General features: G+C 37.1%; 6 protein-coding genes across 9 annotated transcripts in view; 4 read left to right on the top strand and 2 right to left on the bottom strand.

The window, feature by feature from the left end:
• slc25a3b (solute carrier family 25 member 3b) overlaps window positions 1–5,703 on the top strand; it is an 8,016-nt gene extending 2,313 nt beyond the window's left edge. The window contains exons 3-8 of one of the 2 annotated variants that reach the window (XM_079412281.1): window positions 1–66; window positions 1,997–2,176; window positions 3,049–3,230; window positions 3,583–3,755; window positions 4,371–4,481; window positions 4,878–5,703. The exon at window positions 1–66 is cut by the window's left edge and continues 62 nt beyond it. In XM_079412281.1, the coding sequence (XP_079268407.1) occupies window positions 1–66; window positions 1,997–2,176; window positions 3,049–3,230; window positions 3,583–3,755; window positions 4,371–4,481; window positions 4,878–5,038 (873 nt within the window). In that variant the 3' untranslated portion in view covers window positions 5,039–5,703. The remainder of the gene's footprint in view (window positions 67–1,996; window positions 2,177–3,048; window positions 3,231–3,582; window positions 3,756–4,370; window positions 4,482–4,877) is intronic. The other variant, XM_079412282.1, reaches the window with a different exon arrangement.
• Window positions 5,704–8,989: 3,286 nt separating this feature from the next.
• Window positions 8,990–23,504, top strand: ldhbb (lactate dehydrogenase Bb). Of its 2 annotated transcripts, none has more exons than XM_079412551.1 (8): window positions 8,990–9,059; window positions 10,172–10,308; window positions 11,426–11,543; window positions 13,914–14,087; window positions 14,160–14,333; window positions 20,330–20,447; window positions 20,730–20,853; window positions 22,071–23,504. In XM_079412551.1, exons 1-8 carry the CDS (start codon window positions 9,005–9,007, stop codon window positions 22,236–22,238), a joined length of 1,068 nt encoding a protein of 355 aa, XP_079268677.1. In that variant the 5' UTR covers window positions 8,990–9,004; the 3' UTR covers window positions 22,239–23,504. The 2 variants fall into 2 exon arrangements, with proteins under 2 accessions (XP_079268677.1, XP_079268676.1); XM_079412550.1 differs by lacking the exon at window positions 8,990–9,059 and adding an exon at window positions 9,160–9,266.
• On the bottom strand, window positions 23,204–27,806 carry golt1bb (golgi transport 1Bb). 2 transcript variants are annotated; one of them, XM_079412553.1, is made up of 5 exons: window positions 27,532–27,806; window positions 26,975–27,066; window positions 26,674–26,852; window positions 24,111–24,192; window positions 23,204–24,015 (listed from the first exon to the last, which is right to left on the bottom strand). In XM_079412553.1, the coding sequence occupies exons 1-5, from the start codon at window positions 27,554–27,556 to the stop codon at window positions 23,977–23,979; spliced, it is 417 nt and encodes a 138-aa protein (XP_079268679.1). In that variant the 5' UTR covers window positions 27,557–27,806; the 3' UTR covers window positions 23,204–23,976. The 2 variants fall into 2 exon arrangements, with proteins under 2 accessions (XP_079268679.1, XP_079268678.1); XM_079412552.1 differs by having other exon boundaries at window positions 23,926–24,192; window positions 27,532–27,658.
• A 90-nt stretch (window positions 27,807–27,896) lies between these two features.
• Window positions 27,897–34,450, top strand: slc35b4 (solute carrier family 35 member B4). Its single transcript, XM_079412432.1, has 11 exons — window positions 27,897–27,938; window positions 28,038–28,123; window positions 28,238–28,351; window positions 30,850–30,952; window positions 31,034–31,083; window positions 31,157–31,238; window positions 31,349–31,409; window positions 32,321–32,430; window positions 32,523–32,598; window positions 33,163–33,238; window positions 33,372–34,450. The coding sequence occupies exons 2-11, from the start codon at window positions 28,047–28,049 to the stop codon at window positions 33,616–33,618; spliced, it is 996 nt and encodes a 331-aa protein (XP_079268558.1). The 5' UTR covers window positions 27,897–27,938; window positions 28,038–28,046; the 3' UTR covers window positions 33,619–34,450.
• Window positions 34,451–35,978: 1,528 nt separating this feature from the next.
• Window positions 35,979–43,167, top strand: chchd3b (coiled-coil-helix-coiled-coil-helix domain containing 3b; the record flags this gene model as incomplete). The annotated part of the gene is made up of 9 exons (XM_079412504.1): window positions 35,979–36,065; window positions 37,437–38,298; window positions 38,926–39,019; window positions 39,120–39,300; window positions 40,227–40,241; window positions 40,542–40,625; window positions 41,067–41,137; window positions 41,211–41,346; window positions 41,522–43,167. The coding sequence occupies 9 exons, from the start codon at window positions 35,979–35,981 to the stop codon at window positions 41,546–41,548; spliced, it is 1,557 nt and encodes a 518-aa protein (XP_079268630.1). The 3' UTR covers window positions 41,549–43,167.
• Window positions 43,168–47,264: 4,097 nt separating this feature from the next.
• Window positions 47,265–48,884, bottom strand: gpr22b (G protein-coupled receptor 22b; the record flags this gene model as incomplete). The annotated part of the gene is made up of 1 exon (XM_079412400.1): window positions 47,265–48,884. One exon carries the CDS (start codon window positions 48,882–48,884, stop codon window positions 47,571–47,573), a length of 1,314 nt encoding a protein of 437 aa, XP_079268526.1. The 3' UTR covers window positions 47,265–47,570.
• Between the last annotated feature and the right edge of the window lie 20,073 nt (window positions 48,885–68,957).

Here is a 68,957-nt window from a genome sequence, read left to right as displayed (position 1 = left end):
ATCTTGAGCTGTGGTCTTACGCACACGGCCGTCGTGCCCCTCGACTTGGTCAAGTGCCGTCTCCAGGTCTGTATTCGCTTCACTCCCCTTCATCTCGGAGATGACATCCGTGGCGAAGGGTCACTAACACTTTTGAAGTGATTTGACTAACCAGCTACCAAAAATTCCTGTAAGACGTTCATTGGTAACGAAGCACAGAGGCAAGATAATTCATGCATTTAATAATCCTTCATGAAAATATTTTTTTTTTTGGAGAACCTTATTTTCTTCTCTGAAACATAGGGGTGTAACAATACAATGCAATTCAGTTTGATGCATAATACTTTAAACTAAGCCGAAAAATAGAGGAGATTAAATTATATATAAATAAATAAATAAAATGAAAAATAATTTACGTAAATTTTTTATTTAGGAGTCTTCATAATTAAAATTTGTATTAAGTCATTTAATAATAGTTTTAACATTCGTTAGCGTTTTAATGAACAGTACTTTAATTTATCACTTAGAAGTATTAAAAAATAAAACATATATGTGTGTGTATATATATTAGGGGTTTAATGGTTCACAATATTCACGGTTCGGTTCGATACAGTGGTGTCACGGTTTGGTTTGGTTCGGTACGGAGGTAATTGGTTACGTCGCAATGTTGGAAGTGTTTCTGTTTTAAACCGTGAAGGCAAGCTAATGGATATCACACAAGCACGCGTTTGCACCAGTATGCCAGTGAGCGTCTTAATCTCAGTCAATTCACTATAAGCAGAAAGTGAAAGTAAAAACGTAATGATGGAGCTTTCGGCATCTGACGCCTTCAACATGCTGATAACGGTATAGCCTATAGCTGTTTTAATTGATTTCCTTTATATTTCTCTTGTGGCCTGTACATACTGAAAAAAATAAAAAATGAGAAGAAACATATTTCATGTTAAACAGGTTGTTTTTGAAAGTCGCTGCTTGAAATAAAAGCTTTTTGTTTCATTGACTTTTATTGATGACTGCAGTGTTAATATATTAATTATAGGATAATTTGTTGTAGGTAGCCTGATAGACCTTTTTTAAAAACATTTTAATTGAGGAGTAAATAGCCTAATCTTATCATCGCAGCGCGTCAGTTATGCGTTAATTATTGAGGGGCAAATTAATTGTACTTTTAATTTAATAATAAAAGTAACTTCTTAATAATAATAATAGGCCTAATAAAAAAAAAAAAGAATGTAACAGGCCTACATTAATTGGAAAAGCCAAATCCTCTTAATATTGCTAATAATTGATGTTTTTGACAATATCTCTGACTATCTTCGATACAAGATCATCATCTTTCGACGCTAAGGGGAGGTTATCGCGGGGCAGACAGCACGATGCCTGTTACGTCGTTTGGGCTGCGTTGTTGAGCGCAGTGGCACTGATATTTCACACACTTTTAGCTTTTATTTTCCAAACGTAATAGGATTAGTCCAACGAATCGTTCGGTTTATAATGCGTACAGAACCGAAAGCCTCGTACCGGACGGTTCAATATGAATGTGTATTGTTACACCCCTAAAATATATATATATACATGTTTATAGATGGGTATAGATGGTGAAATATACACCTAGTTAGCCACAATACATTGTATTTGTTTTATTACACCCCTACTGAAACACGAAAGGAGATATTATGCAGGATGTCCATGCTGCTCTTTTCCATGAAACATAATATATAAAAATGAATTTTGTGTTTCATGGCACAAAAAATATAGTATGAATTTAGAAAGAGATGAGAATGAATAAAGAATGTTTTGAATCGATTTGTGACGCTCTGCCACTGATGTTATCCTAGTAACATTTGGTGTATTTTTTTGGTTTATTAATCAGGTTTTGGAAGTCCAGCATGTAAATGCCATTTTTTGAAGTGAAACCATTAACCGTGTTCCTTCATAGCCAGCCGGTTCCTGGTGAAGTTCCTCTGTGATTGTTTGCTGACTGTCGTTGCAATAAATAACCAAATGCTGCGTTTAGGTGGATCCAGCTAAATACAAGAGCATCTTCAATGGATTCTCCATCACGATCAAAGAGGACGGCATGCGCGGGTTGGCCAAAGGTTGGGCGCCCACCTTCATCGGATACTCCATGCAGGGGCTCTGCAAGTTCGGCTTCTACGAGGTGTTCAAGATCATGTACAGTGACCTGCTAGGAGAGGTGAGCTGAACTGATATTATGCTTTCTAACTTAAATCCTGTATACCAATGTTTTGGCTTTGCTTAAATCGATAGTGTTTAAAACTTAGCAATGTAATATTCTGACAGCAACTAATTTGCAGAAATGCATTTTTTGGTTGCATAGTTACCTTTTTTAGGTGTTATTGTTGAGGGATATATGTTTATAATTTTTTTTGTTTATTGTAATGTCATTATATATTTAAAATATTAATGTTAGCATTTATATACAAATAATAAATTGGATATATTTTATTATAATTTAACATTTTATACATTTAAGATAAATGTTTATTGCGTATTGATACAACCAGATGTAATTATATAATGGAAATTTTTAAATTATGAACTTATTTATTCATTTATTATTATTAAATATTAATACCTTAATTTTTTATATATTTTTAAAATAACTTTATTACATAAATGTATTCATTTCGTAATACATAAAATTGATATAAAATAACTGTAAAATGTATAACTATTTTTATATTATACTCATTAAATAATAATATTAGTCTTTAAATATAATGTATTAGAATTTACATAGTGTATATTAAATTAATTTGTTTTTTTTACATATAAATTTAAATAAAGTTAAATGTAATAATATTTTTTTAATTGTATATTAACTTAATTTAATATAAAATGATAGTATAATCAAATATAATTATTATAAACATTTTTGAAATTATATTTTAACTCAATTTTATAAATAAAATGATATTTTATGTAAAATGTTATTTATTTATAACCAGTATACCATGCAGCCTTTCTCCACAGTTTGAGAAATAACTGTAAACATTGTGAATTCTGCTTGCTGATGCTGATGTATTGTTCTTCCTTTCTTCTCAGGAAAACACATACTTGTGGAGAACCTCGTTGTATCTGGCTGCTTCTGCCAGCGCTGAGTTCTTTGCAGATATCGCTCTGGCCCCTATGGAGGCGTGTAAAGTGCGTATCCAGACTCAGCCTGGCTATGCCAACACCCTGAGAGAATGTGCCCCTAAGATGTACGCCGAGGAAGGAGTCTGGGCGTGAGTATCCTGCACTTCAAACCTATGTGGAGCTCAACACGCTCCTTAGATCCACCTCTGGGGAGTTTCTCCGCTCTGGTTCTGTTGTGTTCTCTCTCTGGGAGCAGCAGGATCGGGCCGGAGTTTCCCAGCAGCTTTACGGCTGTACAGTTGGAGGTGCTTGAGTCATTGGCGTGTGAGATCAGTCTACCTGCTTACCCAGAATCCTCTCTGCCCTGATCCCTCACAGGAAAACACCAGGGCAGAACAGCTGGAGAGCGGACAAACGATTTAAAAATTAACCAATTGGCCCTTAATATTGAGCTGTTAATTCTTGAAGTTGTGCTAACAAGTGTTGTGAATCTTCTGGCAGGTTCTACAAAGGTGTGGTTCCTCTGTGGATGAGACAGATCCCCTACACCATGATGAAGTTCGCCTGCTTCGAGCGCACCGTTGAGTTGCTCTACAAGTATGTGGTGCCCAAACCCCGCAGCGAATGCTCCAAATCTGAGCAACTGGTCGTCACCTTCGTCGCTGGTTACATCGGTGAGCCTGATCTCGGAGGATTATCTTTGCTTATTTAAATCGGATCTTATGATAATAATATTGAATCAATAATAAAAAAAATTATGTAAAACAGTATAGTAATATAAATCAAATCATTTATTCTTATAATAATAATAATAATAATCAAAAATAAAATACAAAATTAACAAAAAAAGTAATGATTTGCATTAAATATGATGATGATTACTATATTAATTATCACTATTGTTTTGTTAATGTAAAATTTAAGTTAATGATTTGATATTTGATTTGCTATTATTAAGAATAATATTGATTTGATTTAAGATTAATATAATTGTACAAATATTGATTTATATTACTACATTTTATATTTTTACACTTTTTTTATTATATTATTTTTAAATTTATATGATTGATTCTATATCATTAATATAATAATAATAATAATAATTATTAGAATAATTTAAGTTTTTTTATTTTATTTATTAATCATTTATATCACCACATAAAAAATGTAATTTTTTTTTTTACATATATTTTCTTAGAAATTTGTGAATTTTCCATTTGTCAGCACCACACTTTTACAGATCTGGGTTGATTTAAATCAGAGTTGTGATGCGTGTTTTCTTATAGCTGGTGTGTTCTGCGCCATCGTGTCTCACCCTGCTGACTCCGTCGTGTCCGTGTTGAACAAAGAGAAGGGAAGCACAGCCGTGCAAGTGCTCAAGAAGCTTGGACCGAAGGGTAAGACTTATGTCATTTTTATGAAGATCTCAATTCATTGTGCTTTACAGCCTTTCTTTCACAACACGCTCCTTAGATCCACCTCTGGGGAGTTTCTCCGCTCTGGTTCTGTTGTGTTCTCTCTCTGGGAGCAGCAGGATCGGGCCGGAGGCTCCCAGCAGCTTTACGGCTGTACAGTTGGAGGTGCTTGAGTCATTGGTGTGTGAGATCAGTCTACCTGCTTACCCAGAATCCTCTCTGCCCTGATCCCTCACAGGAAAACGCCAGGGCAGAACAGCTGGAGAGCGGACAAACTATCATAAGAGTTTTTGACCATTCAAAATGCTCCGAATGAATCTGCAAATCAACTCTTGCAGTCAGTTTTAAAAAATGGACTGAGTGTGTTGTGTTTTTCAGGTGTGTGGAAGGGACTCGTCGCCCGTATCATCATGATCGGTACCCTGACGGCCCTGCAGTGGTTCATCTACGACTCCGTGAAGGTCTACTTCCGCCTGCCCCGCCCTCCTCCCCCCGAGATGCCCGAGTCCCTCAAAAAGAAGCTCGGCCTCACAGAGTAAACCGCTAGCTAGATCGAGCGATCGCCCACTTCTCCCTCGACACAGCCGCACACCTCCTGTTTTCTATATTTAAGTCTGTCCTGAGCCCTGCCCACCTCTGACATCATGACGGTGAAAGGGAGACGCCCCCTATCACGGAGGAGTTCCATGTCTAAATAGTCTATATTAAAAGGTTTGTGACATGAATGAATGCCGTATGGTTTCAACCTCTGACATTTGTTTTGTCAGTAGTGCAATAAAGAGCCACCTGGATATTATACACAAGAACTGGTCTGTCTCTCTCTGTCATGTTTTCAAAACTTTAAGGTTCGTTTGAACTTTTAATATTTTTGCGTATTTACTGCTTTTAGTGATAACATTTGAAATCCCTGTAGCAATGTAAAATGAAATAGTATTATAGAGAAATTTTAGGCAAATGTTGTAGTATTCGTCTATGGCCAGTAGAGGGACATTTGTCTATGGCCCAATTTGGACATTTTTCCTTAGGGGTGTACTCACATTTGTGGCCAGCAGTTTAGACATTAATGGCTGAGTGTTGAGTTATTTTGAGGGGACAGTAAATTTACACTGTTATACAAGCTGTACACTCACTACTTTACATTGTAGCAAAGTGTCATTTCTTCAGTGTTGTCACATGAAAAGATATAAAATATTTACAAAAATGTGAGGGGTGTACTCCTGTTAGATACTGTGTGTATATATACACACATACATGCATACATATATATACATATACACATACATACATACACTTAATATATAAGATGTTTTATTTGGATTGTTTGACTACTCGAATATAGGAAAATATACCTTAACTTGTGTTTCCTGCTAGCTACGTTTTACATGAATAAACAGAAATCTACGGTGGGCGAGAGATCAATACGCTGCAACTTCAGAAAACGCATGCAAATAGAAAAAGCACAAGCAAATCAAGAAAACATCATCATCAGTTTGACAGCAGGTGCTGCAATTGCTCACAACACAACCAAATGAAGAATTTTATTTGCAGTGCGTTTCTTTATTTAGTTTTGTGAGCATTTACATTTCAATGTTGTCAAATTGATGAAGTTGTTTTCTTAATTTGCAGGTGTTTTTTCTATTTGCAGCACGTTGAGCTCTCTCGGCCACCATAGAAATCAGTCTCTAAGCCTCTTTTTCTTTATTCAAAGTTGATCTAAACAAGTACATGGAAACTATCCAAAGGTCTGTCAAACCTAAAGCAGTGAAAAGTGCATTTCTATATTCATCCTATGTGTCTTAAGATAAAGACCATTGTTACTATAGTAAAACCATGGTAACCACAAATTAACCACGGTTTAGCTACACTTACCATAGTTTAACCGTGGTATTTGTAGTAAAACTGTGGTTATAACCCCCCCCCCCCCCCCCCCCCCCCAAAATAAATAAACAAACATGGTTACTACACTTTTACTATAATAAAACCATGGTTAATTTTCTTAAGGGATTTGTATTAGTGTATTCTTTCTTTCTCTTTGTTTTTATAACTGTACTGCCTGGTTAATGGTTTGATGTTGTGTACAGTTTAATAAAAAAACAAAAAATCTAATCAAAAGATTCGCGATCCGAGCTGATTACCCGAAAAATTCAAAAATAGTTAAAAGTTAATTAAACTAAATAAAAATAATAGTGGAACATAGTAATAAAATATTGTTTAAATTGTTAATGCCTTGAGTTATTATTTTGGAATAAATGTAAACGCTTAAAAATACTAACATGGCTTATAGAATATCGATTACATTGTTCTAAAAATATAAAATGGAATTCTTTTTGGTTACACTTTATTTTAAGGTGTCCTTGTTACAGTGTAATTATAAAAATAAATCAAATAAATTCTACGCCCTTGCAATCAGTAGGTCTACATGTCATGATAATTACCTGAGTCATGGCTTTACGTGTGCACCTGACCAAAAAACACCCTAATTATTGCTAATATGTGACCCTGGACCACAAAACCAGTCATAAACGGCACAGGTATATTTGTAGCAATAGCCAAAAAAAAAAAATTAAACATTGTATGGCTCAAAATTATCGATTTTTCTTTTATGCCAAAAAATAATTAGGGTATTAAGTAAAGATAATTTTCCATGTAGGTATTTTGTAATTTTCCTACCGTAAATATATCAAAATTTAATTTATGATTAGTAACATGCATTGCAAAAGGACTTAATTTGCACAAATTTAAAGGCAATTTTCTTAATATTTAGATTTTTTTGCACCCTCAGAATCGGTATATTGTCCTATCCTAACAAACCATGCATCGATGGAAAGCTTATTTATTCAGCTGGTGTATAAATGTCGTCCAGGGACACATGTAGTAATTGCTCTGTTTGTTTTAATGGAGTGTCTATTTACACTAAGTGCAAACAGCCCGACTTGTTGGCAGAGGCTATTTACACTAACTCCACCCACCAGTGTGTGATTGGGCTAGTCAACACTACAAAAGACCGTCAGCTCCAGTGGCGCAGAGGATACAGTGCAGCTGTGTCCGAAACCGCTCCCTATCCACTATATCGTGCACTATATCGGGTGTCAGCCATTTTGTAGTGCTGTCCGAATGACTGACCAATGCGGAGAACCGACGACCCGGAGGACTGAGCAGGAGCTAGCGAGTTTGAATGAGCGATGTCTGTTTAAATTACATAAATGATTATAATTTGGTTGATATTTAAAAATGTTCGTTGGTAGCATATTCATTCTGATGTCAAATTAACGGGCCTGAGGGCGCTCTATGGCCAATGTCATCTTATCTGAGTGCAAAAACGCTGTTCGGGAGAGTTTCAAGATACTACAAACAATAAATACATAAAATTATGAACGTGCTTATGTGTATTTTAGTAGTATTTAATGATTATGACCATATACGCATTACGAAACAAACGAAACAACGAAGATGATTACAATATAAAGTCATTTTAAGTGTTATTGCTATTAATATTATTTTCTAAAATGAGGTACATGTAATATAAAAGTACATATGTGACGAAGATGTTTTTGCAACAGCCAAGTCTCATGCACAGTGTAGCCTACATATCACCGTCCGAATCTGTTCACTTCATTTCGTTCACTCCTTCTGATATAGTCCACTCAACTGACATACACTATATAGGGATTAGTGAATGAGGGAACGAGTGAGCGATTTCGGACACAGCTTGCGTGTTTTACTCTTTATGACGCGATCGACCCGAGTTCGAATCCACCTTCTGGCTAACTTTTTTCTCCCTTTTCAAATATCATATCATATCATATAGGAAAGGCAATTATTTTCAATAAAAATGAAGGAAATAATTGAAAAGTTGAAAATGAAGTATCGGGTAGGGTTACCATACACAGTAAAAAAAAAAAAAAAAAAAGTTGAGCCAATTTAAAATTTTAAGGCAATTTTAACCAAGTTAATACAACAAGAAGTTGAGAATCTCCTACAAAAATAAGTTGAGAGAACTAAAATTTTGAGTTGGCTCAACTTTTTTATTTTTTATTTTTTTATTTTACTGTGTAGGTGTAGGGAGGGCTTACTGTCCCAATAAGGCAGCATCCATTTAATAAATAGCTACTATAATTTACACTCAATATGCAATTACTGCATACTGTTTTAATGTATACTGAGGTGCAGATAATTGCGTCTATTTGCAATTATAAATAGCAGAAAATCCTGCTATTTATAGTGTAAATAAAATCTAACGCTATTTGCACTTGGTGTAAATAGTATCTCTCGCTAAGAAAAAATGCTATAGCATCTATTGCTATTAATTGCACTTGTTTTAATCGCGTTTGAAGCATCGTCGCGTGTTTTAGCGTCTGTTGTAGCGCGCAGGAGCAGCGGATGCAGCGGATTACAGTAGGCTAACCTCATTAGCGGTCTGTCTGCAGACGGAGGCTGGCACTGATGGCACTGTACTCGGTATAATTCACTGCACTGCCCCGGATAGCCGACTATAACCGCCTGCCATGCTCGTCTCATGGTGGCATCTCTTCCTGGGAGCGCAAAGCCTCTACAGACACGGTAAGACTGACTCGGGTTTGTGCGGGTGATTTATTAAATGTTTGATTGAGTGTATGTAGGACAGGACACATGTCTGGAGGAGTGTCCTGTAAGTGACCTTGATCTAAACACACCAGCAGCAGCAGATAAACTGAAGCAGGTCGCTGCATTACAGCAGATTTCTTCTGATGCTTATTGTGTGATTGACTGAGAAGCATCTGTGTGCAGGTGAGATCCTACTGTGTCTGATTGCCACATGCTATATTTCTGTATATTATGAGATTGTTTATGTGTTATGGTGTTTTTAATTATGAGATGTCTTTGTCTTTGAGAAGTGTTTTGGGAATTGTTGCTTGGTGATGTTGTAAATCATTGGAAACAGGACAAAACATATCCTGTTGAGATTTGCTTGCTTCACCACAAAGTAACCTCTTATTTTCCTTTCAAATTCTTTAAAAATATTCATCAGACTCAAAACCCAGTACGCCAATTTGAAGCTATGGCTGTTTGTTTTTAAGAATGTATAGTATATTGTAGTTTACAAATAAAGTGCTGTCAAACGATTAATCACATCCAAAATAAAAGGTTTTGTTTACATAGTATATATATGTGTGTGTGTATATTAATTATGTATATATAAATACACATACAGCATATATGTTGAACATATTTACATTCATATATTTTATATCATAAATATATTTAATATATAAACGTAGCATATTTTTCTTAAATATATACATGTATGTGTGTGTACTGTGTATATTTATTATGTATATATAATACACACATGTATATATATATATATATTAGTGCTGTCAAACATGTCTGGTAAAATTAAATGTAAATAAAATAAGTAATATAATCAGAATTATAAAACACACATGTGTGTGTGTGTATATCAGTGTGTTTTATTATTAGATTATTAATATTTTATTTAATTATTATATATATATTAAAAAACAATAATTCCTGAGGAGAAATAAAGTAGTTATAAAATGCTACAGTAAGAGTATAGCAGTGTTATTTTAGTACTGCTGGGATTATTTTGAATGTTCATATTTTTATATTATATTATAATAAATGAGATATTAAAGAGTTGAATGTCATACGGTGTGTGTGTTCCTCTGCAGTGTTGAGCATGGCATCGGTTCTGCAGAAGCTCATCACTCCTCTGTTCAGCGGGCCGCTCGAGCCGCCGAGGAACAAAGTGACGGTGGTGGGAGTGGGGCAGGTCGGCATGGCCTGCGCCGTCAGCGTTCTGCTGCGGGTGAGACGCGCTCGTCATGCGATTATTGATCGTGACAGGCTGTACTCACATGCTTCGGACTTTGAGACCGCAGCACAAACATATTCCTGGACAAATTCCTTGTTGATTTATTGATTGTACACAAGGTTATGAACATTTTGCTCATATACTGATGATTTCAGTAAGTCAGTGGGTCATTTTCCAGTAGATTTAGGCCATGTTTGTTTGAGCTTGACTTTGATCCCGTTGTCCAACTAAACTAAAGGTGAAGAACAACGGGGTGAAAAACAACTAAATAAATGAGTTTGAGAAAAACCTACATTGGCCGCTAATGTGACAATCACATTTTTCCAAAATCAAAGCAAAAATGTAAAAAAAAATATATATTTTTTTATATTCACATAGATTATGATTTTGATACATCTCTTCTATGAAAAACATGTTTTCAGTTGTAATCATTTTATTTTTATTTTATTATTATAGTAGTATTTCTATTCATTATATTTTGTTCTATTTTTTATATTTCTCATTTATTTTTCTTCTTATTATTAATTTTTTCAGCAGTAGTGTTAATTATTATAATTATTATTATTGTTTTCATACTGTTATTATTATTAGTGGTATTAGTATTATTTTTATATTATTATTTATGATTATTTCGGTTTCATGTTGTTATTATTATTATTATTTATAATAGTATTTCTAGTCTTTATATTGTTTCATTATTAGTAGTATTAGTATTTATATTTATATTGTTTCATTTATTATTAGTATTCATATTGATGTTCATTATTATTATTTATGTTTTCATACTTTTTATTATTTATTTATCTTTCATATCAGTATTATTAATAGTATTGTTATTCATATTGTTTTAGTATTTATTATTATTATTAGTAGTATTTCTATTGTTTCTATTTTTGGTATTATTATTAGTGTTATATTATTATTAAATGATTATTCTTTGCATATTATTTATATTAATTTTTATAAATATTTATTAACATTTATTATTGTCAAAAAAAAAAAAAGCAGTTTTGTTTTAAAATGTTATCATAAAATGAAGTACATACTTGTGTGTAGTATGAGTATGTAACCCTGAAGAGTTTTTGGTGTGATGTTGTCTCCGGTGCTGCAGGAGCTGGCGGATGAGCTGGCGCTGGTGGACGTCATGGAGGACAAACTCAAGGGCGAGATGATGGACTTGCAGCACGGAAGCCTCTTCCTAAAGACGCCCAAGATCGTCTCAGGCAAAGGTAACGCTCACTTCCTCAAAGACTCGTTATCAGGGTGCGAATTATGGGGGAGGGGTGTTTGGGGGGTCTGACCCCTCTAAAGGAGGCTTGATGCCCTCTGATGGACATCAAAACTAGATGTAGGGGGAGTCGGATAGATAGTTCCCATATGCATAATATGGAGATTTACTTCTGAATATTAAGATCAGCGCTCATTCATAGACATGCATTAATTGCTTGGATGGAGCAAGAACACCTAAAATTCTGTCATTAATTACTCACACTCATGTCGTTTCAAACCCGTTAAGAACATCGTTCATCTTCTGAATACATATTAAGATATTTTTGATGAAATCCGAGAGATCTCTGACCCTCCCATAGACAGCAACGCAACTGTAATGTTCCCAGACCCAGAAACGGAGTAAGGACATTGTTAAAACAGTCCATGTGACATCAGTGGCTCAACTTCAGTTTTGCTAAGCTACGAGAATACTTTTTGTTCGCAACCTGTGTCCAACCTGTGAACATGAGTAATTAATAACAGAATTTTCATTTTTGGGTGAACTATCCCTTTAATGCCATTGAACTGAATTTACAGAACAAACTATTTTCTAAAATAACCATAACATTAACAGCAATACTGAAATTCAAGTGTGCGGTTTTGTCAGTCAGGTGCACGTAAAAGTTGCATGTGTTATTATAACAAGTACTGTGTTTAACTTTTCTTTCAGAATTATTGTTGGCTGATAGAAAGAAAGAAATAGGTTTTTACTTAAAAATGAATATAAGGTAAAGGTGCGAATAATTACATTTTAGACACGTCAGTAATTTCGTCAACAAAAATAAAGCCCTAGGAAAATTGTTGTGCGTCTCTGATTAACCCAGAGTGGTGTTTCATTAATGAATCCACATTTTAAACAAATCGAGTGAATCAATGAATCAGTGAGCCATTCATAAAGGCAGTAACTTGCTTAGTTTCTAAATGAATCAGCCGTTTGAACGAATCGATTGAATGAATGACTCACTTATAAAGACAGTGATTTGCTGCCACCTACTGGCGCCTTTAGTTTTATATTTAGAGTATTGTTTCTTTTTTTAAAATCCTTTCATATTTCAGTATTTATTTGTATTTTTGTATGTTGAATTAATATATTTCCTTCTAAAGCTACTTTTTTTGTAATATCTATTTAGTGTTTTTCTAAATTAACACAATGATCATTTTAAAATTAGTGCTGTCAAACGATTAATCACATCCAAAATAAAAGTGTTTGTTTACATAGTGTGTGTTCTGTGTATATTATGTATACATAAAAAAAAAACATTTTACATTTATATATTAAATATATTTATGTATAATATAAATTATATGAATATACATACAGTGGTGTGAAAAAGTGTTAATGTTTCAGATCATCAAACTAATTTAAATATTAATCAAAGATAACACAAGTAAACACAACATGCAGTTTTTAAATGAAGGGAAAACAAAATCCAAACCCACATGGCCCTGTGTGAAAAAGACCCCACAACAACATCTAAAGAACTGCAGGCCTCACTCGTCTCAGTTAAGGTCAGTGTTCATGACTCCACCATAAGAAAGAGACTGGGCACAAATGGCCTGCATGGCAGAGCTCCAAGACGAAAACCGCTGCTGAGCAAAAAGAACATAAAGGCTCGTCTCAGTTTTGCCAGAAAACATCTTGATGATCCCCAAGACTTTTGGGAAAATACTCTGTGGACTGACGAGACAAAAGTTTAACTTTTTGGAAGGTGTGTGTCCCATTACATCTGGCGTAAAAGTAACACAGCATTTCAGAAAAAGAACATCATAGCAACAGTAAAATATGGTGGTGGTAGTGTGATGGTCTGGGGCTGTTTTGCTGCTTCAGGACCTGGAAGACTTGCTGTGATAAATGGAGCCATGAATTCAGCTGTCTACCACAAAATCCTGAAGGACATTGTCCGGCCATCTGTTCGTGACCTCAAGCTGAAGCGAATTTGGGTTCTGCAGCAGGACAATGATCCAAAACACACCAGCAAATCCACCTCTGAATGGCTGAAGAAAAACAAAATGAAGACTTTGGAGTGGCCTAGTCAAAGTCCTGACCTGAATCCTATTGAGATGCTGTGGCATGACCTTAAAAAGGCGGTTCATGCTCGAAAACCCTCCAATGTTATTTTAAAAACTGCATGTTGTGTTTACTTGTGTTATCTTTGATTAATATTTAAATTTGTTTGATGATCTGAAACATTAAAGTGTGACAAACTTGCAAAAAAATAAAAAATCAGGAAGGGGGCCAACCCGAAGCTCACTGCGTAATACACACCCTGCTAGTTTTGAGCGATTTCTCGGTGGTTTGAACCTCATGAACGTCTGGTTTTGTCCTGTAGATTACTCTGTGACGGCTAACTCTCGTATCGTGGTGGTGACGGCAGGCGTGCGTCAGCAGGAGGGCGAGAGCAGACTGAATCTGGTGCAGAGAAATGTCAACATCTTCAAACACATCATCCCGCAGATCGTCAGATACAGTCCCAACTGCATCCTCGTCGTCGTGTCCAACCCAGGTTCCCATAAACACACAGTACCATACGTTTCAACTTTTATTTGCTTATAACACAGTTTTTCTGCCCACGCAGTGGACGTTTTGACATATGTGACCTGGAAGCTGAGCGGCCTGCCCAAGCACCGTGTCATCGGCAGCGGGACCAACCTGGACTCGGCTCGCTTCCGGTACCTGATGGCCGAGAGGTTGGGCATCCATCCCAGCAGCTTCAACGGATGGATTCTGGGAGAACATGGCGACTCCAGCGGTGAGACAAGCCAGACAAATATATATAATGTAATATAACTTACAAATAAATAATTAATTATGAAATGTATTTAAAATAATACATGAGAAATATAATTAAAATAGTTTTAAATATTGTGTTGTATTAAAATATTAATTATTTAAATCAATGTAATACATAATAAAACCATCATAAATAATTATTTGTAAAATAATCATTCAAATTTATTATTAAATCATTTAAATAAACTAAATAAATCAATAGTATGAATTTTTTGTTGTGATGATACATCTTCTGATGCACCAGGGCACATCATCAGTGATGTATCCTGAGGTCATCGGGTGTTTCGGGTCTCTCGAACATCAGACACCCTCACTCAGGCGACCCAGCTGAGGTTGATCAAGCCTCAGCTTGTGCCCTGGCAGCTCAACCACGGTTCCGCTCTCTTAATCCAGAGCCACCTAGAGGCTTTCTCCGCTGCCTCTGTGCTGTTACAGATAGCTCTTCTCCTCCTTTCGCCTGTGATGCCGAGTGCAGTATATGCCCTGCAGAGGGACTGTCCAGCAAAGCCTCTGCACCCTACCTCTACAGGCAAGCACCTTGCCTTCCAGCCTTGTTCGTGGCAGTCGCTGACTAAGTCCTGATATTTCCCCTTTTTCCGCTCAAAGGCCTCCTCCATTCGCTCCTCCCATGGCACGGTGAGCTCCAGCATGACAACATTTTTTGTTGCCTCAGATACCAGGATGATATCAGGTCTGAGTGAGGTCTTAACTACATGCTGGGGGAACTTGAGCTGCTTGCCCAGGTCTACTGATAGCTGCCAGTCCTGTGCAGTTTGGAGAAACCCTGATGTTCCTTTCTTTGTTCCTGGCTTTTCTCCGGCTCTAATGAAGCTGATGGTTTGCTTCCTAGGTCTGGATTTTTGGCAGATGGAAACAGCACTAGAGATGCTCTCTGCGATAGTCTTGAGCACCTGATCATGACGCCAGCGGTATCGGCCTTCCCCCAGAGCTTTTGGGCAACAACTCAATACGTGCTCCAGGGTCCCCTTGTTCTTCTGGCAGAGGGGGCATGCTGGTGACTCGGCCAAGCCCCAGCAGTGCAGGTTGGATGGGCTGGGAAGAACATCATAGACCGCCTGGACCAGGAACTTGATGCGGTGTGGTTCTGCCCTCCACAGGTCAGTCCACGAGATCTTCCTCTCCACAACTTGCTCCCATCTAGTCCATGCGCCTTGCTGTCTCATCCCCACCGCTCTGCTGGTCCTCTCCTCCTCCACAGCTGCTCTAACTTCCTTCTGAACCAGTTGCCGCCGCTCCTTCCCCCGCGCTTTATCATAACGGGGGGCTGCAACGGCTCCTAGTCCAGCCCTTCCTCTGGCCACAGTTCCCACAAGGACTCCATGGCGCAAACGGGACTCTGCCTGCTCCACTGCCACCTCTGCTCTCCACTTCCTGCCAGTCTTGACTACCACTCCTGCCCCAGAGACTTTTGGGTCTGTTGATTCCCGGAACTGCAGCACCTCTCTTGCACGCAAAACCTTGAACTCCTCCTCGATAGATTTCAGAGGTAGTGTCAGTTTGCAGCTGTTTCCATAGAGTGCGATGTTGCTTAAGCTCCGCGGTAGACCCAACCATCTCCTCAGGTAGCGGCTGACTCTCCTCTCCAGGTCTGTAATGGTGGAGATCGGGAATTCATAGAGAAGCAGTGGCCACAGTATCCTCGGCAGAATCCCGTGCTGATAGATCCACGCCTTGAATTTGCCGGGTAGGCCTGTTTTGTCGACACTCTTCAGCCATTTCTCCAACTCCTCACAGGTGTTCTTTATTGAAGCTGTGTCCCTGAGGCTGCTGTCAAAGTACCTCCCCAGGCTTTTCACAGGCTTCTCGGAGATGGTAGGGATCGGTGTTCCTGAGATCAAAAACCGGAACTTATCGACCACTCTGCCCTTCTTCAGGACCAAGGATCTTGACTTTGCTGGCTTAAAAGACATCCTGGCCCATCCCAACAGCCTCTCTAGGCCTCTCAAGATCCATCTGGCTCCAGGCACTGACTCAGTGGTTACTGTCAGGTCGTCCATGAACGCACGGATTGGTGGTTGGCGGATCCCGGACCTGGACTTGGGGTCTCTACACTCTGGTTCAGCAGATTTTACCAACATGTTCATTGCTAGTGCGAACAGGATCACCGAGATAGTGCAGCCTGTGATAATTCCAACTTCCAATCTATGCCACTCTGATGTTACTGACCCTGCTGAGACTCTCAGACTGAACTCGCTGTAATAATCCAGAATGAGGTCTCTGACTGCAGCTGGAACATGGTGCCTCTCCAGTGTTTCCCACACCAGCTTGTGGGGCATAGAGCCATAGGCATTGGCCAGATCTAACCAGAGGACCACCAGATCTCCCTTGTTCTCCCTTGCTTCTCTAAGGAGCTGCTTGACCACGCCTGTGTGTTCTAAACACCCCGGTACACCAGAAATGCCGCCTTTCTGAACTGAGGTGTCGATGTACCCGTTCTTAAGGAAGAAGTCAGCCAGCCGCCTAGCCACAATGCTGAAGAAGATCTTCCCCTCAACACTGAGTAGTGAGATGATTCTGAACTGGCTGATCTCTTTAGCGTCCTCCTCTTTAGGGATCCACACACCCTCAGCAATCCGCCACTGTTGCGCTGCTTTTCCTCTTCTCCAGATGACCTTTAGGATCCTCCAAAGCCGGTGTAGCAACTTGGGACAGTGCTTGTATACCTTGTAAGTGGTTCCACTTGGTCCTGGTGCTGACCCAGTTCTTGCCCTCTTTACCACATCTTGAACTTCTTTCAAGAGGGGTTCCCTCTGGTCAAATGCCACCGTTGGCTCTGGTGGTCTTAACACTGTATCACACTGTCCCAGGTCTTGGTCTCTGGTGGCGTCACTGAAAGTGTTTTGAAGGTGTTGCTCGACATCCTCCTTTGCACAGGCTAAGCGTCCGCTGCGTCTCTGTCCGAGGAGCTGTTTGGTGAACCCGAATGGGTTGCTGATGAAGGCAGTGCGTTTCTGAGCTCTTTCTCTGCGCCGCCTCCTGTGGTATTCCGCCCTGCGCAGGGTAAGGAGTCTCTTCCTGAGCACAGTACGAAGCTCTACCAATGGCGCCCGCTCCTCTTGTCTTGCCACCTTGTACTGTTTGGTCAAGGCTTTCAGCTCTGTCCTAATGTTGTGGATTTTAACCGCCCGCTGGTTCATGCTGTAGGGCTGCCTAGCTCCTCTTTCTTCCTCAACTCCAAACCTTTCCGCAGCCATACTCACTATGATAGTTGTCATAGCCTGCAGTCTCCTCTCCACATCCCCTTTGGCCGTTGTTTCTAGCACTGCATCCACATCCTCGTCGAACTTCTGCCACTCTGATGTTTTAGAGGCTTGAGGCCACTTGATCCTTCTCTTCTCCGATGGCCTGCTTGGAGGGACTAACGGCACCACTTGGAGGCTCTGGGCTCTGTGGGGTGCTTCCGGGCCCTGCTCCTCCTCTGTCTCACCAGGCACTAGTCCTGAGCATTGTGATGGTTGTAGTCTCACCTTACATTTCATCTTTGTTTGATGGATCTTTAGGCCTCTCTCATTTTTGCAGATCTTTCCACAAAAACACTCTCTTCTCGTCAACGTTTGTCCATTGCTATTGTTCGTTAAACTTGTGTCTGTCCGGCTGGGGTGCTCATTCTCCCCCCCTCTCGGGCTCCCCTGGGGGTATATCTCATATGTTTGTTCCGTAGCTTATTTTTTGGGTCCTCCTTCACAGGAGGTGCGGTTAGGGTTGCTGACCCGTGCCGCCCCGGTTGCCGTCTTTCCGAGCTGTCGTCTGTCTCTCCAGCTGTCACCTGCCTGTTCCTGGTTGTCAACCAGCCTGTTCCTGGTCGTCACTGGTTTTTCCAGTCTAACAGTTGTGATGATACATCTTCTGATGCACCAGGGCACATCATCAGTGATGTATCCTGAGGTCATCGGGTGTTTCGGGTCTCTCGAACATCAGACACCCTCACTCAGGCGACCCAGCTGAGGTTGATCAAGCCTCAGCTTGTGCCCTGGCAGCTCAACCACGGTTCCGCTCTCTTAATCCAGAGCCACCTAGAGGCTTTCTCCGCTGCCTCTGTGCTGTTACAGATAGCTCTTCTCCTCCTTTCGCCTGTGATGCCGAGTGCAGTATATGCCCTGCAGAGGGACTGTCCAGCAAAGCCTCTGCACCCTACCTCTACAGGCAAGCACCTTGCCTTCCAGCCTTGTTCGTGGCAGTCGCTGACTAAGTCCTGATATTTCCCCTTTTTCCGCTCAAAGGCCTCCTCCATTCGCTCCTCCCATGGCACGGTGAGCTCCAGCATGACAACATTTTTTGTTGCCTCAGATACCAGGATGATATCAGGTCTGAGTGAGGTCTTAACTACATGCTGGGGGAACTTGAGCTGCTTGCCCAGGTCTACTGATAGCTGCCAGTCCTGTGCAGTTTGGAGAAACCCTGATGTTCCTTTCTTTGTTCCTGGCTTTTCTCCGGCTCTAATGAAGCTGATGGTTTGCTTCCTAGGTCTGGATTTTTGGCAGATGGAAACAGCACTAGAGATGCTCTCTGCGATAGTCTTGAGCACCTGATCATGACGCCAGCGGTATCGGCCTTCCCCCAGAGCTTTTGGGCAACAACTCAATACGTGCTCCAGGGTCCCCTTGTTCTTCTGGCAGAGGGGGCATGCTGGTGACTCGGCCAAGCCCCAGCAGTGCAGGTTGGATGGGCTGGGAAGAACATCATAGACCGCCTGGACCAGGAACTTGATGCGGTGTGGTTCTGCCCTCCACAGGTCAGTCCACGAGATCTTCCTCTCCACAACTTGCTCCCATCTAGTCCATGCGCCTTGCTGTCTCATCCCCACCGCTCTGCTGGTCCTCTCCTCCTCCACAGCTGCTCTAACTTCCTTCTGAACCAGTTGCCGCCGCTCCTTCCCCCGCGCTTTATCATAACGGGGGGCTGCAACGGCTCCTAGTCCAGCCCTTCCTCTGGCCACAGTTCCCACAAGGACTCCATGGCGCAAACGGGACTCTGCCTGCTCCACTGCCACCTCTGCTCTCCACTTCCTGCCAGTCTTGACTACCACTCCTGCCCCAGAGACTTTTGGGTCTGTTGATTCCCGGAACTGCAGCACCTCTCTTGCACGCAAAACCTTGAACTCCTCCTCGATATAATTAAATTATATAAAGATAAATTATGAATAAAACATTTTAATGATGTATTATGAAAATATAAATTATTTAAATAATATTATATTATAAAATACAATATAATAATTATTATTTGTAAAATAATATTCATATTCATTACAATGAATATAAATTATTTTAAGAAATAATATAATTATATAGTGTAAAATAAACAATTTTATTACATTTAATATAGAATAAATTCTTGTAAAGGTAAGCATAATTAAACGATATAAATATAAATTATAAAAAAAATGTAAATAATAAATTAAAAATATTAGATCTATAATTAAAATTATAATGAATATATATAATAAAATAAAACATGAGTATTTCTAAAATAATACTAATTATTTATTCAAATGAATATAAATTATTTAAATAAAGAATATGATTGTATAAACTATGTAGTGTAAACTTATTAAATATTGAATTAAATACATTTAATATTGTATAAAATATTTTTATAATATATAAGTATAATTAAATTATGTAAATATAATTTAATATAAATTATCATTTTATAGCATGTTAAATTATTCATATTCATCATATTATTAATGTAGTTACATATGTATTCATAAATTATATTCAGGCAAATAATTAATCATTTATTAATATTATGATTTTTTTAAATTAATATGATTAATTAAAAAAAAAAAAAACTGTTTTTATTTTTGATTTCTATAAATATAAGGTAAATTGTAATAAAAAAACCCATATATAAAAACAAATGTTGGCATCAAATTTAGAAATTTTCATATCGTTCAACCACTCATGGTCTGTGTCTGTGTTTACATTGCAGTTCCCGTTTGGAGCGGTACAAATGTGGCAGGGGTCAGTCTGCAGATACTCAATCCAGACATCGGCAAAGACACGGACCGAGAGAACTGGAAAGAAACACACAAGAATGTCGTAGACAGGTACGTCATTGGGTTAGTCTTTTAGTTCTCATTCTTCATTAAGATCAGTTCACCCAAAATGCATATTATACGGTTTCCTGCAAACAATAAATATTTGAAACAGTATGCTACATTGTGACATCACATTACTATATTTTACGTACTTAATTCAGTGTGGTGTAATTATCATCTCACAAATAAACAGTTTAGAATTCATTTTTGTGTAAAAAAATAAACATTTCGCTATTCTGCTAGAAGTGAACATATCCATAAAATATTTCCATGACCGTGTGTTCACCGCAGCGCCTATGAGGTGATCCGACTGAAAGGCTACACTAACTGGGCCATCGGGCTGAGTGTGGCCGACCTGACAGAGAGTCTCATGAAGAACCTCAACAGAGTCCATCCCGTTTCCACCATGGTGAAGGTCAGTACAGGACTCTTTTACTCTACATATGTGACCCTGGACCACAAAATCAGCTTTAAATAAATAAGCTTTCTATTGATGTAAGGTTTGTTAGGAGGACAATATTTGCCCGAGATACAACTATTTGAAAATCTGGAATCTGAGAGTGCAAATAAGTCAAAATATTGAGAAAATCTCCTTTAAAGTTGTCCAAATAAAGTCCTTAGCAATTCATATTACTAATCAAAAATTTAAAATAATAAAAAAAATAATAATAATTTAAAAAAAAAAATTTTTTTAATAAATTTTTTTTCATAAAAGTTGTTATATATTTACAGTAGGAAATTTACAAAATATCTTCATGGAACATGATGATTACTTAATATACTAATTTTTTTTTTTTAAAGAAAAATTGATAATTTTGACCCATACAATTTACTTTTGCTACTTATGACTGGTTTTGTGCTCCAGGGACACATATGATACATACACTACTGTTCAAACATTTAGGGTCAGTTACATCTTTTCTTAAAGAAATCAATAATTTTGTTTTATCAAGGATGCATTAAATTGATCAAAAGTAGTAGAAATAGTTTCTCAAAAAATATGATGCAGCACAACTGTATAATAAGAAATGTTTTGAGTAAATCAGTATATTAGAATGATTTCTGAAGGATCATGTGACTGAAGACTGGAGTAATGATGCTGAAAATTCAGATTTAATCACAGAAATAAATTACATTTGAACATATATTCAAATAGAAAAGTTGTAATAATATTTCACAATTTTACTGTTTTTACTCTATTTATGACCCTATAAATGCAGCCATAGTAAGCAGAAACAAAACAATTTGTACCAACCCCAAACTTCTGAACTGTTGTGTATGTATATATCACGTTAAAATAAAGATGGACCATTATAGAAAATTTTGTAGATATATTATGTTTGTGGTATTATGATTGCTTATAAATAGCAGATACTGGGGCTAGTTGTCACAGGCTTTACTGTAGTGAATATTGCTTATGGTGGGTTAAATTTGAAAGTTAATTTATGTATTAACAGATATTGTAAGATATTGATAACTTCCATCCTTTTTGCACAGGAAAAGAGATTAAATAGCCAATAATCGGTTTTCCAGTAAAACTAACACAATTCTGAAATGCATCACAATTATAGTCCACACTTACAGCCCTGGAATGATGATGATGAAAATGCTAATGTATTGCATTTGTTTCAGGGTATGTACGGCATCAGTGACGAAGTGTACCTGAGCCTGCCGTGCGTGTTGAACAGCGCTGGAGTGGGCAGTGTGGTTAACATGAGCCTGACCAGCGACGAGGTCTCGCAGCTGAAGAAGAGCGCAGACATGCTGTGGCACATCCAGAAAGACCTGAAAGACCTGTAACGCTGACTCACAACCAATGGCTATTATTCACAGCTTTGAATGTTTGATTGCTGCCATGATAATATATACATGAGCAGATCAATCTTGCCTAAGATTTTTCTTTTAATATCCTAGTTGTATTATGTTCTTGAAATCATCTTTCAAACAATTTAGGGGTTTGAATTTATGTATGCAAAGGAGTAGTTCACCAAAAAGTGCAATTTGCTGAATATTTACTCACCCTCAGGTCATCCAAGATGTAGATGAGTTTGTTTCTTCATCAGATTTGGAGAAATGTAGCATTGCATCACTTGCTCACCAATGGATGTGAATGGGTGCCGTCAGAATGAGAGTCTAAACAGCTGATAAAAACATCACAATAATCCACAAGAAATACAGTGATTATAAGTCTTAATGATGGATTCGTTTCTTAAAAACATTCAGCTTTTCACTTCACAAGATGTTAACTGATGGACTGGAGTGGTGTGGATTATTGTGATGTTTTTATCAGCTGTTTGGACTCTCATTCTGACGGCACCCATTCACTGCAGAGCAAGTAATGCAATGCTACATTTCTCCAAATCTGATGAAGAAACAAACTCTTCTACATCTTGGATGACCTGAGAAAATCAGCAAATTTTCATTTTCGGGTGAACCGTTTCTTTAAAACAATCAGGAAATATAGAAACAGATGACTGTCAGATTAGCACTTTGTGTGAAAACAGATCTTGTGTCTGATGGTGAAATATATCAAATACACTAAGTTTGGACACACTTGACTGAATGGATGATTTGTGATCTTAAAAACCTTTCGATCCAAAAAATGGAAATTGTGCCAACATATAAATTAACTTGAAAAACGAAAATTTTTTGATTCAAAATGGAAATGCATTGGAGCCAATTGCAATCAAGCATTTATATTACACGCTCAAGTGTAAAGCATCCCATGATGCACCTCATGAAAGTCCAGAATGATCAGGAATCTTCATTTGTGTCATGTTTTGATCAGTAAATATGAAAAAAAGTCAAAGAATGTGTGTCCAAACATTTGATTGTTACACTTCAGACTGTTGGTTACAGGAACTATCAATGTACTCACTAAATGTTGAATGAAAATGCAAAATGTAAACCACATGCTAGCAATATATACAATCTTTGTGTAATATCTGCACGGAGCGCTGATAAAAGGCTTTAAATGTGATGTCTATCACAGTTTAACACCAGACAAGTAAACCTGTCAAGGATATAATCCATTTATTAAACAGGATCTTTGTTGGTAAAAATGTACATTAGTCTCACATTTGAAGTATTTACAAATACTTAAGTCAGTCATGTATAAAAACAGCATGTGGCATAATTTTCCTCGTGAGCACGAAGAGATGAAACAGTCTCCGCTCCACAAGGTGGCGCTCGTGGAAAAAGTCCCAAATAGATTTAAACAAATAAAAAGAGCAAAACAGAACAGTTGGCACATAAAAGCACAATAAAAAAACAGTAACGGCTTCAGAACACAGTGATTCCTTTCAGTTATGGTTTGTTCAAAGGAAGCTTGTCATCTGCCCATCTTGTGGTCATTTAGGGGTTCAGTGTTGCCCCCTGAAGGGAGACGAGTGATGCAGTAACAAAAACAGCGTCTGATTTGGTTTGGTCATCAGTCCAAGAAAAAAACACTTGAACGCCAAACCAGATGCACTATTATGACAAATATAAATATGAGCCACTCATAGAAAACTAAAAGAAAATACTTAACCGTTGACCGTTATACCATGGTGTTGCTCTCACCGACTTTATCCACTAACTAAAACAGAAACAGAAGAACATTATTGTAGTCATGTGACAGGATTGTAAGTGTCACTTACGCAAGCACAAGATACCAAACTGTGGTTGACTTACCCCACTGATACCAGGAAGGTTTAGTAAAGAGCCAAGTATAGGCACCCGCCTAATGAAGCCAACCGCTACTGGGAAAAAGCCCCTGAAAACAGATGGACAACACATTTATATATATATATATAGTAATATTAAAGCTCTGCTATGTAACTTTAGTCCTACTAGTGGCTCAAGCAAACAATTACAAGTTACTGCGGGGGAACATTGTTTTAGTTAATACGCGAGTTGTGCTTTGGCTCTGCTATTTTCAGTAAATGTTCATAAGCCGCAAGGTAAATAACTAGAAAAATAAAGTGCATGAAAAGGTAAATCTATTTGCGCAACAAACCAGTGTGTTTATGATTATGATAATGCGTTAAAATTATATAACAAATACTAGATTGCCATATCAAGCATCTTAACGCACTGTTTTTGTACAGCTAAAATAAATGAAAGCGAATGACACCGGAAGTCTCGCACAGTCAAGTTACAAATGGCATCCGTTCGTTAAAAATAAGGTGGATACCTGATGAATCTGATCGATTGTTACAGATGATTGCCTAATCAGTGCAAACGTCACTAACAACATTAAAACTCGATCAATCGGGTGGTTTTTATTACCTGGAAATGACTTGGAAAAACACACATAAACCATATATTGTCACAATCATGTGTTTACTGTCTTCACGTTTCTTTTTATTCAGCTTAGCTACAGTAGAGATAGCTTTGGCTACAGCAATAGCTGGATTCTTGCACGTGGTGACTCTTAAGTTAGTACTTCTATGAGGCCGTTTTGGACTTTTTGCACGAGTAGCCTATAAATGAAACACACTGCGTGAGAGTGTTAACGTCTCGTTCCTGACCGCATCACTGTCTTTACTGGATGTTTTTAGGGAATATCTGCATTTATTCACATGTGATTGGATTAGTTACTCATATGCTGGACTGTCATGATTTGGCTAGTGCAGGACACTACTGAATGATGCACATCAGAGGGGAATACAGAATGCGTCTGATAAAGAAGTGGGTATACGCCGCGTATACCCTCCACTACACCACTGGCTTGTATGCAATTGTTGTTTTGACTTGTTGAAATCAATTGTTTGGCAATTACACGGACATATAGTCAATGATTGCTATTCATATTAAACAACTCCGCAAGGCTAGACAAATAGGCCAGTCACTGGTTAATTTGACACTAAGCAAACTATGCTGATTCATGTTTTATTACAGGTTCATTGTTTTCTGTTTTTGCTTGCAAACTCTTCAGTTCCAGGTTCATTTGTTGTGGTTTCTATCTACTTGTGGATATAAGGCAAGCACGCACAGGCGATTCATGCATGCAGTTTCCCGGGAAATCCATCCCGACAACTCTGTAATAATATTTATTATAGGTCCACCATTGTTATTGAACAGGGTTCCTACACAATTCATATCTTTTCCAGACTCAGATTTGCAAATCTCTCAGTAGATTTTCGGACCATATTTAACATACAGCACTATTTTCAGCTTTATATTTGGTGTATAATACAGTCATCTGTAAATATTTTAATTTTTTTTCATTAATTCATTCTCTAAGTGACAACATACACATTTAATTTATTTAATTAAATAATAATAATTTTAAAAAATACAGACATGCACACAAAAATGCCCTCGAGAAACTGTGCATGGGAATTTCTTTTACATGCTTATGCATCAGAATTTATATTTTATATAACCTCTTTCCTTTGTGGATCACTGGCATCTTACTACAAATAAAGTGAGAGCATGGATGCATATGAATTAATAGTGATCTACTTGCTCAAAATTTGGCTGTCCTTATGGTAGTACCTCTAATATCAAGGCCTAATGTCCAATTTAACATCTTTTGCAGCGGCGGAAAAGCCATAAAATGGGCTGATGGCATAATACGGCAATATGTGTGCATTGTCCTATTTGCCAAGTTCAAAGGTCTATAAAAAAAGACTAGTATTGTAAAAACAGTGTTCAAAATTTGGCTTTCGTTAGGGCAGTATGTCATATTTCAAGGTCTTTTTAATGCATACTCTGTCCACATCGCTAAATGGGCTGATGGCACAATAGGTGGCTCAGTGTGCATTGTCCTATATGCAGAGTTTAATGGTTTCTCGTGCGCACATAAAAGTCTGTATATTTTTTATTTTTGCAAAGGTCCTTGAGGCTATTTAATACGGTGCTAAGAATATTGTGAAAAGAAAACGCAAAACATTTTGCATAATGAAAAAGTGCACCTTGTGTTTGACAGCTGCCATGAAAACACGCATCATTCTTAAATTTCTATTATAAAAAAACTAAAAACTAAATAGGGGCAAAAGTCTGGAAATGCAAATATTTTTTCATACTCTGCTTTGTTTTTTCCATAATTTTCCAGACCGTGTAGGAACCCTGTATTTAGGGTAAGGCAAAAACACGACTTCAGAAGATGGTGTGCTCGCTCATTATTAAATTGCATTAATTTTGGGGGTAAAAAAATTACATAGAGTAACTTTAAGCAAAATAAACCCTTGTATGGTAGTGCAAAACCACCCTAAACATCTTGCCAGGGTGACAAAACAAAACAACTCACCGGAAAAGCAGGAAAAATCCATAGACTTCCAGGACGACACCTATAATCGGCCATCCGATGAGCACCACGAAAACACCTCCCAGAAAGAAACCGGTGGCTTTCATTTTATGCCGCTGGAAGAAGAACCTGAACGTCCGTTCCAGTCCGATAACAAATGAGAGACCTACGACAAACAAGATCTGCAAACACAAAAAGACATTTAGCTTCAGTTCAAGCAGCACTTTGATTCTCTAACCCACCTGAGCGTTCATATTACACTCCATTCAAACAACTTTGTTTCTGTGTTAAAGCACACACTTACATTTCCTATGGCCAAGAGCGCTTTATCAAAGAACAGAATCATTCCAAAGAAGAGGAAAAACACACCGAAGCCCGTCAGCCCCATCCCAATCTCTGTTAAAAACACAACAACAGCATTTATTAGTACTGCTTTATAAATACAGAGTGGCATATTTAATATAGTACACATGTACAACTTTGCAATTGTTTTAGGCTTTTCTTCTTTCTAATGATTTGAAAGATTAAATAATAATAGGCACCATATGATTACCATATACCAGGGTATTTACATAGTACTCCAAAGAATAATATCTCATAGATAGATAGATAAGATGGTTGTACTAATGATATATAATCAAATGATCACCATATTTATATACTATAGTACTGATCAGAGTACATTACTATACTGGTGATGGTATTAACATGGTATCACAACTCAAGTTTACTATAGTACTGATCTCATTCATTCCCATTCATCACTTCCACAACATTCTCAGCTTTAAAGCAGTATTTTAAACATTTCTATCTAAACTAACAACATTAATGCTGGGCAGAGATACTGTAAAATTTACTTACTCTGTGAGTCCGTTAACGAAATCATGTTTGTGTTGTTTATCAGCTGTTGAGTAAATCTGTTCTGTGTGTGATCGCCACGACACCGGAAACACGTAGCGATACGAAACGACCGAACTGACGCCGGAACGCGCTGCGAAATATTCAGATACTGTTTATTATTGTTATTATTTTCCCTTTATTTTTATTTAAAATCTATTTTATTATTACTACTTCCTCTCGCAATCATGCTACTCCCACGCAAATGCTTACTAAGTTTATTAGTTTGAATGAACGTAGTCGTTTTTGATGGTGTTCCTGGGAAATGTAGTTTTTAGTGATGACCGCACACACGCTATCTTAGAGCCAAAAAACTACAAAGCAGGGGGAAGCAGGAAGGCGTGCCTGTAGCCGGGAGACGTGTTATTGAAGTATCACTAGTGGACGAACATTTAGACATTTATTATTCACAATGCCAACATCCGGATTAGTGTAAAGCTGAAATAACAGTTGTGATTGTTTCATTTTAGGCTTTAATAATGAATACGTTATTTGCGGTCGCTTTGGTGTTTGTTGGTTGCTGCAGTAATGTTGTGTTTTTGGAACTTTTGGTTAGGTGAGTTGCATGTCTCTCATATATGATCCTTTTCCATATTTGAGTTTGTATTTAATGCATTTGAGCTTAATATATGCGGTCACTTCTTACTTCTTTAAATTGTATATTTTACAGGGATTTCCCAGGATGTGGGAATATTGTCACATTTGCCCAGTTTGCCTTCATTGCACTGGAAGGGTTCATCTTTGAGACAAACTTTGGACGCAAAAAGCCACACATACCCCTCAGGTTAATCATTTATACATGCATTTTAATTCTAACAATTTATTTAGGCTTCTGAACAGATTAGTAAAAAGTATAAACTTAATTGATAATTCTAGGTGAATGATTTGCCAGATTCCCATCATGTAATATGTGCATTCGTTTTCCAAGAAATTAATTATGCATTTTTACTCAAACGTCCTGATTTACTTGTTGGACGAGGTAAAATGCGGTGACTACCATTGTTGATTATTATATTATTATAGGTGAGAGGTGCTTTGTCACATTGACAGGTGGTTTGTAAGTCAACACACAGTTCAGACATATGCATGCTGTGCACAGTTTATACAGGTGCATCTCAATAAATTAGAATGTTGTGGAAAAGTTCATTTATTTCAGTAATTCAACTCAAATTGTGAAACTCGTGTACTAAACAAATTCAGTGCACTCAGACTGAAGTAGTTTAAGTCTTTGGTTCTTTTAATTCTGATGATTTAGGCTCACATTTAACAAAAACCCACCAATTCACTCTCAACCAATTAGAATACTTCATAAGTCCAATAAAATAAAATAAAACATTTTTAGTTAATTGTTGACCTTCTGGAAAGTATGTTCATTTACTGTATATGTACTCAATACTTGGTAGGGGCTCTTTTTGCATGAATTACTGCATCAATGTGGCGTGGCATCGAGGCAATCAGCCTGTGGCACTGCTCAGGTGTAATGGAAGCCCAGGTTGCTTTGATAGCGGCCTTCAGGTCATCTGCATTGTTGGGTCTGGTGTCTCTCATCTTCCTCTTGACAATACCTCATAGATTCTCTATGGGGTTCAGGTCAGGCGAGTTTGCTGGCCAATCAAACACAGTAACTCCATGGTCATTGAACCAGCTTTTGGTACCTTTGGCAGTGTGTGTAGGTGCCAAGTCCTGCTGGAAAAGGAAATCAGCATCTCCATATAGCTTGTCAGCAGAAGGAAGCATGAAGTGCTCTAAAATCTCCTGGTAGATGGCTGCGTTGACTGTGGACTTCAGAAAACACAGTGGACCAACATCAGCAGATGACATGGCAGCCCAAATCATCACTGACTGTGGAAACTTCACTCTGGACTTCAAGCAACATGGAGTCTGTGCCTCTCCACTCTTCCTCCAGACTCTGGAACCTTGATTTCCAAATGAAATGCAAAATTACTTTCATCTGAAAAGAGGACTTTGGACCACTGAGCAACAGTCCAGTTCTTTTTCTCCACAGCCCAGGTAAGACGCTTCTGACGTTGTCTCTGGTTCGGAAGTGGCTTGGTAGCTCTTTTCCTGAAGACGTCTGAGCGTGGTGACTCTTGATGCACTGACTCCAGCTTCAGTCCACTCCTTCTGAAGCTCTCCCAAGTGTTTGAATCAGCTTTGCTTGACAGTATTCTCAAGCTTGTGGTCATCCCTGTTGCTTGTGCACCTTTTCCTACCCAAATTCTTCCTTCCAGTCAACTTTGCATTTAATATGCTTTGATACAGCACTCTGTAAACAGCCCCTCCTTTCAGTAATGACCCTCTGTGACTTACTCTCTTTGTGGAGGGCGTCAATGTTCGTCTGCTTGCCAAGTCAGCAGTCTTCCCCATTATTGTGGTTTCAAAGAACAAGAGATACCCGAAATTTATATTGTAGGGACGGTCATTAATTGAAACTCAACTGTAAATATTCTAATATTTTGAGATACTGATTTTTGACTTTCATGAGCTGTAAGCTCTAATCATCAAAATTAAAACAAAATATGTTTTACTTTACATGTAATGAATCTAAAATATATGAAAGTTTCACTTTTTGAAATAAGTTACAAGAAAAATGAACTTTTTCACAATATTCTAATTTATTGAGATGCACCTGTATATTTGCACAGAATATCAGATATGATGATAAGTGGTGTTGTGATAATAATATAGCATACTGGATAATGTTTTACATACTTCAAATGTAATATACAGTATGTACTGCACAGTGTGTGTTAAGCAATACACTAGTATTCCATCGATCCATTTTGAACCTCGACAAGATGACTTCTGTTACTGTCTTTGTGCTAAATCTAGAATCGCAGCATAAAATGCATCTCTGACATTAATGGTTCAGCTTCAGGACAGACTTTATACTGGACGACATCAAGAGAGAGTCTACAAAATAGTTTATTGTACAATGAATGAGTAAAAATGTAATTGTCATTGCTTGATCAAACACCCTGGATATGATTCATCAGTATGGTGCTAGATTATCCTATTCAAATCAATGTGATAAACCAATTCTGTCAGAAGTAATCAAAAAGTAGTCAAGTTATATTACCTAAAATGCATAATGTAATAGATTACGTTACTAATTACAATTTTCATCATGTAATTTGAAATCAGTAGCTGATTACAATTTGTTAGTAATCTACCTAGCACTGCTCATATAGATATATGCATTACATTATTTTTTAAATTCAGTATTGTTTTCCCTCCTGCCTATGAGTATTTCATGACTTTTGATGCGTTTCCCCTTTGCAGGAACTATGTGATCATGGTGACCATGTTCTTTACCGTGAGCGTGATCAATAACTACGCCCTGAACTTTAACATCGCCATGCCCCTTCACATGATCTTCAGATCAGTGAGTATCATACATTTCATTCATTCATTGCTTTAAAAACTGTGCCTTATTGATCTCTGTAACTTCTCATTTTGATCACAGGGATCTTTAATAGCAAACATGATCCTCGGTATTATCATCTTGAAGAAAAGGTAGGTTGAAGATCATGCACAAGTCCTTACTTAACTGTTTTTGCATATTATTCAGTCAGGTTATTACTTTCAGATATTCGGCGAGTAAATATCTCTCCATCGTGCTGGTGTCTTTGGGCATTTTCATTTGCACTATTATGTCGGCCAAACAAGTGGTGAGTCACTTTACATACTGTATTAGTAGTTGTTTTGGGTTAACAGACAATGTATTTGCATTTCGATGCTTTTATCTGCACCTAATATCTCAGGTTTGATATTTATGTAGAATGTTGAGAAAGGGGCCACAGAGGAAGATGTCTTTTATGCCTTCATGCATTGGCTTCTGGGTAATATTCTCACTACACATTCACACTCAGGCAATGTATAGCATATACTACCATTTAAAAAATTAATATGTGAAACCGCATTAGTAACAACAAGCATTTAAAATGGGTGCATGCTACATTATTAGTAGTATGTAGTACACACTACTGTTCAAAAGTTTGGGGTCAGTAACTTCTATTCAGCAAGGATGCATTAAATTAATCAAAAGTGACAGTAAAGATATATAATGTTGCAAAAATTAATATTTCAAATAAATGCTGTTCTTTTGAACTTTCTATTCATCAAAGAATCATTAAAAACAAAACATATCACAGTTTATACTCCGATATGAAGCAGCACAACTGTTTTCAACATTAATGATAATCCAGGGTCGTAGATTTAAGTAGGGACGCTCGGGATATGTCAAAATCCAGCGAGTACTAAATTGTCCCTCAATCAAACAATTAAATGTCACTTGTCTGCTGTTATGTCCCCACCAATGCCAAAATCAAACCCATGCCCCACGTAATAATCAGAAATGTTTCTCGAGCAGCAAATGATTTCTGAAGGATCATGTGACACTGAAGCCTGGAGTAATGATGCTGAAAATACAGCTTTGATCACAGGAATAAATTACATTTTAAAATGTCGTAAAACAGAAAAGAGTTATTTGAAATAGTAATAATATTTCCTATTATTAGTGTTTTTATGGTATTTTTGAACACATAAATACAAATTTTATTGGAATAAGAGATGGCAAAATATTTAAAATCTCAAACTTTTGAACGATTGTCCATATTGCATACTGCTAATATAGTATTAGTAGTGTGTTAGTATGCAATTCCGAAGACATTTTCTGAGTATATGTGGTTATTTGCATCATTCTGAACTGTATTTTATGATATTCGATTGTGTTAATGCTGTTGTGTTTCAGGGATTGCCATGCTGACGTTCGCCTTGCTGATGTCTGCAAGAATGGGCATTTTCCAGGAAACTCTGTACAAGAAGTATGGCAAACACTCCAAGGAGGCTCTGTTTTACAATGTGAGTCCCCAACCGTACATATGACGCTGTATTCTAGTGTGCAACATTTTGTCGTATGTGTGATTGAATGGGATTTTTCTGCCTTTTTTCAGCACTGTCTGCCTTTACCGGGATTCCTCCTGCTGTCAACAGACATCTACAAACACGCCGTGCTCTTCAGCCAGAGCTGTGAGTATGATTCTGATGGGACTAATATAGTAAATCAGTCATCACCGCTCAAACATTTGGGGTCTTGAAGGTTTTTAAAATGTGTTATGCTTACCATGGCTGCATTTATTTGATCAAAAATATGGTGAAAATATTATTGCAATTTAAAATCAGTTTTCTGTGGAAACTCATTTCTGCCACAGGATAAAAAAAAGTATTAAATCCATGTCAGAAATGGGCTTACATAATATTTATTTAAAATGTAATTTATTGCTGTGATCAAAGCTGAATTTTCAGCATCATTAGTGTCACTCGATCCTTCAGAAATTATTCTAATATACTGATTCACTGCTCAAGAAACATTTCTGATTATTATCGATGTTGAAAACAGCGCTGCTTCATATTGTTGTGGAAACAGATCATTTTTTGATGAATAGAAAGTTTCTTTGAAATATTTTGGAACATCTTTTATCATATCCTTATTAAATGAAAGGGATTTCTTTCCAAAACCCAAATGTTTGCATGCTGTATGTAAGACTTAACAAGTTTTAGTTTGAAATGACAAACCATGACTTTCTCTCAAAGCTCCAGTGGAAATCCCTGTGATTGGTCAGTCTGTGCCAGTCATGTGGTTATACCTACTGATGAATGTCATCACCCAGTATCCTTTCATTTTTGTCAAATCCAAATGTTCCTTATGGCCTTTTATTGGACAGAGCTGTAGGAAGGCATGCTAAGAAATCAGTCAGTATATTTATTTCTTTGTGTATTTCATCCTTAGCCAGATATCTCAGATACGTGTGCATCCGCGGCGTGTTCATTCTGACCACGGAGTGCGCATCGCTCACGGTTACACTGGTGGTGACGCTTCGCAAATTCCTGAGTCTGATTATTTCCATCCTGTACTTCCATAATCCCTTCACAGCCTGGCACTGGGTCGGCACAGCCGTGGTGTTCCTGGGAACGCTGCTCTACACGGAAGTGTGGTCCAGCATTCGTGTGGCAATGAAAGGAGAGAAAGCTGACAAGAAGGCAGAGTAAATTACGGAAGCTCATTTACACCACAGAATAAAAAATTAAATGGGTAATTGCGACTCTTTATCTCACATTCAAACTCAGAATTGTCAGAAAAGTCATCCTTTTTAATTTTTTTTACTTCTGTGGTGGAAAGAAGCTTTAATTGTAAAGGAACTGTAATACCTCTTTAGCTTTGTGCGAGTGTGTTTTGTTGATGTGTGTCCCATCACTATTCATTTTTAAGTTATTCACTGTTAACGAATGAGTGCTTGAGGTACATTTGGGCCAATTTTATGAGCTGTTTTTGAGCCAGGTGTGTGTGTAAGTAAGTTTGTTAGAGCGGATTTTACAGTGTGTGACCTGTTTTCAGTATTTACGCCTGTTTTTGCACTTATTTTATATCACTTATCTACTTCTTCGCACATTAAAATTTACGTAATGGTCAATTTCTGCTAGATTTGTTAGCATGCAGTACTACAAGTTTGTGGTATTTATTCCATTTTTAAACACAGCCAGTTTTAGTAAGTCACTAAATACGTTGGCCCTCTTACAGGTGAAATTATAATAAAGTAAGACAGACTACGAACGATAATGCATAAGCATTTTAAGTTTTAGTCATACAGTATATCATATATTTGACATTTTGTAGTCACCTTTTACTAAAGATTCAGTCAGGTGAGTTTCGGGGTGAACTAAAGCAATACTGTAGTAAACTACTGCCAATACTGTTGAAAATATCTACACTTATGTTCATGAGGCTATGTGTAATTTGGTATGGATTTGTGTAAGATGTTTTATTTTTATTTTTTTTATCAGCTAACACAAACTGAGACCTCATAAACTGAAGGAAATCGTGTCTTTTGTGCAGTTCTTTCAATCTCATCTGCATTTTCTGTACACCTAATGTGTGGACTATTCATTTAAACTTCATAATTTCTAGGATTAATCAATTCCTCTTGATTTTTCTTTTAATTTTATGGTCTTTATTGGCATTAAAAGTACGGCCTTGTCTGGCAAATTGATAATACCCAGGGTTTTTCTACAGGTAGTGTATTGTTTGTCACTCATGTAGAATTCATAAATTCACACAGTACAAAAATGAAATAACCGTATTTTCCCACCAAAATACAATAATTAATGCAGTTATCCTTAATAATTTAATGAGTGTGTTAAAAAAAGTGAGTTTAAGTGTACATTTACATTTTTTAACATTTTGAACAATAATGAATATTAATAGCACGTCATGTATTATTAATATAGTATTAGTCACGCCCCCAGACATATAGTATCATAAACAGCACAGTATGTCCGCTTGCTTATAAATTAAAACAAGTGCTTATAAACTTAAATAAGCAGCTATGTTCCCAGATATATTGACAGAGTTGTGGCCTAATAACATCTGGCAAAGGACTACCAATGAAAACTAGCCTTTGGGCTAATTTGGGTACATTTACATTCATGAATGTTGATTAATGTACACTGTCCCTTAAACATTCATCAGCTGAAAACCAAATTTTCCACCAAAATACAATTAAAATGTATAATTTAATGAGATTGTTCAAAAAGAGTAAGCTTTCAAATATTATTTAAATTTTTTTCAGTGCAGAACATTTTTAAAAAACATTTTGAATAATAGTAATAATCGCATCATGTATTATTAATGTATCATATTAGCCACACCCGCAAATATTTATTATCACGAAAATGCAGATAATGTCAAGTGCTTATAAACGTATAAAGTGTGTATGCTCCCAGATACAGTGTTGGGGAAAGTTACTTTTAAAAGTAATGCATTGCAATATTGCGTTACTCCCTAAAAAAGTAACTAATTACTATATTATGGAAAGTAATGCATTGCGTTATTTTTGCGTTACTTTTTAAATATAAGCAGGGCTTGATTGTTTTTAATACAAGAAGTTCTAATTAGCAAATGTAAAAGCCCTTAATATGGTTGAACTGGATCAAATACATTGGTTAATGGGATTAGATACATTTGTGTTGTTTAACACATTTAATTAATATTCTGAGTTTGCATTTCACTGTTTTAATTCATTTTGATGAATACTAAATCAGTTTTTTGTGAGTGGGATGAATTAATGCACATTCACATTTAGTCTAGAGCTAGTGAGTGTGTGTGTGTGTGTGTGTGTGTGTGTGTGTCTGTGTGTGTGTGTGTGAGTGTGTGTGTCTGTGTGTGTGTGAGAGAGAGAGAGAGAGAGAGAGAGAGAGAGTGTGTGAGAGAGAAGGGCTGAGCTAAACACGCGCTTCTGGGCTTTAGTTGTCGAAGCCCATACTGAACATCCCAGTCCTTAAGAAAAATCTATTTTTCTGTTTTATGTGCAAAATTATCGCGTTAAGCTGTATAGCTATAGACCGTCGAAGTGATGGGTGGCAATGGCAGCTCACACCACGTGTCCTTCGACCCTGCGGCCGATGATGAGGAGGGGGTTACATTCGTGAAGGGCATTAGGGTAAGTGTACTAACAATAAATTTATGGAAAAGTACTTTGTTTACTTTGAGTAATTTTAACTGTATTATGTCGTTGTTTATTATCTATGCGTGCTTATTGCTTAACAACATAAGTTTGATGTAACGTGCTTGCACTGCAAGAGCTTCAGTGTCTTTGAAATTAATTCATTAGAATATCGTGTAAATTGCAAGTTTGTGAATATTTTAGGGGTGCTGAACAAAATGTCCTGCAGGGTATATAGCTTATGTTAAATATAGCCTATGTACAGGTCATGCATGTTGACCTACTGCATACTAAACATGCATACTGCACTGGTTAACTTTTACATTACCTATAGCTTTCAAAATCAGATGCACTTGAAGTATATACTAGTGACCGTATATCCCTACACCAACCTCATAGCACTAAATCATATAATGGTACAACCATTTCTTTCCTATAAAACATGGTTCAGCCAGATTTTGTTGGAATTTTACTATGGTAATGCCATGTTTTTGGGTGTGTCCCATAGTAATACCATTGTATGTGAATTTGGTTGCCATTCCATGGTATATATCAGTATACAGTGGTATTTGTATCTTCTGAACCATAGTACTGTTGCATTAGTTTCTTTCTAATTAATGCACTTCCAACTATTTCCCAGATTATACGCGATCACTTAAAAAAGGTCACTGAAAAATAAAGCAATATTGTCTAATGAAGATTCATGCATCACAGGTGAGTCAAACTGCATTGTAAAAAATAAAAATAAATTTATTTTGGGCTACAATAATCTAAAAAAAAAAACAAAAAGTTATTTGACCACCAAACACAAACTTGAAAGTGATGGAAAAATGTTTTCAGTTTTCATGGTAAAACAAAATACTTTGCATATTTGTGACCCTGGACCACAAAACCCATCATAAGGGTCAATGTTTCGAAACTGAGATTTATACATCATATGAAATCTGAATACATAAGCTTTCCATTGATGTATGGTTTGTTAGGATAGGACAAAATTCGACTGAGATACAACTATTTGAAAATCTGGAATCTGAGGGTGCAAAAAAAATCAAAATACTGAGAAAATTGCCTTTAATGTTGTCCAAATGAAGTCCTTAGCAATGCATATCACTAATCAAAAATTGAGTTTTGATATATTTACAGTAGGAAATGTACTAAATATCTTCATGGAACATAATCTTTACTTAATATCCTAATGATTTTTGGCATAAAAGAAAAATTTATCATTTTGACCCATACAGTGTATTGTTGGCTATTGCTACAAATATACCCCAGCGACTTAAGACTGGTTTTGTGGTCCAGGATTTCCGCATTTTAAAAAACAATTCAAATGTTTATCAGTGCTATTTTTGATCTGATGATAAACAGCTTTCACAAAGAGTGATTGATCGTATGAAGGAGTCTCCACCTGTGGTTCACCCTCAAGCTTCAACCAAATCCTCTACCCAGTCAACACCTCCTGTAGCTCCTCCGGTTGAGCGATTGGTAGCAGGTGAACATCATGGACCCATAATCCCTCATCCTCCCTCATATGCCAGTACTTTGGTTCCTCCTCCTGTTCCAGAGCCAATAACACCTTTCGTGCCTTTAGTAACTGGGACTAAGGAAACATCTGCACCACCTTCACATGAGAGTCTTCCAAATCCTCCGCCTACAGGTGATGAGCATGTAGCTATACTTGCACCTGACCCTCAACCTGCTGTGCTGCCTGCTGAACCCATTAATGTTCCTTCACAAGTGTCAAGTGAACCACTAACTGCTCCTTCACTAATGGATCCCAGTGTTGAGCCCCTAACACCACCTCCTGCCATAACCTCTGAACCTGTAGCCATTCCTCCTCCTCCAACCACAGACCCACTTACTGAACCTGTAACACATATAGAGTCCTCTGTTGAACCTGTAGTTGTATCTTCTGAACCTATAGCAACTCCATCATCTCCTACTTTAGCTGCTCAGCCAACATATGGTGAGTCCATGGACTTACCCGTTGAACCTGAGGTTTCAAGCTCCCCAATCTCCATACCCGCTCCCATTCAGTCTGTCTTGAAGGAGTCTGCTGTTTCACAATTTGGATCTGCTTCATCTGTTGTTTTGCCTGATGAAATGCCTTCCAAAACCCAATTAATTTCCACTGGAGAACCTGCAGTTCCTTCTGTTCACCTGGTTGAGGAACCTGTTGCGCCTTCATTTATTGATCAACTCGAGGTCTTTCCACCGCAAACACATGTTGGTAAGTTCATAATCTGGTTCATTAGTCTTACCAAAGTCTCTCTAGTTAATTTTTGACTGATTGACCTGCAAAGTCTCAACTTGTATTTTAGGATTTTGTACAAATGCTTGTTGAACTCAATCTTTAAATTGCAATAAAATGGAAGTAGCAAGTAGTCTTTTCTGTAATTGTTTCTGTAAACTGTATTGTTGCATAACTCTATAAATAAAATTGATATTGGATAACTTTACCTGCATACATAGAGTGCATTCATGTAAAGTGATGTATAGAACATCTCAACTGCTTGATTGCTTGTATCATCACAAAATGTAAATAATATTATCGCCCAGCCCTAATCTGCTAAATGCAACTATAAGGCATGAAGATATTAAGATATAAACAATAACATCATGAATTTCATCACAATTTTCATTAACATCATGATTTTTTAAATTACTCTGTATTGTTTAAACTAATATTTAATTATATAAAAAAAGAATGGAACATGCATGAATTGTTAGCAATAATATGTATAACATGCATTTAGAAAATAGTCATTTAATGTTGACTAACTTCTCAGAAATTTGATTGTGTTTCATAAATTAATGGAAGATCTCCATGCTAAAATATGATATTTCTTCTGTTTAGTGAATGAGGAAAAGCTCAGAAAGCAGATCAGAGAAGATCTTCAGAAGCTCCTGAATGAGGAAATGAAGATGGCAGAGCATAACATGCGACAAGAGTAAAAACTTAACTGATGAAGATGAAGATCCCTCAACAAAATACCCAAGAATGCAGTGAGTTTTGGCATCTAAACAGCATGTACTGTGTGTTTTCATAAGGCTGGAGGAAGAGAAAGCTAAAGCGAAGGCCCAGGCTCAAGCTGCAGCCCGACTCCAGATTCAGGATGAGGTCCAGAAGCTTCTGGAAGAGGAGAAGGCATCCTATCAACAGACTCTAGCAGATGCTATTAGAAGGGAGAAGCTGAATGTTCAGGATGAGCATCTTGTAACTCAGTATTATGTAAGTCAGCTTCTGCGCACAGTTATGTGTTGTTTGTGTATGTGCATCTGAGCATACATGTTTCTTAACGTTTGAACAGCTGCTTCTGTCTCTGTGCAATGTTTTTGCAAAGCCCTCATAACAAAAATATGCTGGTGCCATACTATGAAAATAATACAAATTAATAGAAAAACACATTTGTGACCATGGACCACAAAACCAGTCATAAGTAGCTGGGGTATATTTGTAGCAATAGCCAAAAATACATTGTATGGATCAAAATTATTCATTTTTTAATGCCAAAAATCATTAGGATATTAAGTCAAGGTCATGTTCCATGAAGATATTTAGCAAATTGCCTACCATAAATATCAATTTTTTTTGATTAGTAACATGCATTGCTAAGAACTTAATTTGGACAACTTTTAAAGGAGATTTTCTCAATATTTAGATTTTTTTGCACCCTCAGATTCCAGATTTTCAAAAAGTTGCATCTAGGGCAAATATTATCCTATCCTAACAAATACATCAATGAAAAGCTTATTTATTCAGCTTTTAGATGATATATAAATCTCAATTTCGAAAAATTTTCCCTAATGGTCCAGGGTCACATTTAACCCCTAATAAATGTCAAAAACGCAATGAAATCGCTAAAACTTTACCTAAAAAAAAAACACAATGTAAAATAGAAATTGTAATATAAAATAAAAATTCTAGGTATCAATAAAAACTTTAATAGTTTCTAAATGATACTAAGATAACTATAATCATGTGCAAAACAACCTGTTATATAGCATTTTCTCTGCATCCACCTCTAAATGTGTCTGCATGTGTTGGATTGTGAATATCCAGATGTTAAAAATTCATGAACTGGTAGTGCTTTACTGTTTAACTCCACTGTCTTTTTCTCTTTTCTCCCTTTCTCTTGATCTGCTCATGTGTTTCAGTGGATGGAGAGGAAGGTAAGATGTCGAGGCTTCATTTTTCCAATCACTTGCTCGTTCACTTTTTTAAGAGAAATTTGCGATCATTTCTATTCCAGCTAGATGTGAGTGATTGAATGGTTAAATACAAGGTTAAATTAGTTCTGTTTAATTTGCATTAATCTATCACACATCATTTAACATTATTTGTGAGCAAAAACCTTCTGTATATTTATATCAAGAAATGCATGTGCCTATAGTAAACTCTCTTTACTATAGTGTTAATTTACTATGGAAGATTTACAGGCTGATGCTTCACATGTTTTATCTTCCCATCAGGCTCAGAAGCTGGAGCAGAAGGAGAAAGATCTGGAAAATCAGGACGCTTTGTTTCGGGAGCAGATTGCCAAGATGCAGGAAAAGGCAAAATTATTCATCTGTCCTTTCATATGCTCTTTGTACCTTTTTCAGATGCAGTACAGGGTTATTACAGTTAACTAAAACTAAAACCAAAAAAAAAAAAATTACTTGTAATAAAATAAACTTTAACTGAAATTAAATAACTTATTATATCTTAAACGTATTTAATTTCAGCTAGTTGCCAAGGTGACATTTCTCATCGTCATTTCGTTTAACTTGATTTACTAAAATTAAAATAAAATAAATACGAATAAAAGCTATATAGACATATTTAATAATAATAAAAATTCCAAAAACAAGCCAATTTAATAAAGCTTTTAACTGAAATGAAAATGAAAACGAAGAGAGATTAATATTAATAAAAACTATACTAGTATCTTTTTGATCCTAAAATAACACTAATGCATTATATTACACGTGTTGACTGTCTCTGTTGTTGTGCAGATGGCTCGGTTCACAAAAGTTACTGCTGAAAATTACAAGAAAGGCTTAGAGGACGCACACAACCGCTTCAGGTGAGTGTGCAAGATCAATAAATCAGTGTTTAGTTTTTCAAATGACATTTATCTCATTTCTCCCTCTCTCTAGGCGATGCCAAATCAAACCAGTGTGTTCAGATCTGCAGAGTCAGATACTGAAGTGTTACGCTGAGAATAAAGGTCAAACTATGAGCTGTTCCAGCATCGCATCACTGTACATTCAGTGTGTGGACCGCGCCAGACAGGTAAACCACACTGATAAGGCCACTTGGGTAGACATGACATGACTCGTATTCAAAATAGCTATTTAAATACTGACTGAGAAAATGTTTTTGCAGTGCATCTTAAACTAAGGCTTTAAAAAAGTATTGTTATTTTATGTAATTACTATGACAAAATTAATTTTCATGTTTTTTCCAGGATAAAAAGCTGAGCACCGGAGGTTAGCTTACTGGACTGAACATCAGATCTGCAGTGTCATGGTGAAAGAAAAAAGGCCATCACTGCAAACACACACATCTAAACCGATCCTAAAACTCCAGGCATTTAGGTTAACTGTTTATTACACATTTCAGCAGTTTTGAATATGCATTCTCTGGAATATGAGCCATTATTGGACCACTATGGAGAAATACCTCAACTAGTTTCAGACTCTTGTAACTGTGAAGCTAAATGGTTTCAGGTGCTATTGAGTGCTTTGTTTGTGTGTGGAGACATAGTGGTTTCTTCTGTGTTCCTGATTGTTTTAAAATAGTGCATGACCACCAAAAAGTACAAAGCGATGCACAATCTGGAAGTTTTTGCATAGTAACAAGTTTGTGCCTTTTCCTTTGATACCTAATTTTATGGGTATTTAGGATAAATGTGATGAAATCCAAGCTTAGCTGCGAAAAGCCGTTCAAATGGGTATTAAAGGAATAGTTCACCCAAAAATAAAAATTTGCTGAAAATGTACTCACCTTCAGTTCATCCGAGATGTTGATGAGTTTGTTTCTTCATCAGAACAGATTTGGAGAAATGTAGCATTACATTAGTTGCTCAACAATGGATCCTCTGCAGTGAATGGGTGCCGTCAGAATGAGAGTCCAAACAGCTGATAAAAACATCACAAGTAATCCATACCAAAGTCTTGCAACGTGAAAAGCTGCATGTTTGTAAGAAACAAGTCCATCATTAAGGAGTTTTGAAAAAGTCGTCTGAATCAGGAGAGAAATATGCATAGATCAAGTATAGCTTACAAGTGAAAACTGTTCTAAATAAATATATCGGTGGATTGTGTGAGACGACAACAGGAAATGGACTGTTTCAGAGGTGGAAGTGTTATGGATTATGGACTCTTTTACAGTTGAAACGCCTTAACGACATCTTTTCACTTTAATTGATGGACTGGAGTGGTGTGGATTATTGTGATGTTTTTATCAGTTGTTTGGACTTTCATTCTGACGGCACCCATTCACCGCAGAGCATCCATTGCTGAGTAAGTGAACATTTCTCCAAATCTGTTCAGATGAAAAAACCCCTGAATGGGTGAAATGATGAAAACCGAGGTTCTAGGTTTTTAGGTTCTTTGTTGTGCAACTTTAAATAACATGTTTCCAATAGATGGCGCTGTAGCCTACAGTCTGTGGCCAGATACTGAACGTTATTCTAATATTCTTGATGTATTATGGAACCACTCTGGTCTAGAAAGTTAAAAGGACGACCAACCCTCTCAGTAATGCCATTTTCCCAAGCCTCTGATCAGCAAAATGTCCATAAGTTTGGTATGAAACTAAACTGAGCAGTGACCTTATATTGTCCAGCTGGTTCATTTGCAATTGTAGTGCTGTAGTTCTGTCAGTGCCGTATGTATGAGAGGGTGAAATGAATAAGAAATCATGTTCACCTGACTCTTGCATCCTCTGATAAATGTGCCCTATACCAGCATGAGAACACAGCCTAGATACAGCACAGCAGTTCATGCAAATCTCACATCGCTCGCACTCTCTGCCTTTTGCACACTTTATGAAAGCATGTTTTGATGCAATATTCTTGGATAAAATGGACCTAATTATTGAAATCAACATAAACTGGCTCCTGTCTTAATGTTTTATTAAAATGTTAGGGTTCACTCAACCTCATTATGTTTCAAAACCTTATCTATGAACACAAATGTATAAAATTGTATGTATATGTCACTCTTTTGCATGCAATTTGTTATATTTTATATAACAGCTTCTGAGCCCAATTTATTATATTATTTATATTTTAAGTTTTCTGAAGTCATTCAATAGCTTTATTTGAGAAGCAGATTGAAATTGAAGTTATTTGTTAAAAAGCTTTCCTTTAAATGAGCTGATAATTGAATCATGGAGTTAAACTCGAGAAAAAGATCAGTCTGATTTACAAATGAATCATTTTTCAACGGAATCGACCACTGTATGGATAACCATAAAAGAATCGTTGGTGTGGCACCAAACTGAAATAAGTTGAATTACTAAAATGAACAATTCTAAAAATGAAATAAAAAACTGAAGCTAAATAGAAATAAAAAATAAGAACAGAACATAAAAATATGCTTAAACTTAAAAACTCTTAAAAGCCAATTCAAAATAGTCTGTAGTAAATGAATAAATATAAAAATAAGCTTTTATTTTCATTATATAAAAAAGAGACCAGGATAACTAACTGAAATAAAATAAGTTTAAGCTGAAGTAAATAATGCTAAAACCAAAATAACTGGAAATAAATTCAATCAAATAGAAATTAAACAAATACTGATAATCACAAAAACACAAAGTTACAAAAACTTAAATGAAAATGAATACTAATTCATAAAAATTATAAAAGTATGTGAATAGCATAGAAATAATACTTTTCTAACTCATGGCATAACATATGGCATAAGTCAAGTTTGAAACGACATGAGGGTGAGTAAATGATTTCAGGGTGGACTATCCCTTTAAATACATATTAAAATGGCAGATATTTAATAATAGACGAGATCTATATTAAAATCATGGCATTTGACAGTTTCAGTATTCTCTCTAGTAGCCGTATTCATTTCATTCCACAGTTGCACTGTGTTGCTTCTGGGCAATGAGCATTTAAGCAATCATACAAATTATTTATACAACTGTAATTTTTTTAAAAATTACGTTTGTCTTAAGATGTTTTTAAGGACTGCTTGGATGCAGTTTGACCAAAACATAACTTTTAATTGGTTTAAATCCGAACTTGTTCCTTCATTATGAACCATTTTATTATTATTTAATCATTTAGCAGACGCTTTTATCCAAAGCGACTTTCAAACGAGGACAGCAGAAGCAATCAATTGTAGTATTAAAACAACTAAAAACAGAACCAAAACTAAAAGCTAAAACTTTATAAATACCTATACACATTTTAAAAATAAAGACAAAATTCAAAACTTATTTAAATGAAAAACAAAAAATAAAGCTAAAAACAATTCAAAATATTAAAGAACAAAAAGGTATAAGAGTATAATAATGATTCTAACATAACACTAAGCCAAACACCAAAAAAACAACTATATACAGTATATGTACAATCACATACACACATATTTATAAATTCAATATCATTTCCATTTAGTTTGTTGAAGTATTAAAATAACTCTAAACTAACTAAAACATAATAAAAGACCTATACAGACATAATAAATTCAAACATTATTTAACTAAAATTAAAATAGATAACAAATACAAATCACGACAGTATAGTTTATCAGTAATCCTAAGAAATAACACTGAGTCAAACACACATGCTGAAAACAACAACATACTTACACCTAGTAAGAAATGAAATTAAACAAGTAGTAGAAAAGTCCTTTGCTGGTGTCCCAGCCCGGTGGAGTCACACGGTAGAGTCGATGGTCTTTACACTCTTCGGTCTTCACATGAGGAGGCCTTCACATGACAACTGCTGCCGCGGTAAACTAAGCTTCTTTTATACCCGTCTAACAAAATACTAATTGAACTTAGCTGGACACACTTTCCTTATTTTTTCACAACAAATGGCCAAGCGAGCGCAGACACTGATAAGATACGCGAGACAGAACGAGACCAAATGTGATATCAGCACGTCTCCACACAGTAAACAAAACAATTTTATATGCATCAAATGCTTGTAAACTGGGCTTGTTACCCAGAGAGCAATAGACGGTGGTACCACAACATCGTCCTCTGCCCCTGTATCCTTAAATCTAGCTTGACATGAGCTTTATAATATAACACAGGTAATATTTACCAAACCCTTGTGGTACATTGACTGTTTACAGAGGGCTTGATGATTCTCAATTACAGTTTTATTGGACGATCTGAGAGGTGCAAATCTTATGAGTGAAGTGTGACGAACGGTCACCGCCGCATATTGAGCCACTTGTTGGTTGTTTGAAGTGCCGTCACTTGGAGTGGGTCACCGTGTGACCTGAATTTTACAACACCATGAAACCGGCTTCAGATGTCTGCAGAGGGCATTTCAAATCAAACATATGATTTTATCCTAGCAAATAACAGGACTCGGTAGGTGGGACCCATTGACGCCGCAGGAAGTCGTTGGGGAACAAGACAGAGTTTGGATGCAAAAGAAGTGCTGAAAACATCAGATGGTTGTGCGTGAAAATCCCAGTAAATCAGCAGTTTTTGAAATACTCAGACCAGCCCGTCTGGCACCAACAACCATTCCACGTTCAAAGTCACTTAAATCCCCTTTCTTCCCCGTTCTGATGCTCGGTTTGAACTTCAGCAAGTCGTCTTCACCACATCTAGACGCCTAAATGCATTGAGTTGCTGCCATGTGATTGGCTGATTAGCAATTTGTGTTGCCAAGCAATTGAACAGGTGTACCTTATAAAGTGGCAGGTGAGTGTAAATATAAATATATATATATATATATGTATATATATATATGTATATATATATATATATATATATATATATATATATATATATATATATATATGTGTGTGTGTGTACTGAATAAATGAAATAAAAATAAAGCAAAATAGATTTTTTTTAATAATACAAAGTAATTACAAAATTACTTTTTTAGTAATTACAAAATTATATTTTTTAGTAATTACAAAATTACTAAAACGTAAACTAAAATTAAAATTTAAATATTAAAATAAAAGTAACAATATTCATAATTACTACAATATCATTTAAATAATTATTTAAAAATACCTCAAACACACAGCACACATACAGCCAGTGAGGATGAATTTTGTTTTTGTATTATTTCATGGTCTTTGTCTCATCTCTTCCAATTCAGACCGCAAAATTGTCTAATCGACTAAAAGTATTGTTTCAGAAGAGTTGTAGTGAAAATTTTTGTCTACACCAACATGCAGAACTGTTAAGCAATTTCTATGTTAGTCACTCTGAGATTGATCTAATTCGGCTTGGCATTGGCTCATTTCATTCCTGACAATACTAAATAATTCCCACTGAACATGCAAGGCAGAATGTTTTTGTAATGGTGCACAATAAACCTCTAAGAGCTACAGTGTTGACCTGGGAAAATATTCATTAATATGTATGCAGATTTGGTGAATGGGAGCTTAACTTTAGTGTTTCAGTGAATGCAAAATGAGGGACGTTTTGTCCTTGACAGCAGTGCAAAAATGAACCAGATGTTTCCTCAGATTTGACTGCTCTAAAACAATGATATTTGCAGCATTTTCCCTCCTTTTCTTCATGAATCACAAGGCTTTGCAGGGTTACCATCTGTTAAATTTTGGTCTGTTCCTCATGCAAAGTGACTTCAGAGGACTTGGAGTGCAGGAACACAAGGCGACTATTGTAAGTGCTTTTTGGTGTTTTGTTCTTGTTTTTTTGGAGCTTAACATATGAATTGCTTTGTGATGATTCGTCAATAATTACCCTGTTTTTGTTCCACAGAAATGATAATCTCTTCATATTCACGTACGACGACATAACATTTTATGCAGTTAGACAAAGGAAAAGTGTTATCACAATGACTTTTGTAAGTGCTTTTTGGGGTTTTGTTTGTGTTTGGAGCTTAACATATGAATTACTATGTGAGTATTAGTCAGTAGTTCTCCTTTTTTCTTCCACAGAAACAATATTCCTACACAAGATGATGTTCACAGCATCTGCGTTCAATTCAAAAAGCAGATGGATTTCATCTTTTTCCCCACCTAGTTTATTATAAATACATGTATACACAGGCTACAAGTCTTAAATGATATACATAACTGATAAAGAGTATTTACAAATCTCAGTTTTCATGTATTTACAGTACATACAGTGGTTTATAAAGAAGATGCATCATGTAACTGCAATAGCATCAGTTTATGAAACCTATCATATTATATTCCAAGTTAGTTATAAATAGTAACCGGTTCTTCGATATCTACTCATGTAAGACTAATATTCACATAACATGGTTCCCTTTTATGTATAATAGTGCTTTTATGAGAACTAGTCCCTGTCGCAAAGTGGTTTTAGTCTGCATCTTCGGATGATAGACATTTCTGCCTGGCTTCATGATCGTTAAAAGTCACTTTCTTATTCCGTTTGGGATCGATCCAGGAGTTTCGAATCACTGCGTTGTTCGGCAGCGGATCCGCTTCGATGATGGAAACCACCCGTTTCTTCATTTTACTTTTCAAGACTTTCTGGAACTTCTGCCTTGTGAAGGCATACAAGAGAGGATGGAAGACTGTGGTGCCGTAGGCCATGACCAGAAAACCCAGTCGGAGCTTGACGGTGAGGTCGCTGGGGCCTACGCTGAGGATCACAGTGTTTAAAACTGTGATGGGTGTCCAGCAGAGGAGGAACGTGGAGATGATGAGCAACGACATGCGGAAAACGCGCTTTTGGCGCTCACGCCGCTCCCGGTGGCGTTTGACGGCCCTTCGCAGGGCGATGATCACCGAGACAGACGTGCGCATGCAGAGCGGAGCGTCTCCGCGGTTGCTGCTCTGCGAGGCGTCCGTGATCTCAGGCAGCTGTTGCTCAGATGTTGACATAAGGGAGAAGTTCTTTTTTCTCCTCATCTTTTTCTTCTTCTTCTGCGTGGCGTGGAAGCGTGTACCAATGCGGATGTTGAGCGCCTGCAGGATCTTGGTGTACGTGACTAACATGATGACGGCAGTCAAACAGAAAATGGGGATTTGGGCCACTAGGTGGTAGTACAGACCAAGTTCGGTGTAATTTTCGTTGACGTGCACAACGGCGGTCTGATTGGCTTTGGTGGGCTCCGGTCCCAAGAATCCCACCTCGATAAATGGCACCAAGAAGCTGAGGAAGGACAGCACCCAAATGCAACCCAACAAAGCCACCGCTCGTCCCATAGTCAGCACACGATTGGCCGGTTTAACGGAGATGTCGTATCGGTCCAAAGTAATGGCTAGCACGTTTGCCGCTGTGGCCACGCTTGCGAAGGACACGCAGGCCTCGTGGAAGCAGCAGACGAGCACAGTGTCACCTTGCAGCGATAGCATCAACACGACAATCGTCAGGGGGATGCAGCAAACGCACACCAACACATCCAGCACGTGGAGGTTCATGGTGACGATGTTGCTCACGGAATTGACCAGGTTGGACTTCATGCAATAGAGGGCCAGTACGGTCAGGTTGCTGCTCAATCCCAGGACAATCTCCAGCATGAGGAATCCGGTCAGGGACACCTGGAAGCTGAGTGGGTAAGGGTAAGGGCCGGCCGCCGTCATGGCGGGACTCACGGACTCGATGATGTCGAGGACTGTAACGTTACTCATGGTGCTTTCTTCCTCCGTTGCGGGAGGGACGTACATTATCCTAAAAGGTAAAAAAAAAAAAAGCAGGATGCATAGTCAGAGAAATGTGTAGAAGACCAGAAACTTTGAACAGTATTGTGTCATTCAGTATTGAATTGAGAATCCATTAGAATTCCAATGCGGTTGCCAAATTGGAATATATGTAGTAAACAGAATTGCAATTCGATTTTCAGTGTGAGAATTACAAGGAAATGAAAGTCAAATGAATTCATACAACTGTAATTTTTACCTAGAAATTCAATGTTTGTCAAGACTAACTTTGAAAAATGAAGTCTAAAGTTTGAATGTCTTGCAGATAGATAGATAGATAGATAGATAGATAGATGCTGTCATTCCAATTGAACTTCCTGAGGGCTGTAGTCAAGTTCATTAAAAATTCAGACTCATTCACTTTGAATTTTTTAATTTGCATAACTCTGCTTGTTGATGTGCTACTAATCTAAAAGATCACTGCTAAACAACATTCACATTTACGCATTTGGCAGACGCTTTTATTCAAAGTGACTTGCATTTTTATTCAAGGTGCACATTTACTTTTTATCAGTTCTTGTTTCCCCTGGGATTCAAACTCATGACCATGGCATTGTTAGAGCCATGTGCTACTCTTTGAGCTACAGGAAACCCAAATTAAGTTGTCTGTAATGGCAACAACATGTTATGATTCAAGAAATCTGTTGGGGTCCCAACTATCGAGACAAACAAAACCATTAGATAAAGGGTGTTTTTCCCTTGTTCTAAACCGAAGACCAGGCCCACACGGTATCTGTGGTAAATTATTGCTGGATTCACACCACTGTCTCTACATCTTGAAAGTCCATTTAAATAATTTAGCTAATTTGATATTGTTTTCATCTCTTAATGACCATGTTTTACTCCATCCGCATAGAATTTGGCAGAATTTACAACAAGGATCTGTTCAGAAAATGCACAAAAACGTCTGCAGATTCCCTCTGGGCCTGCTAATGGCTTTACTTTTGATGTTCGCGTGCACGTTGACTAATAATGCATTGGCCATTCCGTGTTGGACACTTTAGCTATTTATTTTTGTCCACAATGTGTTTTCATTTGTTGTGCAGCTATATATTGCTCCATTTACAAATGTTACTCTTTAGTGCTGTGTTTCATTCATCACCAAGAGGGAGAATTTAGAGAGAGAGAGGATCGCTGAGATAATAAGAATGAACCTGGCTTTTGTAATTTACTCCAATGTAGATGGATGCTTCAAGGTGCCAACATGTAAATAATAACTCTTTGTGTTGTGATGTAGACTGACTGACACAGTGGAGTGAAACCAAATGGAAACTCTTAATGACTTCATGAGCTAAAACACAACACCTCACAGATCATCAAGCTTGTTTTCTGGACGTCCTTGACGACTAATGACAACTGTCCAATAGTTTATTTTACACATTTGTTGACTTCCCCTTCCAGCTTCTTTCTCAGCCTCGGGAGTCAGCAGTCGAGTCAGGATAGTCTGGAAGGGGTACAACTTGTACATTAGCCTCAGGCATGGCCTTTCAAGGAAGTATTCTGCACTTCTTGATCCTCGTAATCCAAGCAATTTTCTCGCTTAATGGTCAGGGAGGACGATTTGGCAGCAACTTCTTTAATTTTTACTAAACTAAACAATATGTTTGATCCCCTGCCATGTCCAGAACTAACAAAGAGGTGTCATTCTCATTCTCTTTCAGAGGTTTCACTCTTGTTTGTTTAACAGTTCAAACGAAAATGGCGAGTAATTCAGAGATCAGCTGTTCATTTCTCTTTTCTAAACTAATTTGACAACTGAAAATTATTGTTTTGATTGATTATTATATCCACATTAGGGTTAGGAAGTTGCGTTCATCTCCCTTGATACCATTAGTATGAAGAAATCCAGTAACCTGGTCTCATACTGTTCCTTCAACGCTGATGTATTCCCGTTATTGCATTTTTATGGGCCCTAGAAGGTGATAAATCCACATCGATTTGCGTTTGCTGATTTGCATGTGCCATCTGCCGAAGAATCCAAGGTCACTGAATTGTTTAGGTCAGCATTAGGGGGTGGTGCATTCTGGGTGTTAGAAATGTAATTTCCTGTCCCTCGCAGAAGGTGACCTTTAGGCTGTGTCGTCAACGTTGTCTGAAGCACATGATAAAACGACTCCACAATCGTGGTGTGCATGGGAATGACTTCACCTGGGAAATCCACTCTAGGCAATGTCCTTGCAGGCTGGAGAGACTCAGCGCTAGTGATGGGTAAGATGGGCCGCACTGCACTTTGGAAGCAGTTTTCTTCAGCTCTTTAATCCTACAGTCCTGCCAAGAAAAAAGCAAGAAGTATTGATAAGTGAACAATCAATTATTCATTAAGCCTGCTTCCAATCCATCATCAAGTAAGGACTTCCATGTGTTATCCATTCATCTTTCCCAAGCGGTCTGCGGAAATGCACAAGCTCTGGTCTTGCTTAACGTCCATCTGTGAACCTGCAGGTTTGATGGATGGGCCCGTGCATCTTGGGAACAATCTACAAACACTTATTTCCAAAGCAGTGCCATTTAAGGAAGGTATAACACAAGCACCTGTGTTGTTTTATGTCTGTAGTTTCTCACATCATTTTTCAGTCAAGAATACGGCTCGATCACGTGTAACGAGGTGATTGTGTTCCAGCCATGAATGAGACTTTACACTGTAAATTTTTCCCAGATGTTACACTCCAGCAGACTTTGACAAATCGGGGGAAACCGTAAACAGAATCGATCGGATTTTGGGGGCAAAATTTGTCAGTGGAGACGTGGATCAATAGACTAGCTAAAGTCAGATTGCTGTTTACAGGCAGAGGCATGATAATCACAAAATGTAGACACGTCCCCTCAGATATTCAGATTAGTCATGAAACTGGAGTTTTCAATGACAAATTCTTAAACTTTTACCTTTGGTTCCTTCAGTCATGAATATTTGGTTGCATTCTTTCAATATGCATCTTTTATCCTTTGTTTTGTTGATTTATTCAAGTTTGATTTACTATGGCAACTCCAATTTTGACAGATTGCTCTCTAAAAGATGCTGGTGTCACCCAGGGAGCCATATATCTGCTATCTAAGTTTCGACATCTGCTTTTTTGGATTTTAACTGTTTAAATGGTTTTGTATCCAAATTCTGAGTGGTATGCATATTCGTTCAATCACATTTGATCTCCAAAGTTATTCGATATCGTCCTCTTACCTTTGAGCTCCCAGAGTTCTCATCTGTCATGCAACGTAGAGTAGCTACAGCTTCACCAAAGCATCATCTTAGATCCACAAGTGCATCTTCTGCACACACTTTTGCAGCCGTTGCATGTCAGTGCGTCGTAAACCTGCTTCCCCCCTGAGGAGCGTGAATCAAATGCTGTCCATGCAAACTGTCAGCAGTGCCAGCGGAGTGAAACAGATGTCCTCTGACTTTGATCTACTGTCCTGCTAACTGTTTCCTTCACTGTGTTGCTGCTTTTCCTCTCTTCAAACTGTGATGGGTTGAAGTGTTGCTGTTGCACCCCTCTGTTGCGCCTCCTCATCCTCGCTTGTCCCCATCTCTCTCTCTCGTCCGCTCCTTCTCTATCTTAGTCTCCCTCTCTCACTCACTGCGGCGGTTTTGCAGTGTTGCTCCCTGCTCTGATTGGTTTGTCGTAATGGGGTTAACCCTTTCCTCCCCAGAGAGTGGGGTTGCACTCTACCTTTTGTTTTCTTGTCGTTCTCTCCATCCAGCTTTTCCCTCCATCCAGCGATGGCAGCGCAGTCTCGGCTACATCTGTCAGTCTCTGCGGAGATGCTTCGGGTTCTATTTAAGCACTGTGTCAGAGTTGCATGTTTTCATTCATATTTGATGCCGTGCTCTGTGATGAAAGTGGATAGGGGTCTACTGGGAAAAGGATACAAAAAGAGTGTGGCTCTGTACCAAACCTAGTGAGTTGCCTACGTAGGCAGCATTTTATGGCGTACAGGCAGTTTTTAAAGACTGTTGCTTCTATGATACCTCATTTGGCTAAATTTTAAAGGAGTATCACATGTATCCGTAATGAAGAAGGCAGTCCCAGAATGCATTGCGATGAGCTCAGTGAAAAAAAAAAATATCCAAGCGAATGATATAAGTAATTTGTTCAATACCGGAACATAGTTATAAAATTTAGACATGAAACGATATAAAAATACTGGCTGATACCAATAATAATTACTTTCATGTTTAGCCTACACACACAATATTTAAATACAAATGTATGTCTACATGTTTTATTTTCAATTAATAATATTTACTATACTTAGTATATAAATACTAAATGTTTAGAAAAAAAAATTATATAATAAAATTATATATAATATACTTATAGGCCTATTTGTGAGATTTGATCACAAATTTACATTTAAGGTTATTATAAAAATGTATATCTACATGTAATATTTTAAATAAATATTTACTAAACATGAATATATTGATAATACTCAATATACATTTTCAATATGAAAATATTCATTGTGAGAAAAAAACAAAGATAGGCCTATATACAGTCATGGCCAAAAATATTGGCACCCTTGGTAAATATGATCAAAGAATGCTGTGAAAATTAATCTGCATTGTTAATCCTTTTGATCTTTTATTTAAAAAATTCCCAAAAATCTAACTTTTCATTGGATAAGAAGAATTTAAAATGGGGGGAAATATCATTTTGAAATAAATGTTTTTCTCAAGTACACGTTGGGCACAATTATTGGCACCCCTAGAAATTCTTGAGTAAAATATCTCTGAAGTATACTCCAATTCATATTCACAATTTTGAGCACTCCAGGGAGATTATGAACATGAAATTATCCAGCCATGGCGTCCAGTTTCACAGAAATATAAATAGGAGGGAAAACAAAGCCCAAATTCCCTTAATCATCCATCACAATGAGAAAAACCAAAGAATATATTTCTGATGTGCAGCAAAAGATAATTGAGCTTCACAAATTAGTGAAGTGGCTTTAAGAAAAGAGCTAGAGCAGTGAAAATTCCCATTTCCACTATCAGAGCAATAATTAAGAATTTCCAATCAACAGAAAATGTTATGAAACTGCCTGGAAGAGGTGTCTATATTGTCCTAATGCACGGTGAGAAGGAGAGTTTGAGTGGCTAAAGACTCTCCAAGGAACACAGCTGGAGAATTGCAGAAAATAGTTGAGTCTCGGGGTCAGAAAACCTTAAAAAAAATAGTCAAACAGCCCCTACATCCCCACATGCTGTTTGGGAGGGTTTCAAGAAAAATTCTCCTAGCTCATCCAAAAACAAGCTCCAGCATATTCAGTTATCAGACACGACTGGAACTTCAAATGGGACTGGCTTCTATGGTCAGATGAAACTAAAAAATGAGCTTTTTAGCAGCAAACACTCAAGAACACAGGTGAACACAGGGATAAAAAGTACCCCATGTGTACAATGAAATATACTGCTGTATTTGTGATGTTGTGGGCCTATATTTCTGCTGGAGGTCCTGCACATCTTGTTTAGACACATGGCATCATGGATTCTATCAAATACCAACAGATAAAAAAATCAATAAGTGACTGACTCTGTTAGAAATCTTATAATGGGCCATGTTTGGATCTTCCAACCGTACAATAATCCAAATACAAACCTCAAAAACAACACAAAAATGGGTCACTGAGCACAAAACCGAGCTTCTGCTGGCCATTCCAGTCCTCTGACCTGAACCCTGTAGACGATGAGTGAGGTGAACTGAAGAGAAGAAGCACCGTCATGGAGCTGTGAATCTAAAGCATCTGGAGTGATTCTGGATGAAGGAATGGTCTCTGATCTCTTGTCAGATGTTCTCTAACCTCATCAGACATTATAGGAGAAAATTTAGAGCTGTTAAACTGGCAAATGGAGGTTTCAAAAAGTATTGAATAAAAGGGTGACGATAATTGTGTCCAATGTGTATTTGAGAAAAACATTTATTTCATAATGATATTTCCCCCCATGATTTTAAATTCTTATTATCCAATGAAAGGTTAGATTTTTGTAATTTTTTAAAATAAAAGATCAAAATGATTAACAATGCAGATTAATTTTCACAGCCTTCTTTGATCATATTTACCAAGGGTGCCGATATTTTTGGCCATGACTGTATATAAAAAGAATAATTATATAATTATGTTTTCATATTTATTTTGAGATATGCTAGATTATGTTCATCTAGGTAAATTATTAGTACCTTTAAAGATTAACATAAACATAGTGGTTTTGCAAAGGTAATCTAAATGTAAAATTAGAGGAACACAATTATCTAACATTGACCAATTTATTAAAGAATGTCAGCCAATATCGACCGTTAACCAATATGTACCACTATATTGTGCATCCGTAAAAAAACAAAAACAAATAGTTCAGGCTAATTAAACACACATTATTTTACCCAATATTTGTGTGATATAGTGTATTTTTAGATTATAATGTCATTAGTAGCATGCTAATGGAAAATTATTGAAATCAATTGTACCTCATGTCTCACGTTGACTTGTATGCTAATTGTATGACGTAAGAGCTGCTGCCTCTGTAGAGCAAAATGTTTACTTAAGAGATTCTATTTGTAGCCATCTGTGTAGGCAGTATAGGCAGCTCACTAGCTTCAGGAATGGAGCACGTGTGTTTGATTTAGATGATGGGAACACTTAGTGTGTGTGTAATATGTAGAGGAATTGTGATTGACAGTTTCAATTAAGCCAACCTGTCAGCTGGCAGAAGGAGCAGTCTTTCTCAATTCGTTTTGTTTGGCTCATTTGGCAGGTAGGGGGGGCGTCTAAAGTGACAGTCACTACAAGAACGTGTGTGTGTGTTCACATTTGAAGCACTTGTTGGCATGCAGCTCTCCACGTTCTGATTCTGAAATGCACATGCTGTATTATTAAGTGGTAAACAGCTTTCTATAGACACGGCAGCAGCGCTGCTGAAAACTTTGCACTAAAGACAGGCTCGATATTTCAGCTGCCATTAATATTTCAGCATGCTTTCCCAGTAGCCTTCCAACACTGCAGAGTAATATTCTGTTATTCCTAACCATTTTTCTGTGATGATTTTTAGAGGGAAATGACACTAGCGTACAGCGTTGTGAGTGCTGTGAATAAAAATGTATGATGAATATTATAAATAACTCTTTTGATTGCCATATATATTGTTCCTCGCTCCACAGTCATATGTCTCATTATATGTGCGGTTAAATGAAAAACACAGATGAAGGCTGTGGAAAGAAAAAAGAAGTGCAGTAAGTATATTTTACAGATATGTTCACTTACTGTACTTTGGTGGGTACCATGGCACAGTGATGATGTCAGATGGTAAGAATACGATGTTACTTTTTGGTCCTGTTTTCTAACTGATTGTTATGGAACTCTAAGCAAGGTACCATGATACATGCCCAAAAAGTAATGTAATTTACCATATTGATGCTATAGGTTTTTCATGGCACATGTCCAAAAACATGATACAAGCATGGTGCCACTTCTAAAATGCCATAGTGTTGTGATTTACTATATTCATATCATAGTTTTTTTGCGCCACAAGTCTCTTATGCTCACCAAGGCTGCATTTGTTTGATCAAAAATACAGTAATATTGTGAAATATTTTTACAATTGAAAATAACTGTTTTCTATTTGAATATATTTTAAAATATAATTGATTCCTGTCACGCAAAGCTGAATTTTCACATGATCCTTCAGAAATCATTCTAATATGCTGAGTTGCTGCTCAATAAACATTTATGATTATTATTAATGTTGAATACAGTTGTGCTGCTTCGTATTTTGGTGGAAACCATGATACAGATGATTTTTGATAAATAGAAACTTCAGAAGAACAGCATTTATAGTTGTGGCCTAATGGTTAGAGAGTCGGACTCGTAATCCAAAGGTTGTGGGTTCGAGTCTCGGGCCGGCAGGGATTGTAGGTGGGTGGAGTGAATGTCCAGCGCTCTCTCCACCATCAATACCACGACTGAGGTGCCCTTGAGCAAGGCACCGAACCCCCAACTGCTCCCCGGGCGCCGCAGCATAAATGGCTGCCCACTGCTCCGGGTGTATGTTCACGGTGTGTGTGTGTTCACTGCTGTGTGTGTGTTCACTGTGTGTGTGTGTTCACTGCTGTGTGTGTGTGTGTGTGTTCACTGCTGTGTGTGTGTTCACTGCTGTGTGTGTGTGTTCACTGCTGTGTGTGTGTGTTCACGGTGTGTGTGTGTTCACTGCTGTGTGTGTGTGTGTGTTCACTGCTGTGTGTGTGTTCACTGCTGTGTGTGTGTGTTCACTGCTGTGTGTGTGTGTTCACTGCTGTGTGTGTGTGTGTGTTCACTGCTGTGTGTGTGTGTTCACTGCTGTGTGTGTGTGTTCACTGCTGTGTGTGTGTGTTCACGGTGTGTGTGTGTTCACTGCTGTGTGTGTGTGTGTGTTCACTGCTGTGTGTGTGTTCACTGCTGTGTGTGTGTTCACTGCTGTGTGTGTGTGTTCACGGTGTGTGTGTGTTCACTGCTATGTGTGTGTTCACTGCTGTGTGTGTGTTCACTGCTGTGTGTGTGCACTTTGGATGGGTTAAATGCAGAGCACAAATTCCGAGTATGGGTCACCATACTTGGCCGTATGTCACTTCACTTCACTTAATTTATTTGAACTTGTATTATAAATGAAGATATTTTGAATGAATTATGCAAAGAATATGCTAAATATGTTGAATGTACTGTGATGTAATGGAGTTGTTGTGTGCCGTTCTCTCAGACAGTTGCTCTCTAAAACTTCTGTAGTTTTTTAATGTGGAGTTTACCTCAGAAATGTGGTCTGGTCAAAGAGACAGACTCGACTGAATTTAAGCTGCACACTTTTCTGGAGCGACAGACAGACAGCTGGGATTTCCAGCACTTAAACTCAGCTTCGATCCATCCGCTATCGCTCTGGGAGCAGAACAGCAGAAAACCCTTTTGGACTTCTGATTTTTCTCAGCCTAGCCATGCGAGAGGGTCGTTTGGCGGTGCCAGAAATCAGTTTGAGGAAGGCAGAGATCTCAGCAGAGGCTCTTTTATCTTTCTCCTGCAGTGCCACTCATGCTCTTTGTATTGCTGGAGTGTTCAGTCTCCCAGTAGATTAGCAGGACGCTAATAGAGCCGCCCGCCTTTGTGTTACTGAAGTGGCGGCAGTGTTTTAATCACTCGCCTCTTAATACGCACTGTAAATCTGGACACTTTCTCGGCTAAAGCGGCAAAAACGAGAGAGAACTGGAGTAGAAAATGTTTTACATCTTTAGGTGAAAGAAGGACACTTCCAAAAGGAATAAATTAAAGTTAAATGTTAGTTGGGACGATCATTCAGACGTGGTTATGTAGGTCTCAAGAAAATGTGTATAAATAGTATTTTTTTTGATGTGCATATGATACACATCTACCCCACAATGTCAAAAAACATGCCAAAGTCCATTTTTGCATATCAATACCAAGAGTTTTTGTTTTTATTTGGCGTACTGTTTATATACACTTTCATGAGATTGGGTTGTTATGTACCCTGCCAAAAACACAATAGAAAATGTAATGGATTTAATGGTTATAATGGGAATTGTATTGGTTTTAATGGAAACTATAATGGTGTTGTCAGGATCATGGACCTGTTTTTGTTGTGTTTTGCTCCCCATGTGTTCTGTGACCCAGTTTTTCCCTCATGTTAATTGTTAATTTGATCCCAGGTGTGTCTCCTTAGTTCCCTCGTTATCCTGTCTTTAAAAGCCCCAGTCCGTTCAGTTAGTGTTTGTCGGTCCTTGAATTGTCTTCCCTGCCTGTGATCTTCTGGATATTAAAGCCTCTCGCTTCGTGAATTCCTCGTCTCCTGGCTTCCGTGTTCCGTGTTTCCCGAGAGTTGTGACAGGTGTCTACTGGTATGTGATGGTTTCTATTGGATGGGGTGTTAAATCCTATTGGGGAAATGCCCAAAACACACTACAAAAAGGAATTTTGTAATGGTTTTACTTGGAAAAAGCTAATGGTTCATAATGGTATTTTAATGGAAACCATTGGAATTTCTATGATGGTTTCTATTGTTTTTGTTTTTTAGCAGGTTAAATCAACCAGTGCTGATTAACATACTCATTTTATGTAATCTATTTTGAATCCATTGTTCATTGACACGGTGGTTTTTAGTGTGAATATATGGGCTTAATTTACAGCTGTCCCCCTATAATCGAGATCCTCGTTGTTTTTGTGCCAGATAAATACTGTCGTGACTGCATAAGAAATTAGAGCATCTGATCTCCCTTTATTGATCTAGTGTAGCAAGCTGCTTTTTTTTTTTTTTTTTTTTTTGTTAACAACTTGTGAACTAAGTTTTCTAATGTGATCATTTTAAACTACACCAAGGTGTCAAATCAATGTTAATCACACTCGTTCAGTCAATCTCTCTCTCTCATAATGCTCTATATAACACAGGTTTTAATGCAGTAATACAATAAGCTTTTAATGAAGCAACTCTGCGTTCCTTCGTTACTAGTTCTCAAGTGACGTTTTGAATTAGTAATGCAGGCTTGGACTCAGCTGTTAAACTGTCAACTTTAGATTTGAATCCGTGGCGGAAGGAAGTTGTTTTGCACAATAGAGGGCTTTTTATGTACACACTTGTGCCATAGAACTGTTGTATAAATGCAATATTGATATGGATCAATATTGGCATGCTGTGATTACCTACGTTGTCAGTCAAACTGTAGAATCAATTAGCCGGTTTGCATATTTTTTTTTTTCAGTCCTCTTATTCAGTGCTAAATGTTCATCTCTGTGCAATCAATAAATAATAATTGGTCGTGGGGCTCTGCTAATGTGCTTATACTCCAGCCGGCGACTGCATTTATAAGCACTTTGATGTTGAAGCAAACAAATCGCTCATCTTTGTTTGCATTTATGACACTCTAAATCTGATTTGTGTGCGGTAGCCTGAAGTGATTAATCTTTATTGTTGAATCCTCCTGGGATTGTTGTCCTCCTTGACGTCTCATTGCGTCATCTGTTCTTATTGGCATGTTATGAGGTTTGTTTACTGTATGTGTTCTGTGTCATCTCTGGTCCTCTGTGATGTCAGACTAATTGGTTACATTAATTAGTGCTGGTGAGGTCACATGCGGTGTTGTAATGATTGTATTTATGAGATTAATGGCTTTACATGTTGTAAAAAAAAAAGTCAATTAAAGAATTAGGGTGGATTTTAATTATTATTGGTTGTAATAATGTTGACTGAACATTTAGCATTTTATGTATTGTTGATGAAGCTTGCTAGAGAAATTATTTGGCAGGTTTGAGGTTTGTATGAAAAAATAGATTTTCTTTTCACTCACTAGAAGGATTATATGCAGCTTCCATTCCTAATTTCCCTCATTTTTTTGGATCAATGCCAAAATACTCCATGTATTTGTCAGTAATTTTGTCAAAAAGAGAGAAATATTAAATTGCCATATGAAAATTACTTAAATTACGACTTCCAAGTTCATAAATGCAAACTTCCCAAAGAGGACTCGAATGCAGCAATAATCTAGTGAAAATGGAGAACCAATCATACCTGAAGTCATACAGTCATTATGTTGGAAATGATTGCATTTCATGTAAATCGAGGTGGATGCAATTTTGGTTCAGTAGACAAAGTAAATGTGCTTTTTCTGAGGTCTTTTGTTTGTTTCACAGCCTGGCCAGTCTTGGTTGGTTGGTTGGTTGGCCAACTGGTCCTTTCTGACCGGACGACAAATGGCTAAAACCTCTCTCAACCTTTCAGACCAGAACAGTTTGACCAATGGAAACCATCCTGGGCTGCGTTTCCCAAAAGCATCGTAAGCTTAAGTTGGTCGTGAAAACCATTGCATGAATCATCTTAGACTTGCAGACCGTATCCCAAAGCCATCGTAAGTTAAGTATTACTTGATAATTTTTGTAGATCTACGAGTGCTCTGGAGTTATCATAAATCCCTGCATGCATCATAAAACAGAATTATGAGGTCACCTGCAGGATAATCGGCAGATTATACCTTTAACTTTATTGATTGTACTTTTACTGTTTTTTTTTTTTTTTTTTAAATGAAATAATTAAAAAAGGGCAGAACAAAATAAAGTATAAACGCGCATCTAAATTAAATGACTGAACAAAAAATGAATAGAAGTAATGTAGGAAATATGATTCAAAGACTAGGAAAAATAGGGATAGTCAATGACTTTCTGATGTGCACGAAAACCAGCCATGTATTGGACCCGCAAATACAGTCTCTCTCTATATATATATATATATATATATATATATATATATATATATATATATATATGTAGATTAATATTATACTCAACTATTATAGTATTATATCAGAGCTGTCTGGAACGCAGCATTAGGTTAACATTTCAATAAACGAGCGTGGACTATAATTATGAGCCATTCTATAAATTGACATTTTCAGCACTTGACAAACGGATAGCGACTCCTAAGTAGCACTTAAAGCAGGGCTTTGAACAATAACGAACCTTCGTAAAATGACTAATAGAAAACGCTCTTAAGCGCCAAGATCAATCGTTATTGAGAAACGCAGCCCTGGTCTCACAGCCTGGCAAAGCTAGTTTAGGACAGCCAACTGGTCTACCGTCCTGACCAATTAACAAATGACTAAGACCCCTTGAAATTCAAACCAGTTTGGCCAATGGAAGCCATCCTGGTGTCCAGCAGAGACCAGCAAACCACCTGAGGCTAGTTCATGAGTCCTCAACCTTGGAGTCACCAGAGATGTAGATTTTTCCAGTTATGCAGTTAACTAAAGATTATAGCTTAATTCAATTTTTGGCTAGAATTTGGGAGCAAAAAAGGCTAATAACACTGGTTTAAGATAATGTTGCAATTTTGGTCAATGTACTGATATTTAAATGCTTTTATAAAGTAAATGACAAGTCCTTTAAGTATCATTAACATGTTTTTAGCCATTTCTTCTGGCTAAAATATCTTGGCTTTATCCATGATATTGCTTTCTTCGTGAAAAAGTTGTCTGGTCTTAATCAGGAGGGAAATATGCACAGATCAAACACCATTTACAAGTTAAAATAGTCCCAAACAGATCTAAAGAAATGTGGGTGGATATTGATGTGAGGAGGACAACAGGAGGAAGCGTTATTAGTGATTATGGACTTAAAGTTAAAACACCTTAATGATGGATTTAATTGGCAAAAACTTAGTTTTTCACTTCACAGGATGTTAAGTGATGGACTGGAGTGGTGTGGATTATTGTGATCTTTTTATCAGCGGTTTGGTTTGGTTTTTATCAGCTCATTCATTGCTGAGCAAGTGATGTAATGCTACATTTCTCCAAATCTGATGAAGAAACAAACTCCTCTACATCTTGGATGGCCTGAGGCTGAGTACATTTTCAGCAAATGCTCATTTTTGGGGTGTAAAATTCCATTAAAATGATGCCTATGTAAATGTAGGCAGCTCAAGTTTTGGAACAGAGCCAAGAACTTCATAAACTCATATATTATCCAGTTAGTTGAGTTGAACCACTGAGGTTTATTTTTTTCATTTACCAAACTCGTAATCGCTTCACCAGGACGTTTAAACGCAGAGTCAATGTTTGTGTGTGAATCAGTTGTTTGTCCTGGCTGTATAAAATGTTGCATATTTATTTTTTTTCTCCCAGGGACCCTAAACACACTGCGGGATCATCCGATGATTAGCACGTGTTGTCGAGCTTGACAGTCACGTTTGAGACGTGCAGTTCGAAACCCGCCAGCTCCTGCTGTGAGGTTCTGAGGACGCAACGTCCTGTTTGTTTTTCCACATCAAGAGAGCTTTTCAGTTGGAGGTCGCTCGAAGAACAAGAGGAACTTCCATATAAACATTTGACATGTGAACATCGAATGCAGAGAAGGTCTCCCATTTTCTCACGCTGAAACGTATCAGTATTCGTCAGGGTTTTCCATAATTCTGCTCTTGAAGTGGTGGGCATTAGCGTTTAGTGCTGACTGATCTCTGATGTTAGCGATGCCGCTGCGGTCTCAGAATGAATGAGCTGCAGGGCCGCTGCTGGCCAAATGTGTGCCCTAAGCAGGACTGTATTGTTGTGCACCCTCCCTCAAATATTATGGAAGTAAAAAAAAAAAAAAGTAAATAAATAAATTGTATTATTTACAATTGTAGCTCTAGACAGTTACCTAATGGTTATTTTATTAATACAGTTGTCTGATTGATTTTATGGTCTCAAGCACTCAGAAATCTTGCAAAAGATAATTAAGCAGTTTTACAAAAAAACTGGTTTTTTTTTTTTGTTTTTTTGAAGAAATTATAGAGGCTGTGTCATCTATAGCAAAAAGGTGGCCAAAAGTGAAAGATTAAGTGGATATTTGAATGAAATGTTTGGTCAATAGCTTATGAAACAAGGATATGATCATCCTGTGATTCATTTGTGATGGTATTAGAATTTTCTGTGGTAGTCCTATTGTTTAGTTATTTTTCAGCAGGGTAACTTTGTTTTTATATATCCTAATGCATTTTAAGTCATTTTAAAGGCTGTTGTTGGCTTAGGTTTGTTAATATAACCACAAAAAAAATATTATCTTAATACTTAAAACTCGGAGAGAATATTAAATTCGTTGGTGGTCAAATTATTACCGACATTATAACACGTTATTAACAACTCAAAAAGTTTCAGAGGATTATGAATGCAGCCTACCTGAAAGTGATGCACGGGATTCGTTTTTTTTTTTTTTTTTTTCTCCTTTCTTGATGCCGGATTTTTGATGTCTTTTTCACGGGCATTGTTGTCCATCAATGTTGTTCAAATCAATCATTGTTGTCCATTATGATCATTTCCATTCAGTCTGCGTATAGGGAGCGGCGGTACTGATGAGCTGAGATGTTGTTCTTGGCCTGCTCGAGTGTTTGAATATGTGATTTTATTTTATGTTTTTTTTAATCTATTTTGTTCTCAAGATTTAGATTAGCAATCTAGTCCAGCATATGTACAAAAAATGTTTACCAAATCGCAACGTTAGTGAGTTCACAGCAGGGTTATTATTGTTACATTAAACTAAAACTTAAATTAAACCCATTAAAAAAATGTTACTTGAAATGACAAACTTTAACTGAAATTAAAATCTAAAAAAAGAAAAAACATAAATTTTATTTCAGCTAGTTGCCAATGCAATATGTCTTTAACTGCGTACTGAAATACAAATACACACACGTTTTCATGTACAGTTTGTATTGTTTGACTTTTAATGTAATATTTATAATATTATAGCATTGATATTCTTTTATATAATTAAATGTGTAACAATATAGAATAAAATGACAAACCACAAAATTACCCAAACTTTAAAAGTAAAATGCTAAATTAAAAACGATTTGAAGATATTTAAATAAAAACAATAGTAACTAACTGGTACTAATCAACAACAACGGTTCACACAGGATGAGTTCTTGCAATCATAAATCGTTATAAGTAGCTCAATGGAACAAAAGGATCTTGGAGCATTTTCAACTTTTAATTGATTTGGCTTCTTAACCTGAGAAAAGCAGAAGCAATGCAGCAGTCAAAAGCCTATTATTTCTCCATTGATTGGCATTGAAAGGTAGCCTTGCATTCTGATTAAATAAAATGTATTGCAAGCAACATATGAGTTGTTTTGCCAGATCTATCACATTTGATAGATGCCCATCAAAGGCGTCTAACATTCAACAAACCACTTCCCACCTGGTTATTGGAAATCATGCATTATCATAGAGTGAGGTCAAATCATCTTCCCAGTTGGGAACATTTCAGTTCTCCAAATGCACAGAGGAGCAAAGGTAGGATTTCAGGAGTACCTGCAAACAAATACCTTCTTTCTATTTCCCAGAGATGACGCTGATGTATCAGCCACTTGATCTGTCAGCCATTATGGAGCGCGAGCTTAACGGAGGTCAACATCCTTCCCCCAAACCCGGAAATTAAAGCATGTGATAAGGAAACAGGAAGGAGAGTGGAAAAACGAGGAAGAGCAATTGAATCATGGATGTGAAAAGAAAAAGGCTGTTTTGAAAAGCGTACTACTTGTATCTAATACTTCTAAATCTGCAGTATATACAGTTTAAAATTTTTTTTTTTTTTTTTTAAATTGATGATTCGAGCTTACAGGTCAAATCTGTATCTCAAAATATTAGAATATTTACATTTGAGTTTCATTAAATGACCATCACTACAGTATAAATTTCGGGTATCTCTTGTTCTTTGAAACCACAATAATGGGGAAGACTGCTGACTTGGCAATGATCCAGAAGATGAACATTGACACCCTCCACAAAGAGGGTCACAGAGGGTCATTACTGAAAGGAGGGGCTGTTTACAGAGTGCTGTATCAAAGCATATTAAAAGCAAAGTTGACTGGAAGGAAGAAATTGGGTAGGAAAAGCTGCACAAGCAACAGGGATGACTGTAAGCTTGAGAATAAGGTCAAGCAAAGCTGATTCAAACACTTGTGAGAGCTTCAGAAGGAGTGGACTGAAGCTGGAGTCAGTGCATCAAGAGACTCCACGCTCAGACGTCTTCAGGAAAAGGTCTACCAAGCCACTTCTGAAACCGAGATATCATCAGAAGTGTCTTACCTGGGCTGTGGAGAAAAAGAACTGGACTCTTGCTCAGTGCTCCAAAGTCCTCTTTTCAGATGAAAGTAAATTGTGCATTTCGTTTGGAAATCAAGGTCCCAGAGTCTGGAGGAAGAGTGGAGAGGCACAGAATCCAGGTGAAGTTTCCACAGTCAGTGATGATTTGGGGTGCCATGACGTCTGCTGGTGTTGGTCCATTGTGTTTTATCAAGTCCAAAGTCAATGCAGCCATCTACCAAGAGATTTTGGAGCACTTTATGCTTCCATCTGCTGACAAGCTTTATGGAGATGCTGATTTCCTTTTCCAGCAGGACTTTAGCACCTGCAAACAGTGCCAAGTGTTTTGCTGACCATGATATTACTGTGCTTGATTGGCCAGCCAACATGCCTGATCTGAACCCCATATGGAATATATGATATTTTTTCAAGAGAAAGATGAGAAACAGTTGATCCAACAATCCAGACGAGCTGAAGGCTCAATAGTGCCTCAGCAGAGCCACAGGCTGATCGCTTCCATACCATTCCTCACTGATGCTGGAGATTGTGCTAAAGGAGCCCCGACCAAGTATTGAGTGCATAAATAAACATACTTTTCTTTGATTGATCTTAGGAAATATTTTTGACTTTCATGAGCTGTAAGCTCTAATCATCAAAATTAAAACCAAAAAAAAACTCTTGAAATGTTTTACTTGTAATGAATCTAGAATATATGAAAGTTTCACTTTTTGAAATAAGTTGCAATAAAAATTTTTACTTTTTCACGATATTCAAATTCTTTGAGATGCACGTGTGTATGTATTATTGCTAATAATATTTAGACTGTACTTGCATATCTTTTCAATGTATATACTTTTATTGTTGTTATTATTATTATATGCAGTAAACAGTTTACATTTTTTATTTGCAAATGCAAAATCTATTTTAATTTCAAAGTTGATATTTATACGAAATTTGTCATATATGAAATGGCAAATGTTTAGATTTAAAACTTCTAAATATATCATTTAATTTTAAATTTGATAATTTATTGCATACATTTTAAATGTTTATCATTACATGAATGAATGAATGAATGATGCATTTATATAGCGCTTTAATTGTGTATTGCCGTACACCCAAAGCGCTTTACAATCATGTGGGGGTCTCTCCTCAACCACCACCAGTGTGCAGCATCCACTTGGAGCGCACATCCACAGTGCGCTCACCACACACCAGCTACAGGTGGAGAGGAGAGCGTGATCGAGCCAGTCATGTGGATGGGGATTATTAGGAGGCCGTGATTGATACATATTTCAACATGCTTTACACATATGTAAAGTATAATAATATTATTATTATTGTGTATTTTATATAATTTAATTTTCATTGTTTTTGTTATTGTAGTTTTATTTTGTATAAAATAAAATAAAATAAAAATCAAATCTTTTTTTATTTTATTTGATAATTGGTCATCACTCACATCTACCACAGTGAACAAGGTAGCATACAGTTGTTTGAAGTGTTAATTGTCAAATAATTTCACATACTACTTTTTTAGTAGACAGAATTCAGTGTATTATAAGCCTCAGCTATTTCATTCTGGACATCGGGTACAAAAACCCTTGAAATACCCTTGTTCAAAAAAGGGTGTCGGGATAAAAAAGGAAAAGCTGGTTTGCGACTCCTCCTGGACATCAAAGGTGGGTAGACGCTTCAATCTGTCTTGCTCCCGCACTGGTACCAGCACACACTAACATGGCCTGAATATCTGATGACTGCTGCTGCCCGACAGACACCGCAGCATCAGGCTTTTAGTATTCAGTACAGATGGATCCAGTCTGTCCAAACCTTGGGCTGAAAGCTTGCCTTGTAAATAGCGGCTAAATTAGAGCATCTGTGCAGGTGAAAGCAAAGAAATGCGGGATCTGCTGCTTTGTACTGAAGATGAGCTTCATGAAAAAAGTGAAGGGAACGTTCTGCCTTCCAGCAGGACTGTGAATTTTGGGTAAAAGTGTTGTAGTGCTAGATGTATCCTCATGTACCCAGACTGTCTGTGAGGGTGAATTTAACCCCCACCTCTAGTAATTGTCTGCTTATTTGCTGTAAAGTACAACTGTAAGTATAAATTATAATAATATTTGGTGTAGTAAACTAAATTTACTTAAAATTGTCCAATGTAATGCAGTAATGATTATTTTCTTTAGTAATACAATGCTTTGCAATGCAATAATGTGAATTTTATTTTGTTATCAATGCAATGTAATGCTAATTTATTTTATTATATTTTACATTTTAATGTAATGTAATGCAATCCAACCAACCAAATTCATTTTTCATTTTATGACATTTAGTGACTGGTTCATCTGAAATCGGATTTAACAAACTTCCAAAATTGATCTGGCCAAATTTATTTTATTTTTCAATTTATATTCAAGTTCAATTTCATATTTAAGTGACAATTAGAAATTGGTTAATTTAAAACTAAGAAAGACACCAAATTTATTAAATTTATTTTAATTTAATTTAAAATTGAATTGAATTTAATTGAATTAGTTAATTAAAATTTTTATTTAATTTATTAATAAAATTAATTGTTTTATATTGCCATGTAATGCACTAATGAGATTTTTTTTATATTTTGCTATTATATTTAATGCAATGCAAACAAGCAAATTATTTTATTTCGTTTTGATTTTCAAAGTGCTGCAGTGTAGTAATGTGCAGGGCAATTCAATGCAACCAACTAAATTCATTTTTATGTGACATTTGGGGATAGGTAAATCTAAAATTAGTTAAAACATTTTATTTAAAATTAAATACAATAATGAGAATTTGGGTTGAAAATGTGCCTAGTTAAAATATGACCAATACGTTTCTTATAGTGAGATATAAAGCACCCATCATGTCTTTTCTGCTTGTTCTGGCTTCATCTATAAAAGATGTTACATGTAAGCCAGAATAAGCAGACAAGACTTATAAAAAACATTTGATGCAACTCTATGTGGAGGATGCAAATCCAGCAACCAGTTCCTCTTCAGAAACACTCGCAGTAACGACCCAGGAACTTGTAAACATGCCTTTGGTTTCCTGACAGACTGATACAAACCTGTGCATCTTCATTCCCAGAAATTGATTAAAACCAGACAGATTGTGTGAGCCTTTTGTGTTCAGTCAGCATGAGTCAGTCCGAGAACAGCAGTCTGTAGGTTATCCATGAGCATATCTGAGACTGACTCTAGCGTTACACACTTATTAGTGCTGTTTAAAGGTCACCTCAAATGCCCTGTCTTTTATCTTAATTTCAAATCTGCTGTGATTTATTTCATCCTTTGAGATTTCTCTCGTCCTTTCTCTCACTTCTGTACCTGTCTTTGTATCTGTACTTTCAGAGCGATCGTAATCGAATAACCTTTACATCAATAGAGTAACACTCCTTGCTCCTTTTCAAAGGGTCATTGAGACGAAACACGGCCTATTATGTG

The sequence above is a fragment of the Barbus barbus genome (genome assembly GCF_936440315.1).
Source record: "Barbus barbus genome assembly, chromosome: 48".
In the NCBI taxonomy this organism is placed as follows: Eukaryota; Metazoa; Chordata; class Actinopteri; order Cypriniformes; family Cyprinidae; genus Barbus; species Barbus barbus.
This window is presented reverse-complemented; position numbering and strand designations above follow the sequence as displayed.

Excerpts from the sequence above, each read along its gene's own strand:
- ldhbb (XM_079412551.1), top strand. The coding sequence starts at position 9,005 with ATGCTCGTCTCATGGTGGCATCTCTTCCTGGGAGCGCAAAGCCTCTAC. Across the intron at positions 14,088-14,159 it reads CGTCGTCGTGTCCAACCCAG|TGGACGTTTTGACATATGTG; the intron begins GTTCCCATAAAC and ends CTGCCCACGCAG. Across the intron at positions 14,334-20,329 it reads AGAACATGGCGACTCCAGCG|TTCCCGTTTGGAGCGGTACA; the intron begins GTGAGACAAGCC and ends TTTACATTGCAG.
- slc35b4 (XM_079412432.1), top strand. The coding sequence starts at position 28,047 with ATGAATACGTTATTTGCGGTCGCTTTGGTGTTTGTTGGTTGCTGCAGT. Across the intron at positions 31,410-32,320 it reads CTTCATGCATTGGCTTCTGG|GGATTGCCATGCTGACGTTC; the intron begins GTAATATTCTCA and ends GTTGTGTTTCAG. Across the intron at positions 32,599-33,162 it reads CGTGCTCTTCAGCCAGAGCT|CTCCAGTGGAAATCCCTGTG; the intron begins GTGAGTATGATT and ends TTTCTCTCAAAG.
- golt1bb (XM_079412552.1), bottom strand. The coding sequence starts at position 27,556 with ATGATTTCGTTAACGGACTCACAGA. Across the intron at positions 27,067-27,531 it reads TTCGTTAACGGACTCACAGA|AGATTGGGATGGGGCTGACG; the intron begins GTAAGTAAATTT and ends TGTTTTTAACAG. Across the intron at positions 24,193-26,673 it reads GGATTTTTCCTGCTTTTCCG|GGGCTTTTTCCCAGTAGCGG; the intron begins GTGAGTTGTTTT and ends ATCTGTTTTCAG.